This window comes from Sminthopsis crassicaudata, chromosome 4, assembly GCF_048593235.1.
Source record: "Sminthopsis crassicaudata isolate SCR6 chromosome 4, ASM4859323v1, whole genome shotgun sequence".
Lineage (NCBI taxonomy): Eukaryota > Metazoa > Chordata > Mammalia > Dasyuromorphia > Dasyuridae > Sminthopsis > Sminthopsis crassicaudata.
The window spans coordinates 409,155,759-409,227,847 of NC_133620.1; the positions used below are offsets into that span (position 1 = coordinate 409,155,759).

General features: G+C 35.6%; 1 protein-coding gene across 2 annotated transcripts; it reads right to left on the minus strand.

Moving 5' to 3' along the window:
* Nucleotides 1–19,918: 19,918 nt before the first annotated feature.
* F3 (coagulation factor III, tissue factor) lies at nt 19,919–33,774 on the minus strand. 2 transcript variants are annotated; one of them, XM_074262743.1, is made up of 6 exons: nt 33,408–33,774; nt 31,686–31,797; nt 26,387–26,577; nt 24,825–25,003; nt 23,294–23,453; nt 19,919–21,078 (listed from the first exon to the last, which is right to left on the minus strand). In XM_074262743.1, the coding sequence occupies exons 1-6, from the start codon at nt 33,505–33,507 to the stop codon at nt 20,942–20,944; spliced, it is 879 nt and encodes a 292-aa protein (XP_074118844.1). In that variant the 5' UTR covers nt 33,508–33,774; the 3' UTR covers nt 19,919–20,941. The 2 variants fall into 2 exon arrangements, with proteins under 2 accessions (XP_074118844.1, XP_074118845.1); XM_074262744.1 differs by having other exon boundaries at nt 19,919–21,101; nt 23,269–23,453.
* Between the last annotated feature and the right edge of the window lie 38,315 nt (nt 33,775–72,089).

Sequence of the window (72,089 nt, forward strand, 5' to 3'; positions counted from 1 at the left end):
TATTGTATGTGGGGAGAAATGTTATTGAGAAAAAAAATTTTAAAGCACCAATAAAACAGCAAAAAATGAAAAGACAAACAACCTTGGGAGTTGGAGGTGGCAAAAAAATGAACCTGCTGTGGTCTGTTTTATGTGCCAATCATGCATAAACAACATAAAAAGGTAGCTAAGCACAGTTAATAAAACACTGATTTAGAAGCAGGAAGATGCAATTTCAGATCTGGCCTTTGATACTTACTAAATACTGTGTGACTGGGCAAATAATTTAACCTCTGCCTGCCTCAGTGTTCATATCTTTGAAATGGCCATAAGAATAGCAATTACATTCCAAGGATCTTTACTAGAATCAAAAAAATTTTTATTAAAGCTTTTTTTATTTTCAAAACATGTGCATGGATAATTTTCAACATTCATCCTTGCAAAATCTTGTGTTCCAAATGTTTTCCCTCCCTTTCTCCCCCCCTTCCCCTAGATGGCAAGTAATCTATGTTAAACATATTCAATAGAATCAAATTTGTAAAGCACTTTGTGAACTTTAAAGCTCCAACAAATAAGTGTTATAAAATCGGATAGCTTTGGGAAGAAAAATAAAGATGGATTGTGGTCAGCCATTGGTTCACATTTACAAATTTGGAAAATCACCTAAGATTCCCAGGACAAACTCTAGAGTACATTTCTTGGATGGAGACATGAATCCCATTTCCATTTCACTTCGATTCATCACCTCTTAGATGTCACCATCTCTCAGAACCTCCCCACCTCTTTGAAAGTTTCCCTTCCTCCTTCCACTCTGCTTCACGCTCAATCTGAGCTGTTACTTTTCCAGCCTCATTTTATAGAGGCCCAGATAAGTTACTATCCTGAATACCTCAAAAGCCATCGTTCTTTTCACTATAACAATGAACATCACAGCCTGGAGAGAATTGCTCTTTGCTCTTGCCCATTTTTACCTACTTTTTGTATTTACCCACTGTGGAGGTCCTTTTAAGTTTCTGTATTGTTTTTCTTTTAAAATTATTTGAATTATTCCTCCCATTTCCAAACTGAAGATGGCGCCACATCCTTAATTATAATATTGGGTCATTTTGTTTTTGAAACTAGAATGGGGGGGAAGTGTTGGTTTTGGTTTTGGTTTACTTTTTATTTTTCAGAAAAAATTACTTGGCAAATCTGACTCCAACTGAAAAACAAAAGTTTCTGAAGATACAAAAATAAAACCTATTTCCTAGGATTCATCAAGGCCAATGCTTTATGCTTTTGCCTGGAACATACCAAATATAATGATTGTGGTATTGTGGAAAGATCAATATACTGGGTGTCAAAAAACCTGGATTTAAATCCCACCTTGGGCCTCAGTTTTCTTATTTGTAATTTTGTAATTTTGTAAATAATTGTAATAATTATAATTTGTAAATTTGTAATTTGTAAAGGGATTTTAAGGGCCCTTAAAACTCTAAATCTGTGATCCTTTAGATTATAGGAAATTTTATTTTACCTTGTCTAATTTTATTACAAGAAAACTATTCCTTCTCTCCATCCCTTTCTCCCTCTTTTCTTCCTTCTCTCCCTCCTTCTCTCTCTCTCCTCTCCCCCCCCCCACAAGGGGCCCTCACTTATTGTTCCATCCAATTTTTACCAGAATAAGAATACTCTTGATAATGTCCCAAAACTGATATTTCTGACCTAAAAAGAATAATTTGTTTTTAAATTGACTTTAATCCATAAGAATTTCATTATTAATATATAGTTTTGGTAAATGTTTTGATTTTAAACTTAAATACAAAATGAGAAAAGGAAAAAAAATTCCATTTCAAGAAAACCTATATAATGAATATTAAACATTTATTTTCTTTGATTACATGTTGGTTTTTCTTTTGTTTGCTGCTGTGTACTTTTCCTTCCTCCCCCCCCTTTTCCTTCCCACATCACCCTAAAGAAAGCTACAATTAAATCTGGATATAGATAGATAAATAGATATAGATATATGTCTATATACACCCAATAATATATGCACATATGTAAAACCATACTGTGCTTATTTCCTCCTATCATTTGTTTATCTGAAAGTGGATAGCATCTTCCTTAAGTCCTAGTCATTCCATGTTTTTCTAAATTAATCAGCTCATCATTTCCTATACCATAGCAATATTCTAGTCCAGTCATGTTCTATATGAGAGATTGTCTATGAAAGTTTTTCCCCCAAGGAGGCTAGCTGATGTAGTGGATAGAGCACCAGTCCTGAAGTGAAGACAACAGAGTTCAAATCTAGACTCAGACATTTAACATGTCCTGGCTGTGTGATCCTAGGCAAGTCACTTAACACCAATTGCCTCAGCAAAAAAAAAAAAAATCCCCCCAAATTTTCTGGATTTTTTCTATTCTTGGCTATGTAGGCTTTATTTATATGAGAAAAATTTAATTTAAAATAATTGAAATTACTCTTTTTACACTTCAGTAATGCTCTCACTTTATAATATAGTTAGAGCTGGTACTGCTATTTCTACTTCCTTTACACCTTTTTTCCTGATCTTTTGTTTTTCCAAATGAATTTTGTTATTATTTTTTCTATCTCAGTAAAATAATTTTTTTATTAATTTCATTGGGATGACATTGAATCAATAGATTAGTTAAGTAAAATTGTTTCAATAATTATATTGACATTACCTAACCATGAACAATAAATATTACTTCATTTATTTAGATCTGAGTTTATTTGTATAAAAAGTGTTTTATGTTTATATTCATATAGTTCCTGTGTCTGTTTTGGCAGGTATACTCTCAGGTATTTCACATTGTCTAATTATTTTAAGTGATCTAAATCTATATTGAATAATATTGCTGACACAAAATGTTTCTCTATTTTTCATTTTTTGATTAAATCTGTATTATCTTTAACTTTGTCTGAGATCATGATTACTAAATTCTTCTCTTGCCCCTTACTTTAGCTTTGTATGTATCTCTCATATTTGTTTTCTAAAAGCAACATATTATTGAATTCATATTTTAATTTGCTATTTATTTTCATTTTATGGACAAATTTATCCCTTTCACATCCAAAGGTACAATTCCTTGTTGTATATTTTCCTCTTTCCTATTTTTCATCACTATCCTTCTCACTCTAGTTACCCTATCCTTCTTCACACCTCTGCTTTACTTCTACCCACTATCTTGTCCTTTTATTCCTCAAGCGATCTATCCTTCTAAGAATCCTTTACTTATCCTCTTTCCCCCAATCCCCTTGCCTTCTTATTTTTTAATTTAGAAGACTTTTATGCCTTTTTAAATATTTATGTTGTTCCCTCTTTAACCCATTCCCCAAAATAGTAAGGTCTAGCACTACTCTTCCTTCCCCTACTAGTTTCTTCTATATCACTTTTTCCTTTTATGCCTAATTTCTCTGAGAAAATTACTCTTTTTTTATCTTTACCTATGCTGTTTTATTTTTTTATAATCATCTCAATCATACTCAGTTCATCCCACCCCTTTCTTTCAAGCCAAATAATGATAATCATAAGAATACTGCTAATATTTTCCACATACACAATGAAAATAATTTGACTTTATTGAGTTCCTTATAATTGGTCTTTAATATTTAACTTATATTTCTTTTGGATGTTAAATTTCAAATTTTCCTGTAAATTTTGGAGGTTTTGTCATAAAAATCTGAAAATCTTTTAGTTAAATTTACATTTTTTTTCCGTTCAGGATTATACTTAACTGTGCTACTATACTATCCTTGGTTGTAATCCCAGCTCTTTTGTTGTACACAATATAGTATTCTAAGACCTAAGGTCCATCAGCATAGCAGCTGCTAGGTTTTATGTAATCCTTATTGGAGTTCCATGATACTTAATTTTTCTTTCTTATTGCTTGCAATATTTTCTCTTTAGCTTGGGAGCTTTGAAATTTGGCTATGGTATTCCTCTAAGTTTTCCTCCTGGATCTCTTTGAGGTGGTGAACAGTGATTTTTTTCTATTTCTATTTTGTCTTCTTGTTGTAGAACTTCAAAGCAATTTTCGTTGATAATTTCTTATAATATTGTATCAAAATTTTCTTTTTTAATTGTAATTTTCAGGTAGTCCTACTATTCTCATATTATTTTTCCTTGATCTGTTCTCCAGATCAGTGGTTTTTCTGATGAGATGCTTTACTTTCTCTTCTATTTTTGATCCTTTTGCTCAATTCAAGTTTCTAGGGAATGATTTTCTTCCTTAGAATTTTGATTCTCTATTTTTAATTGCTTGACTTTCTTTTTATAATTTTCTTGATTTTCTTGAGGTGTTCTTATTTTAATTTTTTTCCCTTGATCTCTCTTTTTTTGATTTTAAAAATCCTTTTAAAGCTCTTCCAAAACCTCTTTTTGTACTTGGGACCATTTGACATTTCACATTGAAGAAAGAGAAACTTTTTTAGCTCAATTATCATCCTCTTAATAGAAATCCAGATTTTCTCTATCTCCCTATCTCTATAATAATAATCTATGTTGAGGTTCTTTCTTCCTTATTTTTATTTATTTTGTTTTTTTTTAAGCAGCTAATAATGTGATATGGTTATGTCCTATGATAAGGAAAAGGATACTCCAACCCTCAGCTCCTTCCTATAGTTATTTTCTGAGGGTTGAGCTCAGGGCAATCTCCACTTCTAAACCACAGTGTTCCACAAATGATCTTGTTCCCTGCAATCTCTTGAGTGACTGCAAATTGCAGTTATCCTCTCTACCCCAGAAACCAGGGACTCTGCTCTCCTATAAGTGCCCACAACCAATAGGGTCCTTGCCCCTTGCTACTGCATTCACCAGGTTTCTACAGCCTCAGTTGTAGAATCCCACTCAGTTCAACTAACTACTTATGACCTTGGACAAATAGTCCAGGGAAGGACTTCATTTCTCTTATCTACAAAATAGAAGGATTGGACTGAGTGACCTCACAAGGTCCATTCCAACTTTGCATCAGCTCCAGCTCTAAGAACTTGTCCACTGCAGTCATACTCTTTGGACTGAGACAAGTCTGCCCTAGAGGATATTGATTGTTTTTACATTGCCCCAGGTTTGTCTTAATGTTTATTTATTCAGGATATGCCTCTGTACTTAGCCTCCTTTCCTCCAGCATGCTATCTGCTCCTGTTATCAGTCAGTCAGAAAACATTTATGTAGACAAAAGGACTACTATGTGCCAGTCAGTATGCTAAGAACAACAAAAAAGGCAAAAAAAATCCAGTCTCTTACTCAAATAATTCACAATCTAATGAAGGAAAATAACACTTTTAAAAAGCTGAAAAGAGAAAGGAATGAGGATCTAGGAGGTATTCTTTGAACTTCACCTTCTATCCTCTCCCAAACTAGAGGGAACTGAAAATGTGAGTTCCAGGGTTGATGTGATCTTGCAAAAAAAAAAAAAAAAATGAGGTTCCTGTTAATAAATGAGTTATAGTACTCAGCTCTCATTCTCATTCCCTTCTATTTGTGTTACCTCTAGTCAAGTGTATTTAACAACTGGCTCTCAAAAATTAAATATCTATCTATATGTGTCTATCTATCTATCTGTCTATCTATAATATTATATGTTATATATAATGTATAAATAAAGAACACAGAAATTTTACATTTAATCTGCATTATTAACATTTTCTTTATCATTTTCTTAAGTCTAGACAATCAGTATAACAATCAACCAAGACATGATTTGTAATGTTTGCTGATTTCTGAGGTATAATGCTCATACTCTAGTCTACAAGCCTTAGGAGATTGAAACATGGTAGCAGCATTAATTAGATTATTTTGAATTTACAATCTCTGTACACATGTGCCTCTAAAAATGCCCTTCCTTCAAATTTCTCTAATCCTATTGAAGATATACCATCCAGTCACCCCGGTTCAAAATTTGGGTCAATTACTCTTGACTCTTTCCTCTCCCTTACAATGCCTTCTTCTCCATATATAAACAGTTTTCAAGTCTTGTAGATACTATCTCCACATCTCTTCTCTAGCCTCCCTCGCCTAGTTCAAGCACTCATCATCTTTCACCTGAACTATGCCCATTAACAGGAATCTATAGTTCTAGTCCTTCCTCTTATCAATCCAGCTTTCCCAGAGCTGCCAAATAATCTTTGCAAAGACCATACCACTTGCTATCTTAAGAAATTTCAGGATCTTCTTATGTCCTCTAGAGTAAAACACAAATTCTTCAGCCTAGCATTTAAAGTCCTCCATAATATATCTTTAATCTGCCTTTCCATATTGAGTTCATCTTGTTCCTCCTTATTGTATATTATACTCTGTCAAAATGTCATTTGTTACATTCTGAATTTGCCATTCCATTTTGATAGTTCTGCTCAGTCTGTGACTTCCCTCATGGCTCACATACAATACTAGTCTACAAGAAGTCAAGTCTAAAAGTATTTATTAATTTCCTACTATGTGCTAAGTGCTAGATAAACAAAGAGAAGCAAAACATTTCTAGACATGAAAAAAATGGTCTAAATCACTATGATTAAAGAAATAAGACACCTCTAAAATACCACTTCACACTTCTCAGATAGACTAAGATGACAAGAAAAGATGATGATAAATGTTGGAGAGGATGTGGAAAAACTGGAACACTAATACATTATTGATGGAGTTGGGAACTGATCCAACCATTCTGGAGAGCAGTTTGGTACTATGCTCAAAGAGTTATCAAACTGTGCACATCCTTTGATCCAGAAATGTCTCTTCTGGGTTGGTATCTCAAAGAGATCTTAAAAGAAGGTAAGGGACCCATATATGGAAAAAATGTTTATGGCAGCCCTCTTTGTAGTGGTAAGGAACTGGAAACCGAATGGATGCCCATCATTTGAGTAAAGGCTGAATAAGTTTTGGTATATCAATGTTATGGAATGTTATGGTTCTATAAGAAACAATTAGCAGGCTGATTTCAGAAAGGCCTGGAGAGACTGACATGAACTGATGTTAAGTGAAGTGAATAAAACCAAGAGAAGATAGTACAGCAACAAAATTTTGTGACAATCACCATGATGTGATGGACTTGGCTCTTTTCAACAATGAGGTGATTTAGGCCAATTCCAACAGACATATATGAGAGAGCCATCTGTATCCAGAGAAGGGAATCACAATATAGTATTTTCATATTTTTTGATGTTATTGTTTACCTGCTTGTTTTCTCATTTTTTCCTCTTTTGATATGATTTTTTCTTGTGCAGCTTAATAATTGTGGAAATATGTTTAGAAGAATTACACATGTTTAATCTATATTGGATTACTTACTATCAATGAGAGGGGACACAAGATTTTGCAAGAGTGAATGTTGAAAACTATTTTTGCATGTACTTTGAAAAATGAAAGTCTAACTCCAGAAAAAAAGAGTTAGAAAAAACAAAAACAAAGAGAGACAAAAATAGCCCCTGCTTTCAAATGACTTAATCTAATGGAGAATACAACATGCAAACAATTGTGTAAAACTAAGAAATATTCAGGGTGTCCTAAAAGTTTTAGTGCTGCTTTAAGCTTTATTTAAACTTCAGAAGTTTAAATGCTACAAACTTAGGAAGAACAGTGTAGGAAGGGGCAATTTAAAATTTCAAAACATTGATATATTTCTTACTAAAATTCAATAATAATAATTTTAAAGCTTTTTATTTTCAAAACATGCGCGGATAATTTTTCAACATTGACCCTTGCATAGACTTGTGTTTCAGATTTTCCCCTCCTTCCCCTCATCACCTCCCCTAGGTGGCAAGCAGTTATACATGTAAAAATATATGTTAAATCCAATATGTGTAAACATATTTATGCAATTCTCTTGCTGCACAAGTAAAATCAGATTAAAAAAAAAAAAAGAAAATGAGTAAGAAAATAAAATGCAAATGAACAACATCAAAATGAGTGAGAATGCTATTTTGTGAGCCACATTCAGTTCCCACAGTCCTCTCTCTGGGTGTAGATGGCTCTCTTCATCACAAGATCATTGGACTGGCATCAATCATCTCATTATTGGAAAGAATCATATTCATCAGAATTGATCCTCATATAATATTGATGTTGCTGTGTACAATGATCTCCTAGTTCTGCTCATTTCACTTTGCATCAGTTCATTGTATAATATTCTAAAATGTAATTGTCTCTTATAGGGGTTTCGTTGGGGTGTCTGGAGGCAGCCTTAGTTTCAGTTCAGTAATCACCCCAAATGCAGCCAGGTATTAAAGTCCAAATCCTTTATTGTTTCTTTTCAAGCCTTGTCTTCTTTCCTGTGTAATTTTCCTAGTAATTTTCTTAGAGGCCTTCTGTAGTCTTGGTTCCACCTGCCTTCTATGGCTTCTGAATCTCCCTGATTGAATCCTGGCTGAGGCTCCAAGAACTTCTAATGGGCTTGTCCTTTCTGGCCCTGAGAGCTTCTCCTTATATGTTACATATTGAGTATATACCAATCATTATGTCACTGGGAAACCATTATTTGTTGTAGCATTAAATCAATGCTAAACTAGATTTACCATTATCTCCTCAATTCCACTTAGTATTTTGTTTCAAATTCTGGCCCATAACATCTTGTAGGATTAAATCAATCATACTGAATCATGCTAAATTAGATAACTATTGTCTCTATCAATTCCACTGACTTAGCACCTTATTTCAAGTTCTGGCCCATAACACTCCTGATCATTTCTTATGTAACAGTAATATTCTATAACATCCATATACCATACTTTATTTAGCCATTCCTCATCTGGTGGGCATCCACTCAGTTTCCAGTTTCTTGCCACTACAAAAAGGGCTTCCACAAACATTTTTTGCACATGTGGGTCCCTTTTCTATAATGTTAGGGCTAGCTTTCTGGAGGTCCCCCGGATCAGCCTTGATCTTGGTTCAGGAGGCAGGTGGTCAAAGATAGAATGTCTCCCTTCCACTCCTTCTTAGTCCTTATATACCTTATTGTAATTACATCATTACAGCATACTGATTATGTGTGAACTAGAGAACCATTACATCACCATACTAAGTACTAAGTATATACATGAACTAGAGAACAATCATTTCATCAGTTCCACTGAGTTAACACCTTGTTTCAAGTATACTTCTTTCAAGTATACTTCTCCATGCTTTCCTGCTTTTAAGATCTCTTTGGGATATAATCCCAGTAGTAACACTGCTGGATCAAAGGGTATGCACAGTTTGATAACTTTTTGAGCATAGTTCCAAATTGCTCTCCAGAATGGCTGGATCCATTCACAGTTCCACTAACAATGTATGTGTCCCACTTTTTCCACATCCCCTCCAACATTCATCATTATCTTTTTCTGATATCTTAGCCAATCTGAAAGGTATGTAATGGTATCTCAGAGTTTTAATTTGCATTTCTCTGATCAATAGTGATTTAGAGCACCTTCTCATATGATTAGAAATGGTTTTAATTTCTTCGTCTGAAAATTGTCTGTTCATATCTTTTGACTGTTTATCAATTGGGAAATGGCTTGAATTCTTATAAATTTGAGTCAGTTCTCTATATATTTTAGAAATGAGCCCTTTATCAGAACCCTTAAATGTAAAAATATTTTCCCAATTTATTGCTTCCCTTCTAATCTTGTCTGCATTAGTTTTGTTTGTTCAAAAACTTTTATCTTAACATAATCAAAATTATCTATTTAGTGTTCAATTATGAGTTCTAATTCTTCTTTGGACACAAATTCCTTCCTGAATCTCCACAGATCTGAGAGGTAAACTAATTTGCTTATAATATCACTTTTTATATCTAAATCATGAACCCACTTCAATCTTATCTTGGTATGTGGTGTTAATTGTGAGGTCAATGCCTAGTTTCTTCCATACTAGTTTCCAATTTTCCTAGCAGTCAAATATTGAGTTCTTATCCTAAAAGCTGTTATTGACTATTTTGTCCTGAATTATAACCTATTCCACTGATCAACCACTCTATTTCTTAGTCAATACAAAATGCTTTTGGTTACCACTGCTTTATAATATAGGATTAGGTCTGGCACAGCTAGCCCACTTTCACTGGCTTTTTTTTTTCATTAATTCCCTTGAAATTCTTGACCTTTTGTTCTTCCAGATGAACTTTATTATTTTTCCTAGGTCTATAAAATGATTTCTTGGGAGTTTGGTATGGCACTAAATAAATAGATTAATTTAGCCAGCATTGTCATTTTTATTAATGTACATAAAGATAACAGAACCTCTTAGGGTTTTTTAAACAAGACTTTCAGTTGTACCTTTTGTATTCCCTTTCTAGCCTAAACCTAAGGAGAAAGAAAAAGAGGAAAGACAAATAATTGAATTGCTGCATGGAAAGAGACATTGAGATCTAATTGGATAATATAGAATCCTGGTGAGTGAAGAACTAACTAGAATTGCTTGCCTTGTCCAAAGGGTCAATTTAACTTTTTCTGCTGTATGTTTTGTTCTAATTGAATAAGATAGCATTCTGAGCAGGCTGATGAACCTGAGAGGAGAAAGCAGATTTAAATTCCAGGAGATGAAAGGAGCATAAAAGGAAAGGATTTATCCTACCTACAATGGAGAAGAGATCTCAGAGGGTCTGTCCTCTGAAGGAAATAGGAAGACAGAAATTTGGGAAGAGTGAGGGCTGAGGTAGAAGGGGATGAAGTTATATTCCTCTAAGAAGTAGGCAGTTCTTAATGAAAAAAATCAGAAAAAAAACTCAGTCATAGAACAGTCAGATTAAGTTCAGAGCTGGCAAAAACTCACAGAATAAATTTGCTCCCAAGTGCTAATTGGTCTGTTAGAATAATAGAATAATAGTCACCCCACCTCACAAATACTTTTCACTTTATTTAGTGGTGTTATCTGGAGATGAGGAAGAAAACCAAGAGTTATGATATCTAGGAGGTGCTGTTGGTGGTAGGAGGGTTCTTAGTTGATTAGCCAGATGAAGGAGAAAAACCAAAGATTAGGGCGCTAAGGAAGATGCTGGGGATGGGAAGAGGGTTTATTGAATTTCCTCTTCTATATGCCTAGAGACTACAAATATACTTTATATTTCCATGTCTATCATAGGCCTCAACACACAGCAGGTTCTTTAATATTTATTGAAGTACACAACCTTTGATATAGCAGTTTTTGATAGGAAACTATATCTCTCTTTACATTTTTCTGATTCAATTTCACTTAACTCCATTATTCCCACATAGCTTGAAGGGCTCATAGAATCTAGTAGCTTGTAATCATAATAATTAAAGGAAGAGTAGATTTTCAAAGGGTAAATCATTTCTTTAATATTTCAACCTGAGTTGCTGCTGCATGTTTGGTCCTGAGTTATTCATTGCTATGACTCATATCACTATGGGGGGGGGGGAACTGTTCACTGTTTATATCTCTTTCTTTGGTAGAAGACAGAAGGTAACTTGCTCTCATTTGGTTGCTATTTGAAGAGATAAACATTCAAGAGACTCCATTAGCCCCTGGAAAACCATGTTGCTATGTCAGAGAACAAAGAGATATTTTGCATAGTCCTTGGAAAGAGGAGAAGGAGCCAATAGGCTTTGCAGTTTTGATATGACTAATTCAGATATTTCCTTGGTCAATCTTTTTTCCACTTCACTGTACCGTCATCTCTTTTTACAGACTGTTCTAAGACTTGGAAATAGCAATCATGTCTGCTTTGACCAGAAACCCTGAGGGTCTTCCCCTTCTAGATTTATTTATTCATATTTTTTAAGACTAGGTGAAAGAAGACATTCTTTGTCTCTATTGCTACCTAACTTTAAGCACTGAATAGGTGCAAGCTTAGTCAAACTCAGACCTGTTGAAGATTTTACATTAAAAAGGTTTGAGTCTCCCATTTCATCCAGGCCATCTCCAGTCATCTTGATCCATATCTGGCCACCAAACCCAAATGGCTCTGGAGGGGAAAGTGAGGCAGGTGACCTTGCACAGCCCTCCCTCACTTAAATCCAATTCACTTGTATGTCATGGTCTCACTCCCTGATGTCATGATCCTCTAAGAGAACAAAGCACAAACAACAACCTTGGTCAGTCATTTTTTTACAGACTGTTCTAAGACTTAGAAATTGCTTTGTTGAATAGAATAGTCAGAAAAATCTGGGGTCAAATTTCACTTTTAACATAAAAATGGCCTGGTGGCCCTGGACAAATCATGGAATCCCTGAGACAGCACTGTAAGTTATAGAGCAGGGGCCATTACTAGAGGAAATCACCTCACTGAAATTTCTCTATAATGATGACATCACAGATTTGGTTTAGTTAAAAAAAAACACAAAAAAACACCAACAACACTAGTAACACAATAATAACAAACACAATCTTGAAAGAATACAAAGAATAATGCAGAGACAAATGGTGGGGCTAAGCTAGTCATAGTATATTATCAATGATAAAAAATACCATGAAGATATATTGGGAAGGAGAAGTGGGTTAGTCTCCTTGGCTGTTAATGTATACATATACATGTATATATATATATATATATATATACATATATATATACATATATATATATATATGTTTTTCATTTTATGTATATTGTGAAAAAATGTGTGAAATAGCCATCCCTGCCCTCAACATATACACACATTTGCACAATAGAAAAATAGAAAGAAAATTGGAAGACTGAACAAGTGGGAGAGGAACTGGATTTGAGGGCAGAAGGTGTGGATTTGGCTTTGCTACTTCTGCGTGGTGATCTCAGGCAAATCATAAAATCATTCTGGGCTTCAGCTTCCTTATCTGTAAAAAGAAAAGTGGAGCTAATTCTAATTTAAAATCGTTAGGCACTAAGGCACTTACTTTGTGCCAAGCATTAAGCATAAGCAGGGAATACAAATAGGAAAAATTACATGTTCGGCCCCAGCCTAAGGAGCTTTCAAAATAATTGAAGAAGTCAAGATATTAAAAAAGCTCATTTGGATGCAGGGTGGATGGGAAAGCCTGGAAATTTTAATTGCCACAGTGGGGCAAGGCCCAAGGACTATTCAGTTAGCTGACAGTGGCAAGGATCTGCATGGCAGGCAGACAGTAAAGCCTAGGGGACCTCAAAATACAGTGTCCAGGTAGATGGTAAGGCCTAAGTTGGTCCTCACCAGAAATAATAAAAGTGATAATTCCCATCTCATCCAAGCCATGTATAAAGTCAAGCAGGAACTAAAGGAATTGGACTTGTTTAACCCAGAGAAGAAAAGACACAAAGGAGACAGGATGGCTCTGTTCAAGTTTCTGAAGGTTGATCCTGTGGAAAAAAAAAAAGTTGACTGATTCTGTTTAGCTCCAGGAAAGAACTGGTATAGAAGGTAGCCTGAGCTGAACTTTCAAGGGAGATAGAGAGAAAGAGATGAGAAAGGAATGCATTCTAGTCATTGGGGACAGTCTATACCAAGGTGCTAGAGACAGGAAGTTGAACTACTTTCTTTACCTCTAATAACATCTCAATTAAAAGGTTCAAAGTCACCCTTTTACTCCATGTACTTTTTTTTTTTTTTTTTTTGCTGAGGCAATTGGGGTTAAGTGACTTGCCCAGGGTCATAGAGCTAGGAAATATTAAGTGTCTGAGGTCAAATTTGAACTCAGGTCCTCCTGACTTCAGGGCCAGCACACTATCCACTGCACCACCTAACTGCCCTTCCTTCCATCTTTTTCTAAAAGCTCTCTGATCCATTTTTTGTTGGTATCAGACTTGGGGGTATTTACTATCACATTCTGCCAGCAGGATTCCTTTGCACTTAGCTCTGGCCCAGTAGAAGTACTGAGATGAGCTTCCTGATTGCGCTTCAATGCTGTTCAGGCTCAGCTGCTGACTACATCCCTTCCTTCTTGCCTCAGGAATACATATCCTTTAGAATCCCATGTCATAATTTTATCACATTCCAATAAATTACATAAGCTTTAATATCATTTCTACCATTATATGAGAAGTCAGATCATCAAAGGGTCCCATAGAATTTTGGGAATCTGTGACTAGAAGGAAAGACTAGGAGGAAGCTGAGAGAACCCAGATACTGAGAGAGAACACTAAAGAGGGGGTAAGGGGGAGAAGGTTTCTGTTGTTCTCTTCCTGTTGGTCATTGTAAGGGACCCAGATCTAGGACAACCCTCAGGAGTGGCTGCATTATAGAAACACCACAATCAGGTAATCTCTTAGGAACACTTTTTTTAATACTCCCTTATGTAATTCAATAAGCTCTTTGTCTCAAGTAGCCTCATCTCATGTGAGCAGCGATCCGAGATTAGCACATAATTACATTCCTTTCAGGACATGCCTGAGAGCACCGAGCTTTCCATTGTCAGGAAGGGAGCCTATCAAGCTGGAAATATAATCCTCTGCTCCTGTTCCCTGTGCACTAGAAAGGATCCTGAGCTTGAACCCACAGGATTTGAGTAAACCCTGGCTCTGCCTAATATTATCTGTATGATCTTGGGTCAATCACTTGACTTCTAAGGGCTTCAGCTACCTTACATCTAAAAGACAGAGTTGAACCAATGACTTCTAAGATTCTTTTCAGTTCTAGATCCATGATCCTAAGAATTAGACCAGATGCAGGTACAAGACTTTGCTCTGACCAGAAATACCTGTAATATTCCATGACAAAAGATTGAAAAGATAGGAAGTTATTAACCTGCTGTCAGGGAGATTATAGATGAGTGGGGACCAGTAAGTGCACTTTCATAGGAGCATATATTTGGAACCACAGGCAAACTTCTATATTATCTAGTATAAATCCTACTTTTTTATTGTAAAGACCTATAAGCCCAGATTAGGGTCCCCTCTTCCATGAAAGGGTGACAGATTAGTAGTAGGCTGTCCAGGTTTACTGCGGGAAGATCTAACCCCACAGAAATGTTGACTGGCCCTTTTTGCACTCTTTGGTTCGTTTACACCCCTTCCAGTATACATCCAGAAGATCATGAGAGAATTTTTTTAAACATAGGAATGATTTTTGTCTTAGATCTTCCCAAAATGAATTCAGAGTCCTTTTTAGAAACTTATTCAAAGTACACAGTAAATTGGGAATAGGACAGCTATTTATTTCTTCCACTACCAAAGAAATGCTAAGAAACTGAACACTTATTTATAAGGCATTCATTGTTAAATACATTTTTTAAAAATGTATACAGTAACTAAAAAGTCCTATTGTAATCCCCTGGGAAGTTGATACATAAAACATTAAACAAGAAACACTTTGTGGGATTATGTAAGAGGTTGTGTAGTTTCATCTCAACTTTGCACTACCTGGGAAATGCACTCAAGCTTCATATTGTCTAGGATATGGCTCATCATTCTGATGATAGTGATTTTTTTTTTCCACTGAGAAATACTTGAATAGCTTCAGGAAGCTCAGTTGTACCATGGATAGGTACCATGACCTGAAACTCAGAAATACTTGAATTCAAATGAGACCTCAGATACATATTTGCTATTTGATCTTGGACAAATCATTTAAAACCATTTGCTTCAGATTCTCATCAGTAAAATGAGGGCACACTGGAGAAGGAAATGGCAACTCATTCCAGTATCTTTGTCAAGAAGATCCCATGGACAAGAACATGGAGCAGGTAAGAATCAGACACAAAAGAAAGTAATATGCCCAAATTCATATAGTTAATGTGAAGCAGAGTTTAGATTTGAACCCATCTCCCAACTCTAAATCCAACTTTCTTTTTTTTTAATTGAAAACAAAGTCACTTTATTATAATTTTTTGACAGTGTATATACATGATTAATTTTTTTATAAATTAGCCCTTGTAATCATTTTTCCAAATTATCCCCTCCCTCCCTCTACTCCCTCCCCTAGATGACAGGCAATCCCATACATTTTACATGTGTTACAGTATATCCTAGATACAATATATGTGTGTAAATCCAATTTTCTTGTTGCACGTTAAGTATTAGATTGCGAAGGTATAAGTAACCTGGACAGTAGTGCTAACAATTTACATTCACTTCCCAGTGTTCTTTCTCTGGGTGTAGTTGTTTCTGTCCATCATTAAATCCAATTTTCTTTCCATTATACTAACAAATATATTTAATCCTGCAAATAGAAATCCATTTTGATTCATTGAACAGGTCAGAAAAAAATTACTTTCTGTATCTTCATACAAAGAACTACATTTTACAATGCTGGCATTTATTCAGTTACTCCTTTGTTGGTGGGCAGCTAGATGGTGCAGTGGATAGAATGTTGGACCTGAAGTCAAAAGGACCTGAATTCAAATTCAGCCTCAGACACTTACTAGTTTATGAGTGAGTCACTTACCCCTGTTTGCCTCAGCTTCATCATTTGTAAAAGGAGTTAGAGAAGAAAATGGCAAACCACTCCAATATCTCTGCCAAGAAAATCCCAAATAGTCCTGAAGAGTTGGACATGACTGAAATGACAACAACAAAAAAACCTCTTTTGTTTCTGTTAACTTTCACAATATTGAACAAATCCTATTAAAGGACTTTGCCCCATTTTTATCTCTATCAAAGTTTTGTTACCCTTTCTTCACCTTGGAGGCCTAGGGTTCTTCAGTGCTCGAGCAAAAAGTCTTTATCGACCTTTCACAAATACAATCATCTACAAAACCTTTAAAAGTTTAAGATTAGGGGCAGATAGGTGGTGCAGTGGATAGAGCCCTGAAGTCAGGATGACCTGAGTCCAAATCTGGTCTTAGACACTTAACACTTCTTGGCTGTGTGATCCTGGGCAAGTCACTTAACCCCAATTGCCTCAGCAAAATAAAATAAAATTTTTCATGCATTAATAAAAATTATTCTGCAAAAAGTGAAGAATGATATGATTAAACAGACTTTTACATAGATAGAAAATGTGTTCACTATAGTGCTGTTATGCCAGATGTTTCCTTTTTTAGGATTTATTGTAACTTGACTAATCAAAATACTATTACTATGGATCATCTCCAGGCATGTGGAAACGCATTTGTCACATATAGAAATAGTTATAATAGTGTGGGTTTTTTAAGAGGTTCTATTTAAAGATACAAAGTAAAATTAATATCCATTATATGCATTTGAGTCAATAGGGACAGGATGGACCTGTGATTTCATTTGCATGGAGAATGCTCTTGTGAGAAAATTCCGTCTGTCAAAGTAAATAATTACTTTCTCTGCAACTCAAAGTCCTAGAGAGACTTGCCTAGAAATCTGAGGTATGAAATATCTCTCTCAAAGCCAGCATATATTAGGAGTAGTATCCAAACCTAGTTCTTCCTGGCTTCGGAGCCCACTATATTATGCTGTCTCTATTTGAGTCAAATAGATTGAGAAAATTTTGTGATAATTATATAGCTCTGAAATTCTTCAGATGATTCTTAAGATGTAAACTGAAAGGACAATGGAAAAGACACAAGGTGGATAAAGAGTGAGCTGTGGTCAATGATAGCAAGAGAGGGCTTAAAGGATGTAAGAGCCCTTTAAATGGGCGGCGCCACAGCGCATCGGGAGATTGAGGCCCAGAAGTAATTTCTGTGGATATTAGGACTGCCTTGTAGGTGGGATCTTGGCCACATTGAGATAGCTTCATAATGGGTGATTCTCTCGCTGATTGGTTCCTCACAGGCCCTTTATAAGCCCACTGCAGGCAGCAGTCGCTCTCTTTAACCTGGCGCTCTTTACCCTGGCTCCCTAGCCTGGGTGGCCAAGCGGAGATGGGTAGCCAAAAGAGGTAAGGATTTTGGTAGTGAACACGTGGGTCTGACCAGGTGTTCACTCGGGAACCAACAAGTCAGGGCATCAGTCAGGGCATTATGTGAGTAGCTATAATAAAGGCCTTTAAGATTACACGTGGCTGTTCTTGAGCGTGCTACCGGTTATTAAACTAGATTCAAGAAATCGTGGCCAGAGACCTTTGAAGGCCTCAGAGGAGGTGAGCCGGGTAGAGTTGACATTGCAAAGGTCAGTGGTTAAAGGTACTCTGTTGGGCTTAGGACAGAATAGTAATTGTAACTGCCAGGAGGGCATGTTACAAAAGGACATCATTGAGGCTTGTATGATCAGAAAGGAAGGAGGGCTGTTCACAGAGGTGATGAGCAGTAACAAATAGATACATATAATGATGCACTGATATCCTCAAGATATGAAAAGGATAGAGACCTTAATATAAAGAAAAATGTTTCATTCAAGATTTAGGAAAAAACAAACAATGGACAACAGTCACATACGGAAGAGAAAACCCAGAGTTCATGATCTGCTTTGATGGATGGATAATTCTGATGAAATTATGAGTCATTTCAAGTATCAAAATATCTATGACACTGATGGGTCCAGCTTAATTTTAGTTCAAACAGAGCTAATATGCCATAACAAATTCAGAAAAGGAAGTATAGCACATCCAAGGCACATGAAGGCTTTCTAGAGAGAATGGAGTAAAAGGCAAGTTCTAGCTCTAGCTTCAGAGGACCTGGGTTCAAATCCTGTCTCTGATACATAGTACCTAGATGATCTTGGATAAATCATTAAACTTTCTTGAGTTTTAGTTTACTTATCTGTAAAGTAAGAAGATTAAACTAAATGACTCTTGGAGATCAATCCAGTTCTAGATCTATGATCCTAGAAGTATTAAGAGAATTTGATTCTATTCCTAATTTGATCCTTAGCTCATTGGATACCTCAAGTATACTGTTCCTCAGTTTCTCCCACTTTTGGGGAAAAAAATGAGATTTACATTTCACAGAATGTGTGAAGTAAGAGTGTGTGCAGTATATCAGAAGATCTTAGGAGTTTTGTTTGTTGTTCAGTCATGTCTAATTGATAATCCCATTTAGGGCCTTCTTGGCAGATATCTTGGTTTGCCATTTCCTTTTCCAGCTCATTTTACAGGTGAGGAAACTGAGGCAAAAAGGGTTAAATAGCTTTCCTGGATAAGTGTTGGAGGACAGATTTGAATCAGGTTTTCCTGACTCCAGGCCCAGTACTATATTCATTGCACCACCTAGCTAACCCATCTAAGGAGTGCCATATTGCTTTAGTATTTTATATGACCTTTTTTTTATCCTACTTTCCTTCAAAACCAAAATGAGTGCATTGAGGACAGTTCTTCCATATTCTAAATCTATGATCCTATACAGGGATAGATAGGGTGGTGACTACAAGTTGTCAAATGCTGGCCATGGGAATCAAATTAAAATGGAACTGGGAAATATTTAACAATGGATTAAAAAAAAGAAGTAAACATCGGTAATGTTAATGTGTGGTTTTCTAAGTCAATATATGTCACCTCATCTTCCCCCCTAGGGATCTTTATGTACATTTTAGTGGTCTCTATTTCTATTTGAGTTTGAAATCACTGGTGTAGAGGATACATGGCCAAATTTGGAATTAGCTAAAGTATCTTCAAATTACTTATATGGCACTGGCAATGCCTTGGAACTTTTCAGTACCTTCAGGCAATCCTCTAAGGTTACACATGACAGAGCTGTTGCCAAGTTGCATTGGTAAAGGAAGATTCCCTTATCTAGAATTCTCTGTACTGACGTTAGATGCCTACTAATAGGTTTCTGGCACTATGCTAGGTGTTAATGTTTGTCAGATTGGATTGAATATCCAAGGGAGGCCAAGGCCTGGGATAGATTTAGTGCCAAAAAATAGTAAAAGCAATTTAATACACTCTCACTTTACAAATAAGTAAATTAAGGCCCAAAGTGAAGTGAAAAAGAGAATGAGCATTTATAGAGTGCTTACTATGTGCCAGGCATTTGTAAATATTATTTGATCAACTCAGGGAGACCTCATTTGACAGTTGAAGGAATTGAGGCAAACAAGGGATAAGTGACTTGCCCAAGATCACACAGCTAACACATGTCTAAGGCCAAATTTGAGTTCAGTTCTTCCTGTTTGCCCACTCTATGCTACTAAACCACCTGCGGCCTTTGGTAACACCTTTGTCTCTAAGTATCCCCCTTTCAACACTCATCATAAATGATTGAAAAGCAAAATAATCTTTTACTTTCATCCCATTCACCTTTATTTATATAAAAGCATATTAAATAAATTATTGCAATATATACAAATATATATTATAGACATAAATAGAAAATCCCCAAATATAAAACCTTTCCATAAACACAGAAAACACACACAATGGACCCTGAGGGCCTAAAGTACCTCAACTCATAACTGAGATAGTTCATTTATAAAGTAGTCTTATTATAAAAATAGAATATCTGTCAAGTGTTTAAGTAACATTATTTAGGACTGTTAAAGTGCTAAACCTTATGGCATATTAGAATGGTACCCAACACTCAGGCCATTGGTTTCAAAGTGTTCGTAACAAACATTTATGTCAGTCTAGTTCTGATGCAGCATTTGCAATAGCAAACAATTGTGCTGACATTTTTAGGCAAATAGAGAGTTTTCCTTCCCCTTATGTTTAACTTTTCTTTTCCTGTACTTAAAGTGGCAGAAATAGGAAAAGAAAGAATATGACCTGCATAAACCCCACAAATGTTATTGTAAAAATTCAGCTCTGAAAACCTCTCCCTTTCCAAATTTACAGGATACAGAAATCAAGATCTGACATGGGATAGAAACAAATCTACCCAGGACATGGGCTGCTTTCTTGCATGGTTTCAAGTCAGCCTCTCGCTGACTCTTCCAAATTCCACCCAGTGCTTCAAAGGCCTGGGGACCAGATTTCAACTCGCAAGAAGATTTTGGAGTCTAAACATCTAACAAGTTCAGGAATGATAGTGTTAAAAAGTAAAATAAAATAAAATTTGAGACACTGGCTGTACCATTCACTGCTTTCCGAAGTTAGGGAGATACCTAAACAGGAATGATGTTTACAGTAAGAAACAGAGAAAGAGGATTTTCTTTTCCCCCTTTGAACTCAAAGGCTATCTTCCCAAGATCTCCCATAGTGATTCTCCCAAGAACTGTGCTTTCTTCCAAGTACCATCAGCTTTCCCATCACAGTAAGATGCAGCTTCTGCAGTAGTCAATAGTGGTAGTAATGGTGCCTCCTTCAAGCAAAGTTAAGAGGTGCATTTTCCTTCCTGTCTCGTTTAGCTCTTGCTTTTGAGCATTTGTGTAGTGTCACAGAGAGGATGATAACAAGGATGATGATGACAAAAAGTACAGCTCCAACTATGAAAAACAATTCTGAAAGGAAAAGAAAAGTATTACTTGCTCAGGATCACAGCTTAGAAAAGACTTTTTAAAACTTATGAATTTAAATCTCAAATAAGATAGAAAAATATTTTCATGTATATATGTATGTATAAGAACAAAAAAGATTGCATGTGAAATCATGTATTTCTATTATGTACAGCTTAATTTAAAAACATACATGTATATATGTGTATATATACATATATGTGTACAAATGTTTAATATCTATATATACTTATGTATATTATAAATAAATGTATATAATTTTCAAGTTTTGCTTCTTTTATTCCTTCTATTTAAAAAAAGATACTTTAAATTCTTTTCTTTCTTTCTTCTTCCTTTCTTTTCTTCCCTGTCTCTATCTCTCTTACCTCCCACTTACCATCCCTTTCCCCCATAGTGAACAAAAACAAAACCACAAAGCAGACACTCCCTGACACTTTCCATTCATGGCTGTAGCTGAGGACAGAGTTCAAAATTACTCCATTCTCCTCATGCCCAACTCAAACTTCCCCCATCATTTAAAAATATTTGATTTATGATAAGGTCTGATCCCATTGGAAAAAAAGATTAAGACAAACTATAATGACTAAAAGTCATTGAATGGAACCACGTGATTCATTTCATTTTCTATCTAGAAAAGATTTTTCAAAAAATACTGTAGGAAGGAAGAGCACCAATTTTACTTAGGATCATCGGTACAGTGCTACAAGAGACCTTCAAGAGTTCAACCCTCTCATTTTATAGGTGAGGAACTGAAGCCAAATGACTTGTTAATAAGTGGCTGAGTTAGGACATAACCCAGGTTCTTGGACTCAACATTCAGCACTCTACTACCCAAATCTTTGGACTTCATCCCTCTGCCACAGGCAATTAGTAACTATGGAAAGAGGAGTTTAAGAATTTCTTATAAAGATTTGTTGAAATGGAAAAAGGAAATAAACAATTGGCTCTATTTTCTTTTTAGTTCTCAAATTAGACTCCCATCCGTATCTCATCCCCTTCATGAAGCCTTCCATCCTGGCCTCCTCTTCCAAACCCTCTCTCAAGTTTCCTGAACATGTTGAATTAACTCTCTTCTTTAAAAAAAACCTATTTTTAATTTTTAAATATTTTTATTTTCCCCAGTTACATAAAAAACAAATTTCTTTACATTTGTGTTTATTTTTTAATTTTGAGTTCCAGATTCTCCCCCTTCCTCCCCATAGCCCTCTACCTTATGCCGATTTTTTTTTTGCCGAGGCAATTGAGGTTTAGTGACTTCCCCAGGGTCACACAGCCAGGACGTGTTAAATGTCTGAGTTCAAATATGAACTCAGGTCCTCCTGTCTTCAGATCTGGTCTTTATCTGCTACACCAACTAGCTGCCCTTTATTCTGCATTTTTAATAGTTTGCCTGAAATCTCATTTCCCCAGCTAGACTTTAAGCTTTCAATTGCAGGGACAGGACCTGCATTATTCATCTTCATATTCTCCAATTTTTAATCAGAACTATAGCTACAGAGAGTTAAAGGGTTTGTTTGTTTGTTTGTTTTTGCCTAGTTCTAAACTTAACTAGAAAAAATACTCAGAGGATGTTCTGTTACCATCCCAAATACATGTACATATATGCAGGAAACCTAACCTAATGTTAATTCATCAACCAATAAGCATGTATTAAGTGATTACTGAATGTCAGGTGCTGAAGATGTAGACATAATAAATTAGAGATCTATGGATAAATTTCAGTGGTTTGGGGAATTTAAAAATTTTTATCACTATATTTCAATGAATTTGAGTTATTTTGCAATCCTACATATTTTATTTTATGCAAAGTCAGCTAGGTGGTTCAAGGAATAGAGGATGGAGCCCGAAGCCAGGAAGACTTGAATATAAATCCAGCTTCAGACACTAAGTACTGGCCAAGCTATTTAACTTCTGTCTGCCTCAGTTTCCTCATCTGTAAATTGGGGGATCAAAATAGCACTAATTCATAAGGTTGTTGTAAGGATTAAATGAGAATTAATATTTTAAGTGCTCAGCACTATTCATGGCACATAGAATGGTTTCTTGACATCATTAAAAAAAAATGTCAAGAACATCTGTAAGGAGCTTCATTGGGGCCACAAAGGTAAAATTGAACTATATGGAAATCATCCCTCCCTAAGTAGCTAAGAAAGGCACCTCCTTCATCACTCTTGCTCCAATATCAGAGATACTTATTTACCTTTAAACACAGCTTTTTCTTGGCTGGTACAGCGAATTTCACTTTCAGGACTCTTCTGCTTTGCTCTCCGAGATGGAATGAATGCCTGAATGTTGAAGCAATAATTTTCTCCTTTGTCCACATCAACCAAAAATTCATTTGTGTCCGTCCTTACTGATTTCTGTTAAGGGAGACAGATCATAAGATCTTAATTTTAGAGAGGGAAGATTCTAACTCCCTTCATTTTACAGATGAGGAAGCTGAAGTTCAGAGACAGAGAATCATTAACTCATGGTCACACAGGGAGAAAGTAGAGAAGCCAGGCTTCTCAGTTAATTTTGTGGAAGTTTTTACTGAAGACAGATTAGCCTAAAGTGATGATTAGAATTTCATTTTCTGTTGCAAGTCTTAATTTTCTTCCTTTATCAAGGCTAATGTAAGGTGAATACCTAGATTTTATTTGATATTCCTGGTCCAATGCGTACCAGGCAGGAAGGGCTGACTCATTTCTAGGTATCTCTAGATTTTCATGGTTAACAAAAGATTTGGCGCCAGGCAAAGGCAGGCACCAAAGTGTCAAGAGGATTCCTTCCAACAGAGTTCATAGAAACTGCATTCAGAATCCCAAAAGCCTTTTCCGGTAGAAAAACTTGTTCTGTGTTTTAAACTGTGAACAAGAATTCTCCAGATGGTGAATAAAACAAGAAGGATCAATCTGTGGGATACTCAGTGTGAGCAGTAAATCAAATTTTAGACCTTTTGGACAAAGGAACTTTAGAGATAATCTAGTCCAGTCCTCAAATTTTTACATATAAAAAAAAACAAAGTAAAGAGAGTATTAAAGCATCTTGCTCATGGTCATACAACTAACCAGTAGCAGAAATGGCAATAGAATTCATGTCTCTTCATTACTGTCTACTACTACATAGCTTCTCAACAAGTTCTCATTTTGCTTCCATCTCAAAGATAAGTTGAAAATCTAGCCTGCTGGGTGACAAGTATTAGAGTGCCAGACATAGTCAGGAAGGCCCAAGTTCAAATCCTATCTCAGATATTTACTAGCAGTGGGACTCTAGGTAAGTCACTTAACCTTAGTTTCCTCATCTGTAGAATAAGGACAATAATCTACATCCAGAGAAACAACTATGGAGACTGAATGCAAATCAAAGCATCCTATTTTCACTTTTTTGTTGTTTTGTATTGTTTTCTTTCTTCTGTTTTTTCCCTTTTGTTCTGATTTTTCATTCAGAACATGATTCATATGGAAAGGTTAAAAATGATTTACATATATAACCTAAATAAGATTGCTTGATATCTTGGGAAGGGGGGGACATAAGAGAGAAAAAAATTGGAACTCAAAATTTTACAAAAATGAATGTTGAAAATTATCTTAACATGTAATTAGAAAAATAAAGGAGAACAAAGTGATACAAAGCTTAGAAAGCATTTGCAAACCTTAAAACCCTAGCTACTACTAATATTTATTATTAATTTTCAATTTAAAAGTCACAAAGGATTCCATAGTAGAGGAGGGGAAGGGAAAAGAACTCACCTTTCCTGTACTTGAAGCCTTCCAGTAATAAAGTATATAAGTTAGGTCCTGTTGAAAAATCTGGCGGAGAGTTTGAAAGTTCCCATTAATTCTAAATGGTGTAATGGAATCTTGAACTGTCACTTTCAACTTTGTACCATTTTGTTGAAAATTTTGAATTCTTGGCTGCCCGAGGTTTGCTGAGGAAAAAAAAAAAAGACAAGAATGGTGGATAAGAAGAGAGTAGGGATATGAGAGCCTTCTTTAATGATTCCAGAGCCTGTCAGTGGAAGAGGGCCAAGACTTGTACTTGCTCCAAGGGTCAAGAGGGAAGAAGAAAAAGAATTGATCGAAGTTACAGAGATGAGTTGAAATTTGGACTTGATGGAAGAAGGAAAAAAACTCCACTATCAAACTTTCTTATAATTAGACCTATCCAAATATGGTACCAGCTACTTTGGGAGGAAATATCTTTCATCATTACTGGAAATCTGTGAGCAAAGACTAAATGACTACTTACTATGTGGTATGGTGGATTCTTTTTCAGATGTGATTTGGACTGGACAGCTTCTGAAATTCCTTTCATATCTGAAATTCTGTGACTGTGTCCTAATCTTTATGTTCCCTTTTACTAAATACATGTTTGTTTAGGATAAAAAAGCTAAGGTTGTGCCGTTTAAAAAATATTGCATTTCAAACTGAGTTGATAGTTACTTAATGCAAGAACAGGTAATTGTTAAAAAAAAAAAAAAAAACAACAGAGGGAAGCTGCAGTTTATGTAATAGATCTAGCTTCATTTTTCCTCAAAATAGTTTTCATTATTCTTTTTAAAAATTCAATTTTATTTTTTCCAGGTCCTATAAAAAAATTCTTTACTAAAGTCTCCTGTAACTCTTCATCATGGGATAGTGGTGACCCTGTACTTTTGAAGTCAGCTATGTCAGGGAAGCCCTGACAAGCCATATTTGGCTGAAAATCCTCTGAGAATAATTGTCTGGTATGTATGCCTGTTGTCCAAGGACTTCATGGGGCAATGGTAGGGTGGGAAGTAAGGAGAGTTAGGAGGAGGAAGGGAGATAGTACCTATGATTTTACAGGGGAGCTCTCAGGATGGAAATTTCTTCCATCAAGGCAGATCAGTGACTTGTTGATAATTTATAGGCTTAAAGAATTGCCAGGGTGGAATGAGGGAGGAAAGGAGGACTGAGAGATTAAGCTACTTCCTGAGGGTTCCAAGGCTTAGTATTTGAGGAGGACTAGATTTAGCAGGTCCTCCTGATTCCAAAGCAACCCCTCTATCTGCTTAGATCATTCTGTTCTTCCAAGGACCAGCTCCCTAAATTTGGAAAAGTTGATCATCAGAAGGCGGGCCTTGGAAAGCATGAATATTATCTGTCACAGTAACTCATGACAGCTGTATCCAGAGTGACTGAAGGGTCAAAATTTCCATCAAGGATGGAAGTACCATTTTCTAACAATGAACCAGAGAGAAACCTTATTTATGGTGGTGCTCACTGGAATTCACAAATATTTAACGAGAGTTGACATAATAGCAAATTCAGTCCCACTCTCCCTTACTTACTGTCTAAGTAAGGTGTGAAGTAAGGTGCATTGGCATGCTGGGATTCTTCAGGATCCTCATCTGACTTTATGGGTTTTTCAGAAAGGATTCGAGCAATGTATCTTTCCCTTAAATTTGTCATCTCATCTGTGAGATCACATTCTGTCTTTTTTGTGTGAAAACATTTCTTTTTCCAATCTCCCCATCTGGCACTAAAGAAGAAAGAAAGGGGGAAAAAAAAGTTGTGGTAAGAGAGAACATCACTTGTTTGCTTCCATAAGGATACATATTTGTGCATCTGTGGTAGTTGCTATATTGTGAAATTGAGCTGCTAATAGCTATACATACAAAACTATTTTCTACAATAACCTAGATTTTTTACCTCTATAATCCTATCTATTTCAGTCAAAATCAGGACTAGAGGCAGACTATTTCACAAAGGAAAAATTGTTAACAAGAGTACATTTTACAAATGCAAATACTGTAGTTTTAATTATATAACATTCCTCTCTCCATGCCCTTGATCTTTGCTAATTTGAGGTATGTGTGATGAAACAGAGCACAAAACTAATTCTGGACCCATCCTGGAAGCAATTATTCAACTCTGCCTGGGGCCTACAATCCACAAGTGCAGAATCGTAAGGGGAATAGGAGAGACCTCAGAAATTGTATAGCACAATATTCCTAATTTTATAGAAGGGAAAACTACTGAGGAGAGAAGGGAAGAAGAGATTTGTCTAGTCCGCCCATCTAGCTCATAAAATGGTAGGGTTAGAATATTAACTTGGTTATTTTGATTCCAGTAAAATGATTTATCTTGGCAATCAAAGCTGCTTAGGCAGTCACTTCATGACCCTCAAGCTCCCAAATTAATTGACATTATTCTCAGCGTATTTAGTTCTATTCTTTAGAAATAGGATAGTCTCATCTAACAATACATCTCATTAGAAAAAATGCAGCCCATGTCTCTTATACTCATTTTTCCCTTTACATCTACAGGGTAATGGGGAATCTCTTATTGAAAAATGCTTGTCAATTAGAATATACGGAATATATTACTAACAAAGCCTAAGAGCCTGGAAGGCTAGACAAATCATTTTTTCTTAAGACGTTAAAATGGAAGTGTGAAACTTGTAGAGGTCCTACTGAAATGGAAAAACTTACAATCTTTGTATGTGATCAGTTATGATTTGGACATAAATCATAGCCAGGGACTTAAGAGATTTTGTTGTTGTTTTTATGCAGAAGTCCATCCCATGCTGAATAACAATTGAAATGCTAATGTATTTTCAGAAAACAACATAAGCCAGATTTAGTTTCCTAAATCTAGGTATAAAGGCAATAAATAACAGTCTCCTAATTTAGGGCTTGGCCAAACTGAAAGTTTTCTTTTCAACTATCCTCAAATACTTAGACTGGTTTAGAAATATCTCTTTATTCTTTATATTTTTTTTTGTGGGATCACAGGTTTAGACATAAAAGAGACCTCAAAGATCACTGGGTGATCCTTTCATAAAATGAGGGTAATAGCCCTCATTTTAAAAAGGAGAAAAGTGAGGCAGACAAAAATAAATGACATACCCAAAGTCACAGAACCTCCTAATTCTGACTCCTAATTCTTTCAACTATATAGTACATACCCTTCCCTTAACTGCATGTGTTGAAACTCAAGGAAACTTTTTCAACCAAACCAGAATGGTGAAAGCAAGCTAAAAGCATTTAGGGGAAAAAAATGTTACCTCAATATAAAGTTAGATAATAATGGATAATTCCTTTTTGTATTACTTTACCAAATACTTAAAATATGGTTGAGACATGGAGGATTCAATATGTATGCAAATATTTAATATTCCAAGCTAACTAAGATTAAAATATTAACAGAACCTACAAATCCCAGTTTGGAGAAGGGACTATATGAAATCCCTTTAGGATAAAGGGACAGGAACAGAGATATTTTAGAATAAGAGAGAGGAAGCTGAGTATATTTTCATACTGAGAAGTTACTGCTTATAATAAGTATATCTGATAAAAACACAGTTCCACACTTGATATCTTAGAGGAGGAATAGGGAACCTTTTTTTTTTTTTTCTGCCAAGGGCCATTTGGATACTTATAACATCATTTTCTGGCCATAAAAAATTAGCAGTTTATAAAACTCAAGCAATGGGAGGTTGTTGTACCTAGCTTTCAGCTCACTATCACCTGTGGCTGCTTTAGCAAAAGATTTCCTGGCACTTATATGCAGTAAGGCTAGACGTTTCCCACCCATATCTTAAAGGGAAAGCATCACCAAAGTAAATTTTTTCCTCTTGAAATCCTCATTGAGAGCACAGGGAAATCAGGTTGAGAAACAGCATCTGAGAAGTAACCTAGCCCTGCCACTTCTGCCTACCCTGCCCACAGGAGCCGGGTATTCTCATTTGAAAGAAGGTCAAGTTAACAGTGAAATTGAGGCACGCATACACACACACACACACACACACACACACACACACACACACACACATACACACACAGAGTTATTTAGCAAATCTGGAGATGGACAGCTATCTCAAGCTCCCTCAGCCTCTATAATCAGCCATATTATTTTCAAGAGTTTTCTAATAGGCAATAAAACCTTACTAATTTTGAACAGAATATTAATGTACAACTAGCATTACATTTGCAAGTCATGTGGAATTCAAAATGTTTTTCCCTTAGAAACAACTTTCTAGTTTCCCAGACTGGCTCATTAAAGTCTATTAAACTCCTAAGGAACCTGAAGAAAACCAATAACCATTCTGGAATCAAACTACCATATCTGATCATATTTCTGTGGGGGAAAATCTGTCCTCAATTGTTTTTTGGCCACAAAAATCACAGAATTTGAAGATTGGGAGGGATTTCAGTGGCCACCTAATCCAATCTATGTACTAAAAGAATAAATTTAGCCTCTGTTACAATAAGAACAAGACAGTGAGGTACAGTGGGAAGAGTACTAGGTCTGGGGTGAGAGGACCTGAATTCATTTCTCTTTTAACACTAGTTGTATGCTATTGGATGACCATTTAATTCTTCTGGATCTAAGAAACAAGGGATCAAACCAGAGGACTTCTAAGTTCTCTTCCAGTTCTAGAGATCTGATTCTATGATTCCTGTCCACTATGCAAAGTTAAATAAACCACTGGCAAGGCATCCAATGGTCTCAGCAATAGGATGGAGATTCAGAATCTAGGGGTTTAAAAAGATTAGAAAACCAGGAACAGGGATGGAAATTAGGAATCTGGCAGCTAGGGTTTAGAAAGGAACTAGGAATGGGATGGAAATTAGGAAGTTGGAGGGTAAGAGTTTAGAAAGTCAGGAGGAATTATGGCAGGTTGGAAACTCAGAAGGAACAGGAGGTCCTGGAGCACCAGTAACACCTCCTTGGCCCCACCCAATTCCCTATCCTATAGTAGTCCTCAGCACAGGCACACAGTATAAAGCATGGGAGAGTCAGGATCCCAGAGGATAAGGATGGGGTTTTCAATGGGAAAGGAGGGAAAGGGAAGGAGGGAACAGGAGTCTGAAGAAGGGAAGAAAAATCCATAGTAGTATGTAAGGAAGATAAGTAAAAGCAGAGCATTTGTAAATTGGAACATATCTACATTTTTAAAAGGCAATTTTATTATTTTATATGCCATAATAGCTGGCAAAGTCCTGCTTTTTTTATAACTGTTAAAAATTCACTTGTGTACATTTTTCTAGCAAATGAATTCTCCTAAGAAACTTCTAAAGTATATTCTTTGAAGAAATAATAGTATTTATGCTATTAATTTTCAGAGTAAAGCATTTCCATATGAAGAGTTAGCACATAGACAGACTTCAGCTCAGGTATAGTGAGATTTTTCACAGATTCTGAATTACTGAAAACCAATCCAGTGGATTTCCTCTCAAATGTCATTATTTTGAATTACAAAGTTGTATAGTGTCCCAAATATAGAATCTACCCCGGCATGTTTTATCCTCTTTTTCCTACCTCCCCCCTACCTTTTAAAGAACATCTAAGATGGCGTTAAAAATATTTAAAACTCTGTCTTTCCCTCCACCATTCTCCTTGTAAAAATACTGGTAAACAAACAAAAAAAATTCTGCCACTTTTCTGGCCCTGATGTGGTCAAAGGGAATTGTATCACTAATTGCTTTTAAAAGTTCCAACATAAACTAAAAATGGCATCTTTAATTTTAACCAGTGACACCTTCATGTCTTTGTGAAATTACTGGAAAGAAAGTATCATCTTCCCACTATGTCTTTTGGAACATTTTAGGAGAGTGAAGAAAAAAAAAAAAAAAGGAAAGAAAATACTAGTCATATTGTTAGAAGAATAGCTGAGTTTATTTTAAATGAAGTAAAGACGTACGTCTCTGAACACTCTTATATATTCCATGTACAGAATTACATGATTGTTCAGGCAAGCTGTCAGCCATAATTGTAGCTCTGTTCTAGCCTCTGCAGTTTGATCTTCTACCAGTCTGTTTCTGCCAGACATATTTAGTCATATCTCTGGCACATTTGAAAGACATGCTCCAGTGAATGTTCTGGGTTTGCAGAATACAAATATTTATGAATCAAACACTGCCCCAGGTGATTTAAACATTCTAAGTCCTGGTCTCCTCCCTTTTTTATGGTTTATACTTTACCCCAAAGTCTAGACTTACCCAAAGAAAGGAAATCTATACTAGATGTCATTATTCTTCTAAGACTAATACTTGAATCAGTGCTTCTATCAATCACTCACTGACAAGGATTTTTCTTTCTACAACTCTCAATCCAGTCTATGAAATTTTTGATTTCCTCCCAAATAAATCAAAATTATCTGCCAGCTTCAGTAAGCCCCACTCTGATTGTCTATTACATTGTCTACCATAAGCGACTTCACATTCTCGAAAGAATTGTAGGGTGCTTCAAAAATCATAGCAAATAGTCTCTTTTTTGTCATATATATATTTCATGGCCTCAGAGGGCAATCATCTTTATCTATCCCCTTATTAAATAGAGAGAAACAGCATCTCAGTAGGTTACTGGCTAGAGTGGAATTCTGGAATCAGAAAAATCAGAGTTCAAATCTTGGCTCAGATACTTATAATTGTATGACCCTGGGCAAGTTACTTAATTCATTTAGCCATGGGTATCTTCCTCTGCAAAACAGAAATATAATAGCTACACCTACCTCACAAAGTTATGAGAATCAACTAAATCAGCATGTGTAACTGTTTTGTAAACCTTAAAGAACTATATGTGTTAGCTATTATTAAACGGTGGCAACCCAGAAATCTTATTTTTATCAAGATGTCTACTTACCTTATCTCAACAGTGTAGACATAGTTGACTGGTTTGGGCTCCCACTCCAATATAGTCTTGAAATCAATGGATTTCCAGGTGATATTATATGCTGATATTAGATCTGAAGTATCTATGCACACATAAGGAAGAATGGCCATGATTTCTGTGGTTCTAATGATTATCTCAGATTCATTAAGTGAAGATAGATTTAAATGCTTTCTTTTTGATAAGCATAATGATTAGCACTGATTCACTAAGTGAAGATAGATTTAACTGCTTTCTTTTTGATAAGCCTGATTAGCACAGATTCACTAACAGAAGATGGACTTAACTGCTTTTTTCTGGATAAGCACAAAATACCCTTATTTTCCCCTTCATATCTTACAGCATCAGATTAAAAAAAAATGAAGGTAATCCCCCTCCCTTTTTTATCGACTCTGTCCTAATCCCATGCTTGGCTCAAAGTAAGTTTTATTTAATCATTTATTTATCCTATAACCCGCAAAAACATATAAGGAACCTGTCTGTAAGGGGGGAAAAGTTCCTATCTACGAGAAAGAGAAAGGGTTCTTAAAAATTCAAAATAAAAACAACAACAACAGCTACAAAAACCAAAACCCTATTTCTGTAATTCGATTTGAACCAAAATAAACATTCTCTCCTGGCTGGAACTCACAACTTCATATGATCATTGATTTTTGAGACAGACTACTTATAAGAGCTGAAGAAGAAAGAAAAAGAAATGAAAAGAATTGTAAAAACTGTAGGTGTAAGGAGTTATGATTACAATGAAACAAATCATCAGTTCTTATCTCAGTTAGATAAACAAGGCTGTGAGATATCCAGGGCACTGATAGGGATGCTAGCATAAGTAGCTTGACATAAACTGTCAGAACTTAAATATATGAATACATTTCTATATTTTACTATAGAAACTAGTTATGTCATTACTTAACTCCAGGAAAAAGCAGTGCGGATGTGTGGTATGCACAATACTGTTCTTGCTCTATTCTAAGATTTTGCAATTTAATTCCTCTCTGTTCTCACACTGGAAATAATGAAGCAAATTACTCATTGGTACTCTCCAAGATTTTAGTTTTTAGTTTGACAGTCAAGTGGTTCATAAGATGTTCTTGAAAGGTAATAGGCATTTCCCCAGTCCCTATGAGCAAATGTTCTTGAAAGGTAATAGGTATGCCCCATTCCCGATGAACAAGCAGACATTGTTATGAGACCCCCTCCCCCCAGACTTAGTCGATTTCTGAGAACTTTAAAAGGAAAAGTTGGTAGAACTTGGGAGTATCAGAAAGTCCAGTCTCGGGGAACGAGTTAGCCACTGAGTGCGGTTCCGATCGGAAGAGAGTTGCTTCAGGCTTGGGATCCTACCTGCCAGCCTACCCCCCCGAGACAACCCAGCGTCGGAAATGAGCAGAAACACAAAATGAGGAACTAGCGGGCTTCTAGTTTCAGATCTCATTCACCCGAGTCAGGCCACAGATTACGGCTGGCCCAGAGCCCGGGGCGGCCAGTTCCACCACAGCCGCCCAGGTAAAGGTCCTGACAGCGCCTCCAATAGCCAGCGACCATCCCGGGACCGAATCCATGTCCGCCTTCTCCGAGCCCGGCTTGGCCCCTCGGCTGGAGGACTGGAGCGCGTCCGGCGACAGTTCTCCGTGCGCTCTCCACGCGCTGCTGCAGGGCGATGAGCCCTAGCCCGGAAAGGCACGGGGAGCCACTCACCTGAAGCCAAGGACACCTGGACGAGGAGGAGGAAGCCTAGTAGAACGGTCGGGACAAAAACCGCGGCGGGCACTCGGAGGCAAGGGTTGGGGGGCGCCATTGTCTTGAGCCTGTGCTTGTAGTGTTCCCGGGAGGCCAAAGTGAAGGACGCGAGCTCTACAAGGCGCGTGTTCTGTTTTGGGGTCCTTGCTGCGCTAAGTCTCCAGGGAGTCTTGTGTGTGGGGGTCGCATCTTGGTTTCTCAATATAAAGGTTTAGACTGGAGCACTCCCTCTCCCGCTCCCTCTCCCGCCTCTCTGGAAGTTGTCCGGCCCCTTTTCTGGGCTTGGCGGAGACGCTGTGGTCGGGACTCTTCCACACCCCTCAAATAGGCCCCTACACAGCTTAGGTGGGAGGCCTCTCCGCATCTCCCACACCCCTGCCCCGCCTCCTACGCCGGGGGGAAGAGGGGGTAGTGGGCAAAGGATTAGTGATTCATCAGCGGTGATTCAATAACTGGGGAGAGAGTTGGCTAAAGAACTAGATGCAGTCTCAGCCACTGCACTCCGCTCCCGACTACTACTGGAACACTCTGGGCTGTGCTTCCGCCGCTCACTGAGCCCCTGATTCCCAGGCTCCAAGCCCGGGGTGGGCAACAGTGGCCATCTTTCCAGGCCTTCAGAGAAAGAAGGGGAATTCCGCCCGGAGGAGGTGGCTAATTTGGTGCTGTGGTTCAGTTGGTCGGTAGCTTCCGAGGCTTGGTGATCCCCTGAACCCCGCGGATCCTATAGACGCCAAAGCTATCTAATACGTTTTTTTGGGCAAAGATACTGGGGTGGTTTGCCATTTCCTACTAATTATTTGGAGGTTATTTTTTGATCCTCAAATAGGATTATTAACTGCTTAATAAAAGGAGCCTGATCAATCCTGGTTGAGTTAGGGCAGAGATTCCCAGCTCATTAAATACTTTGAACACCAAAGTACTACAACATTACAATAATATGTACAACGAACAAGAAATAACTTAGGAACCAGTAAGCATCTTTTCACAATCATGAATCAGTAGCAAGCATGTGCTTTACACAGATGCTAAAAGAGGCCAGCTTTTTGAAGGCTGTTTAATGAGAACAATGATCCGGAGACAGCTACAAGTGACTGGCTTGTTCTCATGTAGAAAAAAGCCATCTGTCAGATTTAGGTAACTGAGCTGTCCAGAGAGCAATGGGGCTATTCAACCTTTGAGGTTCCTTTCAACTTTTTAGACACATTGAGTCATATGGGTCCCTAAACGAAACTTAAATTAAAAAATAACTAGAAAGAAATGTCCCTGGATTTAAGCTCAAATTGAAAAGTAATCAGAAGTAAATGTCACTGGATTTAAGCTCTGGGTTCCACATATTGCATTCTTTTTTTTTTTTTTTTTTTTTTTTTTTTCTTTCCTGATTGACTTGCCCAGGGTCACACAGCTAGCAAGTGTTAAGTGTCTGAGGTCAGATTTGAACTCCTGACTTTAGGTCTGGTGCTCTATCCACTGAGCCACATCTATTGGGTTCTAAAAGCCCTGGGCTCTTCTGGAAACCTCCACCAAAAGCTGTGGTGGAAATAGTTTAGGAATCTAGTCTGTTCCTTTTAGGACAAACCACAGTAATTCTGTGGATTTCAGATTTCGCAGCTAGGTGGCGCAGTGGCTAGTGTTGGACGGCCCTAAGAAATAACAGTTCCAATCCTGCCTTAGGAATTTTCGAGGGATGGAACTCCCTCTCTCTAACCCGCCCCCACTTTCCTCTTCTGTAAAATGAGGATGATTATAGTTTTCACTTCACAAGATTGTTATAAGAAACATATGAAATAAATAAAAATATTTTGAAATGAGCTCTATTCACTATCCCTCTATCCACTGCACCAAGTAGTTGATTAGAACTGATTTTGGTAGAGTAAGAGAAATCTCTATTCTCAATTGAGTTAGTAAGTAATTCCCTTTATGAGCCAAATATAATAAAAGTAACCCAAATCTTCTTCCCCTCCACTGTAAAAGCATTTTCTTGTCTCTTTTATGTGAGATATCTTACCCCATTCTACCTTTCTCTTACCCCTTCTCTCAGTATGTTCCTCTTTCACCTCTTAATTTTATTTTTAAACTCTTATCCCTTCATATTCAACTCACACCTGTGCCTTCTGTCGATATATATATATATATATATATATATATATATATATATATATATATATATATATATATATATATGCCTTTTAATTGCCCTAATAATGAGAAAGTTCTCATAAGTTGCAAGTATCATCTTCCCATGTAGGAATATACAGTTCGATCTCATTAAGTTCCTTATGATTTCTCTTTCCTGTTTACCTTTTTAATGCTTTTTTTTGAGTCTTGTATTTGAAAGTCAAATTTTCTATTCAGCTCTGGTCTTTTCATCAAGAATACTGGAAAGTTCTCTATTTTATTGAATGCCCATTTTTCCCTCTGAAATATTTTACTTACTTTTCCTAGGGAGATGATTCTTGGTTGTATTCCTGGTTTCTTTGTCCTCCAGAATATTATATTCCAAAGCCCTCCAGTCCTTTAAGGTAGAAGCTATTAAATTTTGTAATATTCTGACTGTCACTACTGTGATACTTGAATTGTTTTTTTTCTTTTCTGGCTGCTTGCAATATTTGCTCCTTGACCTGGGAGCTCTGGAATTTGGCTATAATATTTTAGGAGTTTTTATTTTGGGATCTCTTTTAGGAGGTGATCAGTAGATACTTTTAATTTCTAACTTTTCCCCAGGTTCTAAAATATCAAGACAGTTTTCCTTGATAATTTCTTGAAAGATGGTGTCTAGGTTTCTTTGGTTTTCAGATAATCCAATAATTTTTAAATTATCTCTCCTGGATCTATTTTCCAGTCATCTGTTTTTCCAGTGAGATATTTTACATTATCTTCTATTTTTTTCCATTCATTCGGTTTTTCTTGTTTCCTTCTGCCTCATAAAGTCAGTGGCTTCCATTTGTTCAATTTTAATTTTTAAGAAATTATTTTCATTATTGAGCTTTTATACCTTCTTTTCCATTTGACCAATTCTACTTTTTTAAGGAGTATTTTTTCTTCAGTGAATTTTTATTCCTCTTTATTTATTTGGCCAGTTCTGTTTTTTTTAAGGCGTCCTTTTCCTCACTGACCTTTTCATGCCTCTTTTATCATTTGGCCTAGTTTTTTTTTTTTTTTTAAGGTGTTAGTTTCTTCAGTATTTTTTGTGTCTCATTTACCAAGCTTTGACTCATTTTCATTATTTTCTTGTATCACTTTCATTCCTCTGCCTATCTTACCTTATTTTTAAAATCTTTTTTGAGTTCTTCCAGGGCCTGAGACTAATTCATATTTTTCTTGCAGGCTTTGGATATATAAGCTTTGACTTTATTATCTTTTTCTTGTGTTTTGAGCTTCCTTGTTACTATAGTAACTTCCTGTGGTCAGAAGGTTTTTCTGTCATTTGCTTATTTTTCTAGCCTTTTTTTTTTTTTTTTTTTTTACTTTTAACTCTTTGTTAAAATAGGGCTTTGCACTTTCCTAAGCTTCAGAGATTTTGTGCAGTTGTTTTCAGACACTTATAAATTTCAGTTCTTCCAAGGTGTTATGATCTAAGGAAAGGTGTGTTTCCTACTCTCTTGGCCTGTGCTCCATGGCCTAAGAGCCCCAGAAGCAACTGTTGCTGCCACTCAGTGGCTCCCAAGGTTTGTCCCTGGTTTCCTCCATCTGGGGCTGAACTAGCCCAGCCTATACTGAACTGGGCTTTATTCTCACCTTATTGTGATAGACCTTTCCTGCCATTCTTCTAAGTTGTCCTTGCCTGGAAAAGTATTTCACCCCATCCTTTTGTGAATTCTGCCACTTTAGGAATTGTTTTATGGCATTATTTAAAGACATTGGAGGGAATTGGGGGAGAGTTGCCTTTTCTCTGTTATCTTGCCAAATATTACTTTGTGAAGATTCTTTCAGGTCCCCAAAGAGTGGAGTTTATGAAATCAAGTTATGTCTTGCTTCCCTATATTCCCTTTGATAGCCTCTCAGGGTCTCCTCTTTCCCTATTCTGACCTTCTGGTAGTTATGCTGTGCTCTTTGCTTACCATTCTGAGAGGAAGGGTTGAAGTACACTTGGCCCTTAAGTATGGTTAAAAGGCCCCACAATCTTTGAAGTTTTACGACATGAATTTCATTTGGGATCTTGGAGTCATATGGCCATTCTGTGGTCATCCTATAGTCAAAGGTTTGGTTAATTGACGAATGAATTTAATACAAGAGTCTGAAAGATGGGACAAATTCAGAAGGAAAGACCTGCAAATATAGGAAAACCCTACTTTCCTACTGATAATTTTGCTCATCTCTTTGTCTAGAACAGATTACTTTTAAAATTTTAATTTAGTTTTTATTCAAATTTAACAAATGCAAAAATGAGCATTTATATGTATGCTACAGAACAGGGGTATTGTTCATGAAACTCTAAATTTCTAACAGGTATTTAATAAATTAACATGTAATTTTCATTTCCTGCTTGTCTGTGATTCCTTTCAGTCTTCTATCTTTTCTCCTCTCTTTTTTGAGGGATGGGATAGGGATATTTTTGTTAGAATTGTTTGGTTTTTTTTTTTTTTTTTTTTTGGAGGCGTTTGGGAGTTAAGTGATTTGCCCAGAGTCACACAGTTAGTGTCTGAAGTCATATCTGAACTCAGGTTAGTGCTCCACTGTATTACTTAACTGCCTTGCATGAACCCTCCCTCCCTCCTCCAAATTGAAGAAAAAGAAAAACAAAACCCTTGTAACCAATAATCATGGTCAAACGAAGCAAATTACCACATTTACCATATCCAAAAATATAGGTCTCATTCTCCATCTTGTAAATTTTTTTTTCTAAATAGAAGCTAACAAATCTCAGCCCTGATGATGACTACTTCTGTGACCTTCAGCAAATCTCTTTGATAAATCCCCTTTCTGGGTCTCACTTTAATAATTTTTAACATGGGGGCAGTAGATTAGATGATCTAAACAGTCCCTTTCATTTCTAAATTTATGATTTTATAAGTTAAACTAAAAGCTATAAATAGCTCGGTGGTGCAGTGGATAGAGTGCTGGGTCTAGAGTCAGGAAGATTCATCTTCCTGAATTCACATTCAGTTAGCTGTTACCTGGGATAGGTCACTTAAACCTATTTGCCTCAGTTCCTCATCAGTAAATTGAGATGGAGAAAGATAATTACTTCAGTAATTTTGCCAGGAAAACCCCAAATGGGGTTGAATGGGACTGAATAACAAATACCTAACATAGGTGCAAAGTAGGCCATTAGTTAATATTTGTTGGATTGGAAGGAAGACTGGATTTGTAGATATGCCCAAAAAGAATGATTGAAAATATGTTCATTAAGCACTTATTATATGCCAACCATCCCTCTACAAGGTAGGAATACCAATATAAAAGAAAAGAGGGTCCCCAGTCTCAAGGAGTTTACATTATTTTTTTAACTAAAGTTTTTTATTTTCAAAATATATACATGGATAATTTTCATCATTCACCCTTACAAAATCTTGTATTATAAATTGTTTTTCTCCCTTCCCCCTTAGTCTATTATAAATAAAATTACAAGACAGGTCAGTTCTTATTTAATACATTTTATGTAGCCTTACATTTCCCACCATAGTTGCATATTGACATGAGATAATATTTTCAATTTCCTACGAAACTCTTTCAACTTATACTTTGCAAAGTTGCTCAAAGAGTTTGAGAGGATCACCTCAAGCCTGTTCTACTCAGGTGATTGATCTCTGAAGGCACATCTGCAAGAAGGCAACCAGGAAAGTTTCAGATCCCAGACATTAGTCAATAATGAAATATGTTCTGACAAGAAGTATGATGATGATTGAGGCCTGTACCAGGAACTTGACAGGAGCCCTACCCGTAACAAAGATTTCCAATGGTTTTACAGAATTTGTCACTAAAACTACTCTCTCAATGTGTGTTTAGTGATTCACACATTCATACTTGAGAATGTAAAGGTGGTTAGATTCTCTAACGTGATCACTAGTCCAGAGATAGAAGGGACTTCAGGGCCCATTCTAATCTGAAGACCTCATTTTACAAATGAGGAAACTGAAACTTCAAGAAGTTAATGATTTATCCAAATTGATAGAAGTAGTAAGTGGCAGAGACAAAGTCAAAATTTAAACCCTAGTTCTTTGATTCCAAAATTCATTAGTCACTGCATCCTACTCCCTTCTACTTTCCATGCTTCCTTCTAAGTTTGAGATTCTATGATTGATAAAAAAATAGAAAAATCTTTCTAGAAGATTACGTTCAAAGGTATCATGGAGAGCCAATTTGGTAGCAAGTTCCAGACCAAATTGAAGGCACAGAGGATATGAGCATTTGACCTCCTGTATTTTTCTATTTGAATCACCTCTGTATAACAGAATTTTCAACATCAGTTCAGTTTAATTCAGTAATGACTTCTGCATGACATTCTCTGCTTGTGCTGAGGGTACAAAGATAAAAACAAAAGCATCCTTATTCTAAGGGGGCTCATATTCTACTGGGTGATATTTATGACATCAATGAAAGGCATGTGAATGTAGAAGAAAGAGGAGAGGACTTTGAGAAGGAAGATCTAAGGTCAAGTTCTAGTTCTATTATTTATTAGCTCAATTGTTGTTGTTAAGTCATTGTTCAATTGTGTCTGACTAGAGGCATGACCTCATTTGGGGTTTTCTTGGCAAAGATACAGAATGGTTCTTCTTTAGCTTATTTGACAGATGAGGAAACTGAGGCAAGCAGGGTTAAGTGACTCACCCAGCGTCACACAGCTAGTTAAGTGTCTGAAGCCAGATTTAAATTCAGGAATATGAGTCTTCCTGACTTCAGGGCCCTCGTTCTGCCATCTATGCCATCTAGCTGCCCATAATAACTCAGTAATCTCAGGCAAATCACAACCTGAGTTATGGGATAAATAATGCTCGCACTACCTGTCTTGAAAATAGTGCTTGTTGTAGACAGAACTCTGGAAAAAACAAAGTGCTCTATCTATGTGAATTGATAATTCTTTTCTGCCTGATATTGAATGGTAAAATAACAGGGTCTAGCAAGCTGGATTGCCTAATAGCCCTGATGCAATACTTGGTACGCTAGGCCTTTTCTAGCATCAGTGTGCATTTAGGGAGATAGTGTAGTATCATGCAAAGAGAGTTGAAGCTGGGGTCAGGAAAACTTGGATACAGATCCTGACTCAATGCTGACTAGCTCTGTGACCATGGACTAAGCACTTCATCTTGATGAGCCTGTTTTGTTTTTGGAAATCTGTTCCACAAATGGGAATAGAAGCGTCAACTTCACAGGATTGCTTGAGGATTATATCAGAAAATGAAGTTATACACTTTGTAAACTTTTCAGAAACTGTGTAAGTGAGCTATTATTTGTTAAAAATTCAGTTCAAATTGTTGTTCAGTCATTTTCAGACATCTGATTCTTTGTGCCCCCATTAGGTCACCTTCTAAATAGGAACCCTTTCTTGGTCCCTTCAACTTTCATCTCCCCTTTCCCTCCCCACCCCCAATTACCATGCATTTATGGCTTTAAGGACACTTTCAGCTCTAAATCTATTTGGAATGTGTTTTACATATGCTTTTTTGTTGTCAACATTATTATTGTTTTTTATTTTATTTTTTATTAGAGCTTTTTATTGTCAAAGCATATGCACGGATAATTTTTCAACATTGACCCCTGAAAAACCTTGTGTTTCAAATTTTCCTCTCCTTCCCCCCATCCTCTCCCCTAAATTGCAAGTAATCAAATATATGTTAAACACGTTAAAATGTGTTAAGTCCAATATATGTATACATATTTATACAATTATCTTTTTTGCATATACTTTTACACTCACATGTTATCTCCCCTGTACAAGGTAAACTTCTTGAGGCCAGGAATTATTTCATTTTTGTCTCTGAATCCATAGCATCTAGCATAGTACTTGACACAGAGATGCCTGGTGATTATCTATTTTAAAGGGAAACTAATTATAAATCAGGTCAGAAAATAAAAGTATAAACTCTTTTTAAAAGTCTCTGATCTGAAATGCAAATTAAGACAACTCTGAGATATCAGTACATACCTCTCAGATTGGCTAAGATAACCGGAAAAGACAATAATGAATGTTGGAGAGGATGTGGGAAAACTGGGACAATAATACATTATTAGTAGAGTTGTGAACTGATCCAACCATTCTGGAGAGCAATTTGGAACTATTCCCAAAAGGCTATCAAGCTGTCTATACCCTGTGATTCAGTAATGATTCTACTGGGTCTCTATCCCAATGAGATCATAAAAAAGAGAAACGAATCTACATGTGCAAAAATGTTTGTAACAGCCCTTTTTTGTAGTGACAAGGATCTGGAAACTGAGTGGATGCCCATCAGATAAGGAATGGCTGAATAAGTAATTTTATGTATATATTATGAAACATTATTATTCTATAAGAAATGATCAGCAAAATGATTTCAGAAAGGCCTGGAGAAACTTATATGAACTAATGCTGAGTTAACTGAGTAGAATCATTCTGATGGATGTGGCTACTTTCAATGAGATGATTCAGGCCAGTTCCCATGGTTTTTGTGATGGAGAGAGCCATCTACACTCAGAGAGAGGGCTGTGGGAACTGAGTGTGGATCACAACATAGTATTTTCACTTTTTTGTTGTTTGCTTGATCTTGTTTTCTTTCTCATTTTTTTCTTTTTTTGATCTGATTTTTCTTGTGTAGCATGATAATTATAGAAATGTGTATAGAAGAATTACACATGTTTATTATATATTAGATTACTTGCCACTAATAGAAGGATAGGGAGAAAGGAGAGAAAAATTTTGGAACACAAGATTTTGTAAAATTATCTATGCATATGTTTTGAAAATAAAAAGCTTTAAAAGATTAAAAAAAAAAAACTTCTGATCTCCAGGAGCAATCTAGTCATGCATAGTGATTAAATGAAGGCCTTGACTTTTTCAGTCAAGGAGGAAAGCCCCTGCTTCTGTAGCTTTCAGGATAATGAATTATCCAGTCCTTGTATCTCCCAGGAGATATGGATTAATCATCAGAATAATATGTTAGTGGAGATTCAGACTTGGATAATCTTGAAGGTATATTAACTGCAGTGAGAAGAAAGGAAGGAAGAAAAAAAAGAAAAGGAAAGGTAAAAAGAAAAAGAAAGAGGAAGGGAAGAAGGGAGGAAGGAAGAAAGAGGGAAGAAACATGAAAAAAACCATTTTACCCAAATTTCTGCTAATTAGAAAAATATGGGAAGTGTTTGGGGCTATGGAAGAGATCATATGGGAACAGAGAGTCCTGGGAAAAAAGTGACTCAGCAGAACACATCTGTCAACGGATGGATGATCATGGAAACACTGGCATTCATGACTGTGTGTTTTATGTTTTATGACAGGGATTACACACCCACTGGATAACTTATGAAGAGATGAGATGAAATAATTGCAAACCTACTAATTACCAATAAAATTCTAGCACCCTTCCACAGTTCTGTACACTTGCTAGCCAGGATGTTGAATGTGGCTTACCCATTGTGGTCAAACTAGAGAAATTTCCCACAGCTAAGACCAATAATTCAGGCATTTGGCTACAAACATATAAGACTGTTACTGGTCAGAACTGTACTCACTTCTATTTTCTTTAGGTAATAAATATAATATTCCTTATAAAACATATGCAGCAAAAACAGAGATGATAATGAAATCATTCAAAACTAAGAATTTGGATATGGTAGCTTGATTGACTATAAATCAATTTGTAACATAAAAAAGTTTTAAGACAACTTCTTTAAAGCTTTATTCGATAAGTATTTATTAAACACCAGGAACATGCCAAATATTGTGCAAGGTATTTAGAGATACAAAGGTTAAAAACAAGACAGTGCCTGCCCTTAAGAAACTTTTTTTTTTCTTTTGGAGGACTATTAGATATATGCAAAATATTTAAAAGATAATTTAGAGGTAAGTATGGGGAATAGCCACTAGGGCAGAAGGTCTTGAACTTTTTTATGTCATGGATTACTTTGGCAATGGACCCTTTACAGTTTAATGTCTTGAAATACATAAAATAAAACACAAGGACTACAAAGGAAACCAGTGCTATTGAAGTAATGATGCATTTTCCCATTCAAATTAATAGATCCATTAAATTTGTTTATGAATCCCTACTTGGATCCCTGTTTAAGATTCCCTGCATTAGATAGATCAGTAAAGCCTCTTAGAGGATCATTATCATCTCTGTTTTTGCTGCATATGTTTTATAAGGAATATTATATTTATTACCTAAAGAAAATAGAAGTGAGTACAGTTCTGACCAGTAACAGTCTTATATGTTTGTAGCCAAATGCCTGAATTATTGGTCTTAGCTGTGGGAAATTTCTCTAGTTTGACCACAATGGGTAAGAGCCTAGGGTTCATTTTTGTATAAGGAATGAGATACAGATGATGGTCCTGAAAAGGTGACAGAAAAATCAGATGAATAAGGGAAGGACCACAACTAAGCAGTGTCATAAAAACTCAGAAAGGAGAATATATGAAGAAGGAGGAGTTGGTCCACAATTTCAGTATCTGCAAAAAGAGTAAGAAGGATGAAGATAGAAAAAGCCATTGCATTTAGCAAGTAAAGAGATTATCAGTGATCCTGTAGAGTGCTATCAATCAAATTGTAGGACTGAAAGCTAAGCTGCAAGGAGGTGAAAAGTGGAAGAGGAGAAAATAGAAGTAATGAATGTAGATAGTTTTTTCTCAGAATTTGACTGTGGAATAGAGGAGTGAAGTAGGATAATAGCAGGAGGGGATAGTGGGATCAAGAGAAAGTTTGTAGTTATCAGGGAAAGAAGCACTGAATAGGCAGAAACTAGAGATTTGGAGAAAACTTAGCAGACTTCCAGGAGAGGTAGAAAGGGATGGCATTACAGATAAAAACAGAGTAGTCAGTGCTTGCAAAAAGATCAATCTCTTTCTCTGAAACTAGAGCAAAGGAGAAGAGAATGAGCTGGTATTAAGGCTATTTAAAGTGTAAGTGTAAAGATTGAGGAGAAAAGGGAGTTCCTAATGGATGGCCTTTCATTTTAGTATGAGATGAGAATTTCTCCTACATGGGTGTGGTAAAATTAGGTTGAGGAGGAAAAAATAGTTTAGAATAAATACTGTGAGAAGTGTGCTAGAGAAATCAATCAGAGAAGAATAACAACACTGGTTGCTAGAGGGAGGGCCCCTTGAGATTATATAATATAAAGTCATAGTAGACCTAGTCAGCATAGCTGTGTGTTTAACCACCTTATGGTATTAGTAAGGAATCCCTTGTCTCACCCTGGGTATTAACACCTGCCTCACTGGTATGAAAATGTTGATTAAGTGGTTCTCAGAATTAGTGAGTTTTTATCCTTTTATCCTTCAATCCTGTTTTTCTCTGTTTCATTGTGGAGGGTTTTATGATTTATAAATCTTCCCAATTGGAATTTATCTGAATCCCTACCCCATGGCAAGACCCCAACTTCCTTCATGAGATAGTTGTTTTTCACTGAGGATAGTCATGTAACTTTATGATGGTAGAGTCAATAGAAGTAGACAACATTGTTGGATACTATTTTTAAAAATAGTATTTTATTTTTCCAAATACACTCAAAGATAGTTTTTAACATTCACCTTTGTAAAACCTCGTGTTCCAAATTTTTCTCCCTCTTTCCTTCCCTCCTTCTCTCCTAGAGAGCAAGCAATATATGGATTAAACATATGCGATTCTTCTAATCATATTTTTATATTCATCATGTTGTGAAAGAAAAATCAGATCAAAGGGGAAAAATCATGAGAAAGAAAAAACAAACAAATAGGCAAACATAACAACAACAAAAAAGTAAAAATACTATGCCTTGATCCACATTCAGTTTCTATAGTTCTCTTTCAGGATGCAGATGAGTCTTTCCAAGAATATTGGAATTACCTTGAATCACCATTGCATTGATTAAAAGAGCCAAGTTCACTACAGTTGATCATCACATAATCTTCTTGTTGCTCACTTCAAGGTTCTCTTGGTTCTGCTCACTTCACGTAACATCAATTGATATAAGTTTTTCCAAATTTTCTGAATTAGCCTACTCATTATTTCTCATAGAACAGTAATATTCCATTACATTCATATACCAAAACTTATTCAGCCATTCTCCAGCGATGGGTATCCACTCAATTTCCAGTTCCTTGCTACTACAAAAAGAATTGCTACAAACATTTTTGCACATATGGGTCTTGGATACTATTTTTGTCATTTTCCCTGCTGATTCTTTCATTAAATTCTGCTCCATAAGTTGGCTTACTATTACTTAGCCTCCCTCCACTCAGGGATCCCTTCTTTGTCTTCTTCATCCCTTTGCCTCCCCATCCACCTATTCTTCCCCCTTATTTCTTTTGAGATTTTGGAAGGTATCATACCCTTCATGGTATATATACATACATACACACACACATATATATATATATATATATATATATATATATATATATATATATATATATATATATATATAGTATTGTCTATTGAACTCATTTCCGATGGGAATAAGTTTTCAGAACTATGAGCCCTCTTTCCCCCTCTAATGCCTCTATGTCTATTCTTCCTTTGCACCTCATTTGTATAACATGATTATTATTTTTTATCTTTACTCTGCCATTCTTTCTTTTGAAGTTACCCTATTGTTGATATAAATCTTAAACATAAATTATACATTTCCCATGTTTAAAAAAAAACAATTTGTCCATTTTTGAACAGTCTGTTCATGTTGAACTTCTTAAAATTACTCTTTGATATTGGCTTTTTATATGTAAATTTTTTATTAAATTTCGGTTTGGTTGATAGAAAGTCCTGGAAATCTGCAATTTCATTGAATGTCTATTTTTTTTCTCATTGAAAACTTTGGCCACAGGTCTAGTTCTTTTGCTTGTCTGTACATGTGATTCCAAGATCTGTGGGGTTTTTTATAATTGTCTTATATAATTCTAATTGTAATTCTAGCATATTTGAATTGTTGATTTCTTGTTTCTTGCAAAATTTTCTTTTTGATCTGGAGGTTTCAAAATTTAGCAATAATATTCTTATGTGTTTTCCACAAAGGCTTTCTTTGAGGTGGTGATTGGTAGATTTTTTCTATTTCTACTTTCCCCCCATGTTCTATCACTCCAGTATAATTTTCTAGGATTATTTCCTGATATTATTGTATCAAAGTTCTCTTTTTGGTCACAACTTTATGGCAATCCAATTATTCTTATAATAATTTATCTTCTTGATTAGCCCTCCAGATCTGTTGTTTTTTCTTATGAGTTGTTTCACATTCTGTTATATTTTCTCATTCTTTATAATCTGTTTTCTTATTAGTCTCTCATAGCTTCACTGGCTTCCCCTTGCCTGATGCTAATTTTAAAAGAGTTATTTTCACTTTTGAGACTCTATATTTCCTTTTCTAATTGGTTAACTTTTTTCATAATCTGCTTGTTTTTCTTGGATGGTATTAATTTTTTCTTTAGTTTTTTTTCCATATCTCTCGTTTGATTTTTGAATTCTTTTTTGAGTTCTACAAATTCTCTCTGGGTAGGGAGCCATTTCATGTTACTCTTTGGGGTAGAAGGCTTTTTTAAAATTTCTACTAAAATATCCTCCTCTGAAGATGAACACCAGTCTTACTTGTTCTCATAATGTTTCAATGGTGGTTTCTTTGGCAGTTCATTTTTAAAATTAGAGGTATAAGTGTAAGCACCTGGTGGGGAGTGTTGCCTCATGCTTCCTTTTAGCTCTCCATTCTGACCAGGAACCCAAAAACCAAGAGTTCCCCCCTCCTACAAGTGCCCATACCCAGCAATGCTCCTGCCTCATCGCTTTTGCACTCAGTAGGTGCTGATTCCTTCTCGTCCAGGGCTGTTCCCAATCAACAAAGGTTCACTCTCTTCCCATGCTCAAATTCCAACTTGACATAGTCCAAGAGGTGAAAGTCTCTGTGGTTCTTGCTGAGGTTCCAGCCATAACCAGTTAGCATGAGAGGTTCCCACTTGGTGTTTCTGGGGAGCTAGCTCTGTGGTGTTTGCACTTCAGACAGGTTAATTTCAGCCCAGGGTCTTTCTTCAGATCTTGTTGCATCAGGAGGACCCCTATTCTGCCCTAAGTCTTCTTGGTTGACCCTGAGATGCAAATTTGTTCTATTTGTAGGGGAAATCAGAAGAGCTTGAAATTTACCAACCTACTCTACCATCTTCCCAGAATCCTCCCCTTGGCATTTACCCTAAGCATAGAATAGTAAGCTCATAACTGGGGAAATGATTAGGACTTTAATTTCATTGGCATGGGGAATTCTCTGGTGAAAAGGATTCAAGTTGTCACTTTCTCTGCAACTTATAGTCTTATAAGGAGTTGCTTAGAATGCTGAGAGGTCATATTTCCTAGGGTAATATAGGCAGTCTTTAAAGCTGTTACTTTACCCAAAATGCAATATTGACTCTCAAGCTAATAAGCAGCACTTAATTATATGGGGAAATATATAGATTCTATCTGAACTCAGAAGTACTACAAAAATATAGTTTGAGTTTTTTTTAATTCTTTGCTTTTACTCTTTCAGTAGGCAAGAAGGTGCTTATTCAGTGCTTGGCTCACTGAATTAGGAGGCAAAAATTCTGGAGGAAAATGTCCTCATTCTCATGGCACAGGGACTAGACTCAATTTCTTGATGAGTTGAGGAGAAAACTGAAATTCCCACAGCAAGAGATATATTTGTTCAATCAATCAATTAACCAATAAATACTTATTAGGTATTTGTACATACCAGGCATTATACCAATTACTGGGGATATAAAAAGAGGCAAAAGATGGTCCTTACTCCCAAGGAGCTTGCAATCTGATGGAGGATATGACATATAAATAAATGTATACAAAGCAAGTGATATACAGAATACATAGGAAGCAACAGAGGGAAGACACTAGAATTAAAAGGTATTGGGGATGACTTCCAGTAAAAAATGGGACTTAAAAGAAGAAAGAGAAGTCACTAGGCAGAACAGAGAAAGGAGAGATTTTCACCAATGAGGAAAAGACAGAGAAAACGTCCTGATTGGCTTGTCCAAATCTTTTTGGACACTCCTCACTAAACAAGTGAGGAAACATATGATCCACTATGCTACACTGTCTGCCTTAATTGCATGCATGTTCCTTAAACAAAACAATGCATCATTAGTAAGCATTACTCACTGGTTATAAAGAGCAAAGTACTCTATAAACTGTTAATTGCTCCATAAATGAGAGCTCTTATCATAAAATGTTATACGTTCATACAATTATCATAAAATAGACAATTTAATTTTATTGTGAAGATTTATATTCATTTAATTTAATTTTCCCCCAATTACATGTAAAAGTTTTTAACATTTATTTTTTAAACTTTTGAGTTCCAAATTCTCTCCCTCTCACTCCTTCCCTCTCATTGAGGAGGCAAGCAGTTTGATAAAGGATATACATGTGCTATAATGCAAAACATATTTCCATATTAGTCATATTATGAAGGAAAGCAGAAAACATGTCTTTTAAAAGTATTCTTTGCAGCAAGAGATACAAAGAGAAATTCCATTTAAGATTACTGTAGATAATATAAAATATTTGAGGGTCTAACTGCCAAGACAAGGTCAGGAACTATATGAACACAATTACAAAACACTTTTCACACACAAAAAAATCAGATCTAATCAACTGGAAAAATATCAAGTGCTCGTAGATAGGCCAAGCTAAAATAATAAAAATGACAATTCTACCTAAATTAATCTACTTATTCAGTGCCGTACCAATCAAACTCCTAAGAAATTATTTTACAGAGCTAGAAAAAATAATAACAAATTAATCTGGAAGAACAAAAGGTCAGGAATTTCAAGGGAATTAATGAAAAAATGCAAATGAAGGTGGCGTGGCTGTACTGAACCTAAAACTATATTATAAAGCAGCAGTCACCAAAACCATTTTGTATTGGCTAAGAAATAAAGTAGTTGATCAATGGAATAGGTTAAGTTCAGAAGTTACAATAGTCAATGACTACAGTAATCTATGTTTGATAAACTCAAAGAGCTCAGCTTTTGGGATAAGAACTCACTATTTGACAAAAATTGCTGAGAAAATTGGAAATTGGTATGGCAGAAACTAGGCATTGACTCACACCTAAAACCCTATATCAAGAGAAGGCTGATATTATAAGCAAATCAGAAAAACAAAGGATAGTTTACTTCTCAGATCTGTGGAGATCTGTGGAGAAGGAAGGAATTTGTGGCCAAAGAAGAATAGAGTGCAATATGGAATGCAAAATGGATAATTTTGATTATATTAAGTTAAAAAGTTTTTGTACAAGCAAAACCAATGCAGACAAGATTAAAAAGGAAGTAGAGAATGGGGGGGGTGGGAATCTTTACATCCAAGGGTCCTGATAAAGGCCTCATTTCTAAAATACATAGAGAATTGACTCAAACTTATAGGAATACAAGCCATTTTCTAATTCATAAATGATCAAAGGATATAAACAGAAAATTTTCAGTTAAAGAAATTAACATTTTTTTCTAGCCATATGAAAAAATGCTCAAATCACTATTGGTCAGAAAAATGAAAATTAAGACATTTCTGAAGTACTACTATACACCTTTCAGATTGGTTAAGATGACAAGAAAAGATAATGATGAATGTTAGAGGGAATGTGGGAAAACTGGAACACTAATGTATTGTTGGTGGAGTAGTGAAATGATCCAACTGTTCTGAAGCACAATAGGGAACTATGTCAAAATGACTGTCAAACTGTGTTTGTTTACCCTTTGATTCAGCAATATGTCTGCTGAGCCTGTATTCCAAAGAGAGCATAAAAAGGGGAAAAAGACCCACATGTGCAAAAATGTTTGTAGCAGCCCTTTTTGTAGTGGCAGGGAACCAGAAGCTGAGGGGATGTCCATAAGTTAGAGAGTGGCTGAATAAATCATGGTATATGTATGTTATAGAATATTTTTGTTCTATAAGAAATAATAAGTATGATGATCTCAAAAGAGCCTGGAGAGATTTACGTGAGATAATGCTAAGTGAAGTGAGTGGAACCAAGAAAACATTGTACAAAGCAACAATAAGATTATACTATGATCAATTCTGATGGACATGGCTCTTTTCAATAGTGCAATTGCAGTATTGCAGGCCAATTGCAATGATCTTGTGATGCAGAGAGAGAGTAAGAACTGCACCCAGAGAGGGACTGTGGGGACTGAGTATGGATCGCAATATAGTATTTTCACTTTTTTTGCCTTGCATTTTGTTTTCTTTCTCATTTTTCCCTTTGTAATCTGATATTTCTTTTGCAGCATAATAATTGTGGAAATATGTATAGAAAAATTGCACATGTTTAATATATATTGTTTCTTCCTAAGGGAGAGGTTGGGAAGAAAGGATGGAGAAAGAAATTTAGAACACACAGTTTTGCAGGGGTGAATGTTGAAAACTATGCATATGCTTTGAAAATAAAAAGCTTTAATGATTAAATTAAATTATTTTACAGATTAATTAAATGATAAAAAAGTATGCTTTGGTCTGCATTCAGATTCTATCAGTTCTTTCTCTGGAGATGGATAGCATTTTTTATCATAGATTCTTCAGAACTATCTTGGAGCTTTGTGTTGCTGAGAATGGCTAAATCATTTACAATTGATCACTGTATATTTCTGTACTGTGTACAATGTTTTTCTGGTTCTACACACTTCACTTTCCATTAGTTTGTGTAAGTCTAAGTCTTTGCAGGTTTTTCTGATAGCATCCTGCTGTCGCTGAAACTTAAATTTTAGCCTATGGGAAGGGAATATAAAAACACATAGGGAAATATAGCTATGTAAAAGGGTAACTTGGTTTTGTCTTCAATTGCCAAAGAATAGAAAAGCTTGTTGATATTGCAGCAATGCACAGTAAGAATATATTTAAAATATTCACCACACTTTTATAGTATAAACAATACACTACACTTTTAAAATTTTAATCATGTAGGTTCAATATGTGTTCTATAATCTCATAATTTACATAGTGCAACAGGCCAATTTTTAAGAAATACAATTTAGTGAAGCTCAAATCGATTGCATTTCACTATATTCTAAAGAATAAGAAAGTAAGTTAAATAACTAAATAAATCTGTTTCAAAATAAAATTTCACATATTTGCATTTTTAATCTTATTCACAGGAAACAAAAGTTATGTACTAAAAATAATGCATGCTGTTCTCACGGTACTTCTGACCCAGTCATATGCAGGACATCTGGAAATGACAATTCATGAACAAACTTGACATGAAAGAAGCACTGACTGTATAGCATCTATAAATGTGTTAATGAGGCTCATGGTCCTTCAACAGTCATCCTTTAGTATGGAGAAAAATAAAGTTTTGCTTTAAAAAAACTAAAAAGAACGCAAATTGAAGTATACAATTTTTTTCTTTTTACCCTATGTTTTTGGCCTGTGTTTTCTTTCAAAATATAAGCAATATAGAAATATTTTGAATGATTCCACATGTATAATCTATATTAAATTACATGCTATCTCAGGGAGGTATTGGGAAAAATGGAGGAAGAGAATTTAGAAGTCAAAATTTTAAAACATGAATGTTAAAATTGTTTTTATGTATTTCACAGGGAAATTAAAATATTATTTTAAAAAAGAAGATATGAGGCAACTTGATATAGAGGATTGGGCACTGGATGTGATTTATTAACTGTGAAATCCTAGGCAAGTCACTTAAATCCTCTTCTCATCTATAAAATGAAGGATTTGGCCTGTGTAGTTCCTATAAGTGCTGATTCTATATCTCAGTTAAAGTTTTTATCAAAGAAATAAAAAACAAAAAAGTCCCTTTTTCCTGAAGTTTACCTAGTACTGCTGTGCCTGTTTAATCCTCTGGCTCTAGATCATTGTATTACTATTAAAGGTTTAACCAAACATGATATGAGCCTCCAGGAGCCTCCCCTTGCCCAAATAGGGTTCTTAAGGTGATTATTCTGATGCTAGATATGGTCCAGATGCAGTGATAGTTCTGAGTAAAGCAGATGGAAGTGGGGAAAGGGAATAAGCATTTATTAAATAACTACTGTGTGCCAGGCAGTATACTGAGTGCTTTACAAATATTATCTCATTTCCTCTCAGATGGAATGTCTTCCCTCTTCCCATTCTTGTAAAGATGATTATTTCTGTTCTTAAGGACAAAGAAGAGATTCACTGTGGGGAGTATTAATCTATGATGGTATCCAAAATGCTAAAGTTGCTTAATCATTTTCCTTTTTCATCTGGGTTGGGCATTGATTTATTATACCCTGGAAATGGAGTAAATTATGATACTAATTGAGAAATTATGGAGGCTATGTATTGGCCAACCACTTTCACCAAGAGTGTTCCACCCTTAATTTCCCAAGAGTAGTTGCTATTGTCCTTGTTCAGATTATGGAGCAGAATGGTCTAGTGAGGTCCCCTTATCTTTGATTTATATATGGGATTATCATTTATTTATGAAGGCTTTTGGCATTTCTCCCAGATAACTCTTCCAGCTTTGCCTTCTTAGCTGGTCAGCTTCTATTTGTGAAGGTCTACCTTGAACTTTCCCAGGATTCCTGACCTAGACCTTGACTGCTGCTGAAGAAGATTATATGTATAAGGCTTCTCAATTGGATCTGGGCTTTCATTGAGCACGGAACTAAACACTACAAGCTTACAGGCAATATGTTCAACACTGATGCCTGCCACCATATACTCCTTCTCCCAGGATGGGGGATTAAGGGGAAGAGTCAGCATGGTAAAGTGCAGAAGTTCTTGAATTTTTTATATTATGGACTCTTTCAGGAGCTAAGTGAAGTTTACAGAGCTCTTCTCATAATAATGGTTATAATTGAATAAAATAGAATAAAATAGGATTATATAGAAAACCAATTTATAATGAAATATTATCAAAAAAAATTTTAAAGTGTATAGACCTCTCAGGTAAGAGCCACTAGTGTAGGGACAGCTAGTAGTAGGCACAATAGGTAGAGCACCAGCTCTGGAATCAAGAGAACCTAATTTCAAATGTGGTCTTGAATACTTACTAACTGTGCTGGGCAACTACTTAACCCCAATTGCTTCCTGCTCAAAACAAAACAAGTTTTTAAAACAATCCAACCTCACTAATGTAGTAAGGAAAAGTATGGATTTAAAGCTAGTTGACTCAGGTTCAAAAGCTAGGTCTTCAGCTCCCTAATTGTATGATGTTAAACAAATCACTCAACCTTTCTGGGTTTTACCTTCCACATCTGGAAAATGAGAACATAGAATTAACCCTCTAAGGCTCAACTTTAAATCTATTAGTCTAAGATACTAGGATACAGTAATTTCAACAAATTCACTCTGTATTTCTCAAGAAATGCAGACTCCAGGAGAATAATTACTTTTTAAAAAAATTTAGTAGACATAAATTGTAGGACCAAAGAAAAAGGAAACTTTTTTTAGGTCTTTTAATTCTGATTTAACCTGCATTGGCTTTTTATATACCATAAATATATACTTATTTCAAAATTTATGTGTCTTTACAATGGATATCATATCTAGGTTTCTTCTGAAAACAGCTAAGAGACTTCTTGAAGTCTTATAGAGAATATGATCATAAAAACAGAACTTTCATTTACCATCTTAATTGGAGCATCCAAAGGACAATCAGTTTCATAGTATGTTTATTCTTCCAAATCATACATTACTTTTTACTAATGTAGCTCAGTGAAGAAAGAACTGAACTTGGAACAAGAAGACTTGGCTTTGTCACTGCCCATGTAACCCTGGCCAAATCACTTAATCTTTCTGGGTCTCAGTTTCCTCATCTGTAAAACAAAGAAGTTATATACTATGAGTTCTACAATTCCTTCCATTTCTATATCTATGCTCCTATGATTTCATGACCTAGAATTACGCTTTGGACAACTGGTTTTGAATGAATAAATGAATTATTAATATTTATCAAGTACTTATTATGTGTCAAGCACAGTGCATATATAGTCAGAGGTCTTGCTTATATAAACATATAAACCATTTTATTGTTAAATTTGCCATTTTATTATAAAAATTGTTAAAGTTTTATTATATTTTAAAAGTTAATGAAAAATTAAGAATTTTATTTAAAATATTAGGCTTGATGGTTCTTTCCTTATATCCTTGCTATTTAGCATGGTTGCTGAGACTAAACAGTCACTTATTAAATACCTGACTTGACAAATACAAGTATAGCAGCATTAGCACTTTACAAAAGATGTTACAGCCTTAGCACCTTAGCCATTGGTTGTTGCCTGAGTACATTCATGTATTCTTGAGTATCATTCATGCAGTAAACAAAACACAGGTCAGAGTCAAGCTGTCATTATCTAATCATCTAACGAGGCGGACAGGCAAAACATGTCATTAATAAAGGGAGTGGATGGATAAAGCCTGTGGGCAAAGGAGCGGTGAAACCAAAATCTGAGTTGTCCATCACTTTCTGTCTCCAATGAGTTCATGCTGCTATGAGAAAAGCCTTCTGGAAGAATAAATTAATGAAGACAAGTCTTAATGGGAGTTGAGAAATTCTTTACTTGGTGTTGATCTGTCATTAACCCTAAAATCCTTCCAGCCAATCCAGCCTCTTGGACTTTTTTTTCTATCCTCAATCCCATTTACTAACCCAGTCTTGAAATCCCTTTTTTTTGTGAATTATTTGAAAAAAGGATGGCAAATCTCCCCAACACCTGCTCATCCTAAGGCTCTCAATGCTAAGCTGCTTATTTGATTGGTGATGTAGAGAGAGGAACACTCAATGTTTCTTTGGATTCAAGAAGACAGGTGCAAGTCCTAATTAAGCAAGTTATACAATCACTGTCATAGGCAATTCTCTAACACTATAACGTAAAGATGAGTTATTGATCTGTAGTTATATGAGCACTTCCCTTATGAAATGATTCTGTGTGACCTTGGACAAGTATTTAAACCTGACTGCCTCCTTCCACTTCCTACAAAACCCAACAAAACAAAACAACCCCACTAGTGAAGTGGGAAGGAATAGTTTTGAAGTTAGATGATCAAAAATAGCAGATGACAAAAAAAAAAAAAAGAAGTGAGTCAGTCATATAGAAAGAGCAGTAGATGACAGCTGGATCATTCATCCATTCCACCAGTAACAACAAAATCTTAAGAAACTTTGATCAAAACGTCTCACTAGTAAATTGAGTAGATCTCCCATAGAGAAATTGTGGAAAGATCTAGATATGAGTGCATATGATGAGGAATAGGGGACAGATTATGATTTGCTCTCAGCCTTGACCATTCCCACCATTTTTTGCTTAGAACACACTTCTTTTTCCCTTCACATTTCAGAATCCCGAGTTTCCTCAAGCTTCAGCTCTAGGTCCACCTCCTATATGAAGCCTTTCTAATGCCCCTAATCCAGTAGTTCTCAACGTCTTTGGTTCCACAAATCTCTATTAGCAAAAGAAATATGCTGTGAAGACCTGGATTATTCAATATATTACTCAGATAATTCTTTTAGTTTTACTTAGATTCCTTCATTAAGCACTTACCACAAATACAATGATAACTTTTGCTCTCTAAATCTCCAAGTCATTACAGAAACAAACTGTAATACTTCAAACATGCACTTGCTTGATTTCACAGAAGGAATATTTGTAGCACAACTGGGCAATTATTTACTGTTTAAGGCACCACTGAAGGAATTTTTGCATGAATCTTTTGGACCACTCTTCTGAATCTCCAAAGGCTTCTAGGACTACTAAGTGGGAATCATTGCCCTGGACAAATACATGGTATCTCCTTATCTGGATAATCCCCACTATTCTCACCTCCCCCAAAAATGTAAGTTCCTTGAGGGCAACAATTGTTTAATTTTTCTTGTAAACCCATTGACCTACACAGTGCTTGACACATAGTAGATGCTTATTAAATATTTCTTGGAATGAGTAAGTGGATTCTGTAAATGAAGCATCCACACATAAATCATGCATCCATAATAGAGATATGTGTCTATCAAAGTACTGAGGTATATGTCTGGATATCCTTAGTATTTCTAGCCATGATTATCTGAGTTAGGTGAGATCTATTTTGATTTTTAAGTCAAAGTATTATACTTTGGTATGAGTAAAATAACTATTAAAATTTAAAAAAATCAATAGACTCATTCAAAGTAAGACTTTCAAAATAATGAAAAATGACAGTAAAAACAGATGATGTGGAAACAATATGTTGTCTCCTTAAGAAACATATTTACAAGGGGGAGTTAGAGTTATGTGCATGTCTTGGGATTTAAAAAATAATTTTTTCTTCATAAGATCAGAGATTTACAGCTGGTACCATAGAAGCCTTCTAGCTTCATCTAGAAATTTTGTAGATGAGGTTGTGACATGGCCAAAGTCAGACAGCAAGTAAATGTCAGAGGCAAGACTTGAACCCAACCCTTTCTGGAATATGAGAGCAGCCTCCATTATGCCCTGTTGATCATGGCAGATAGATTTTGTCTTTCCATTCAAAGTTTTCACCAGGTTATCCATTTGTAATAAAGCTGAATTCATACTAGGACCTTAACTTGATGTTAATGGTCACTTTACTAAATAATAAATAGCAAGTTATAATCTCAGATGTGTAGAATTAAGGGGCACAGAATTTTTTCAAAAAAACTTACACTGTCAATAAAATAGTGTGTTTGTATTTGTGTGTGTGTGTGTGTGTGTGTGTGTGTGTGTGTGCAATATCAAATCCTTGTCCCAGTCACTTATTGACAAGGAGAACATTCTCTTGATGATATTATAGGCTGATTAAATTCTAGTCTGTACTTTCAAAATAATTTGACTCTTTTTCTGGATTTGATTGACTAGTTGAAACAAACAAAAAATAGGGTTTTTTTAGGCATTGTTCAAAAATTAGTGGTTCAATGGTTCAATTAATGGTTCGATTAACTTGAGCTATTTTTTCATCCTATCTGTTTAAATAGTTAAACCAACCAGTTCACATAACTTAGGTTTGTTTTTCATTTTCAAATCTTCACTATTATATATAGAGTTACACATTAAATGAAGGATTTAATGGACATTTGATTCACTCTTTTCATATTATAAATGAGAAAATTACCACATATTTAGGTTCAGTTATCTTGTCCAAGTTTATATTACAGATTTAGGATCTCTGAAGTCAAGTCCAATCCCCTCATTTTACAGATGAGGAAATTGAGACCCAAAGACACATAGTGCAAGTATATAATCTCTCTCTCTCTTCTCTCTTCGTCTACTCTCTCCTCTCTCTCTCCTCTCTCGTCTCTCTCTCATCCTGACACTGACATAGGCCTCATCATCTCATGTCTTACACTACTGCAATAAACTCCTGATAAGTCTTTCTGCCTCAGCAAAAAGTCCATCCTGTAGGCCATCCTGCCTTTATATAGTAGAGTGATTTTCCTAAGCCTGGATCTTAACATGTTATTTCCCTATTACAGAAACTCCAGTGGTTCTCTGTGACTTCCAGAATTAAATGTGAAAATCCTCCATTTGGCATTAAAAACCTTCATAATCTGGTCTCCTTTTACCTTTCCAGTCTTATAGCATTCACACACACACACACACACACACACACACACACACACACACACACACAGAGTGATCTAATAATTTCCATCTTCTTACTTTTCCTCTAATAGGTTCCTCCATCTCCTGACTCTATGCACCTTTGTTGACTGTCCATCATACCTGAATTCTCCTCTTCCTCATCTATCTCCTGGATTCCTTTAAATTCTAGCTAAAATCTGAATATCTCCAAGAAACCTTCCCCCTCTCTTCCTATATATTAACTAACTCAAATTTATTCTGTATATATCTTGTTTGTACATAATTTTCATGTTCTTTCTCCCATCAGAGTGTGAGCTCTTTGATGTGGTTGTTTTTTTCCCTTTCTTTCTTTAATTTCCAGGGCTTAATAGAGTACCTGGCACACACTGGGTACTTAATAAATGCTAGTTAAACAAAGTGTCAAAGTGAGAATTTGAACTAACAAAGTTGGTGCTATTTTTTCTGAACTGACCCATGTAGATCTGGAATTTGGGATGCTAATTCACTAGTTTTCACTAAGTGAAAAGGGAGTCAGAGAAAAGGAAAATCTAAGAATTTTATTGTTGTTTTGTGTTTTGTTTTGTTTTTGGTGTGGTAAGGTTTTTCAAGAAGGATTCAGGCCCAAAAGAATAAATTGTACAACTTAGTATCTGTATTTGTTATCTTTAGAAAAATATGCTTCATTTTAAACCAGGGGTTCTAAGTTAAGGATAAGTATATTTGTATCTTTTTTGCATATAATTTGTATTTAGTTACCTGAATACATATTATATCTCACAATTAAATTGTAACTCCCTTGAAGGTAGGGATTGCTTTTGTCTTTGTATCACCAACAAGATAAATTGAATCAAGAAGCATTCATTAAGCACCCACCATGTGCCAGAACCTATGCTAAGCACTGTTTGCAAAAGTAAAAATAGATTCTGCCCTCAAAGTTTCCAGTCTAATTGGGGAGACATTTAAACAGCTGTGTAAAAAGAAGATACATAATTGAATATAACAGAAGTAATTTCAAAGAGGAGGCACTAGTATTAAGAGGACCAAGACTTCTTAAAGAAGATGGGAGTTTCAGTGGGATTTGAAGGAAACCACAGAAGGCAAGAGGCAGAAGTGAGAAGGAACCCGTCCCATATATGAGGCAGTCAGAGAAAATGGAGGAGTTAGAATATGAGGCGTCATGTTTGAGGAACAGCAAGGAAGCCAATATCAGGGGATGGCTAAGTACATAGAGGAATAAGATGTAAAAGAATGGAAAGTCAGGAAGGGGATAGGGTACAAAGGACTTTAAAAACCAAATAGGAGGATTTCATATTTAATCCTGGAGGTAGTAGGGAATCACTGGAATTTACTGAGTAAGGGAATGACATAATAAGAACTAATTTTTTAGAAAGATTATTTTGACAATTGAGTGAAGGATGGATTGGAAAAGAGACTCGAAACAAGGACCGATCAGAAGGTTATTGCAATAAAACAGCCTCAAAGTGATGAAAGCTTAAATCAAGATGGTAGCAGTGTCAGAGGAGAGCTATTGAATGAGTGTTTAGTTTCATTAATGTGTTTTGTATAACTAGGTGCTAACACAGGACTCAAAGCCTTTTGTCCTTTCTTAAGAAAGCATGTTTTGGACAGCAAGTTAATTGCTTCTCCATAATCCAACTTCTACTGAAGACTTTCAAGTATGTAAATTGAGATGTTTAGTTAGGCTTTGGAAATGAAATTTCTCAAGTATTGACCTGCCAAGAAATGTTATATTTTATCACCCCTTAATTATGTTAGTAGTTCAAAAGGTGGCATGGGGCAGGAAGCAGACATATCTAGGCAGGGCTGGTCAGGTTTAAGCATCCCTTCTTTCCTGGTGCAATAGGTGCTTTCACTTTTTTAGAAGTAGAGTTGCAACTCCAAGAATGGGGTTTGGAAGATTCCACACAAGTCCTAAATAATATCCAACTTTATTTTCCTTTAGAAAAGCATAGTAAGTCATCAGATTGACCACTCAAACAGATAGTTCTCCACACACATACTTCTTGTAAATTTGACAATTATAGAACCTGAATTTGTATCCCAATGGCTTTATGTTGTCATGGTAAAATAGTGCTTACTTGTCCTTTAAAAATAAAGTTAATGCAAGAGTGAAAAGAATGAGATATCCAGATCAACATGACTTTTTCTTCTAGGTCAGAAGTTTGCATCATTCAAACTGTAGAAAATTGAAGAGTTTCTTGTAGGCTCTTTGCCCAATCTCCCCACCCCAGATTGTTCTTGGCATTTGCCTATGTGTCCTTGGTATAACCAGAGAAAAGCACACAGCAGCCATTGTGATTATATGTCCTATGTGGTTTCAAATTAAAAAAAAAAAACTTTTCTGCTTGTTGGAAATCCTCAGTCATCTATGAACTGATCCAACCATTTTGAAAAATAATCTGGATCTTAAGAAAGTGATTAAGGTCATATTCCTTTAACCAGTAATCCCAATGGTCGGCACATAACTATTAAATGAAAAAATGACTTTAGAAGAACTGAATATATATATATCAGATTGCTTGCTGTCTTGGGGAGGGGGGAGAGAGGAAGAAAAATTTGGAACACAATGTTTTACAAAGGTGAATGTTGAAAACTATCTTTGCATGTATTTGAAAAAAGAAAATACTATTTTTTTTTTTTGCTAAGGCAATTGGGGTTAAGTGACTTGCCCAGGGTCACACAGCTAGAAGGTGTTAAGAGTCTGAAGCCAGATTTGAACTCATGTCTTCCTGACTTCAGGGCTGGTGTTCTATTCAATGCACCACTTAGCTGGCCCTAGTTTTTTTTAAAGGAAAAATAGCTAAATTGTGACATGAATGTTCTGGAATATTAATGAAATGAAAAAGCTACTGAAATTAAGACTATAAAGATGCATGGGAAGATATATTAACTGGTGCAAAGTGAAGTAAGCAGAATGAGGGGAAAGATTATATGATGACATAAATGAAATAACAGTAACAATTACATAATTGAAACCTGTAAAGTGATAATAACCAAGCTTGGGTGAAAGAGAAGATTATGAAAGTGAACTGCTATGTTTCCTTTGCAGAGATAGAAGACTATAGCATGGAAAACATAATATTTGGTTAGACTTGCTGAATAACTTTTCCTTCTATTTTATTTTTTATTGTTACCAGGATTTTGAGCAAAGATATGCTGGAGCCAACTCAAATGAGCTTCAATGTGAGCATTTACACTTTGAAAATTGACAAAGCAAGACTTGATTTATTGTTTCATTGATTGTTTTGACTTAAGAATGAGAAAGAGAAATCTAAAAGTGTGTTGTTTTCCTAAGAGAGCAATTGTTAAACATTTACTAGCAAACAGTCTGAGCCCTTTACCCTAGCACACATAGCCATAGCCTGAGTCATCATTTGTTGTCCCATTTTTGAGAAGACTGTGCATCAGTTAACAGATTTGGAGCTGGAAAGGGATCTCAAAGGCCAACTAGTCAAAATCTTCTCATTTTATAGATGAATAAACTGAGGAAGGAGAGGTTAAATGGATCTTCTTAGCTGTCACTGCTACTGATTGGTCTCTTCTGAGGGGAATCAGACCTTCCCCTAATCCTAAAATTTTCTATTTCTTAGCTACCACAGAAGAAAGAAAGAAAGAAAAGAAAGAAAGAAAGAAAGAAAGAAAGAAAGAAAGAAAGAAAGAAAGAAAGAAGAAAGAAAGAAAGAAAGAAAAGAAAGAAGAAGAAAGAAAGAAGGAAGAAGGAAGGAAGGAAGAAGAAGGAAGGAAGGAAGGAAGGAAGGAAGGAAGGAAGGAAGGAAGGAAGGAAGGAAGGAAGGAAGGAAGGAAGGAAGGAAGGAAGGAAGGAAGGAAGGAAGGAAGGAAGGAAGGAAGGAAGGAAGGAAGGAAGGAAGGAAGGAAGGAAGGAAGGAAGGAAGGAAGGAAGGAAGGAAGAAAGAAAGAAAGAAAGAAAGAAAGAAAGAAAGAAAGAAAGAAAGAAAGAAAGAAAGAAAGAAAGAAAGAAAGAAAGAAAGAAAGAAAGAAAGAAAGAAAGAAAGAAAGAAAGAAAGAAAGAAAAGAAGGAAGGAGGGAAGGAAGGAGGGAAAGAGGGAAAGAGGGAAGGAGGGAAAGAGAGAAGGAGGGAAGGAGGGAAGGAGGGAAGAGAAAAGAAAAACAGTATGTTTCAGTCTGTATTCATACAATATCAGTTCTTTCTCTAGAGGCAAATAACATTTTTCATCACAAGTCCTATGGGATTGTCTTGGATCATTGCATTGCTGAGAATAATGAAGACATTCACAGTTCTTCATTGTATAATATTGCTGTTACTGTGTACAATTTTTTCCTAGTTCTGCTCACTTCACTCTGTATCAGTTTATATGTCTTTCCAGGTCTTTCTGAAATCATTTTGCTTGTCATTTCTTACAACACAATAATATTCCAATACACCACAACTTATTCAGCCATTTCCCAATTGATAGACATCCCCTCGATTTCCAATTCTTAGCTACCACAAAAAAAAAAGCTGCAATAAATATTTTTGTACAGATAGGTCCTTTAGGGAAACTCGGTTTTAACAAGAACAAACAATAACCATAACAACAACAAGAAAATTATAAAAAGACATCATTTAGTTAGCAGAATCATGAAGAATAGATTTCCACTTATATTACACATGATAAATTATAATGGATTCTAGTTAGCTGATAGTTTTGAGTATAAAATTGAACTATAAAAATTTTGGGAAAATAATTATTTATTTCAATTTTGGATGGTAACAAAACTACCTTAGGGACTCTCCTCCAACAATCATCCATCTACACATTAAAATTATTTGAGACTCTTTAAAATGTAAAATAACCAAAATAACCTTTTTCGGAATTATATAGATTTCAAAAAGCATAACTATAAGAACAAAGTATACTATGTGACTTTAAGCAAGGAAAAGTAAATGGTTATGAAATTATAAAGAATTCTAGTAGGAACTCAGTGAGAATGATTGATAAGTTATGACACTATGCTTTTAAATCCATCTATTTAGATGTAATTACTTGTAAAGAAACTTGAATTGGCTTTAATTTATGTTAAATATTAAATTTATCTCAAGTGACTTGCAGAAAAAAGATACAGGGGCAGGAAAGATATTGAAAGCATAAGCAATTAGAAGGACGATAAGTAGAAGAGTGTTGACTTTGGGGTCAAATGACTTGGGGTTGACTCCTAGGTCTGTTATAATTGAGTATGTGATTGTCACATGTGATCTTGGATCTTTCTGGGATACTTTTTCTCATCTGGAAAATGAAGAGATTGAATCATGACCTCTATGGTTTTTTTTCTTTTTTTTAGATCTAGTTCTAAAGTCCTATGATTTCTACCAAGGGTAGACATGGAAAGGTATAACTCAAGCCTTGTTCTTCCTTGACACATTAATAATATATTGGGGAGAGCAGCTAGATATAGTAGATAGATCACCAGCTCTAAACTGGAGGACCTGAGTTCAAATCTGGTCTCAGCCATTTAACACTTTCTAGCTGTATGACCCTGGGCAATTCACTTAACCCTAAATTGCCTCCAGGGGATATATATATATATATATATATATATATATATATATATATATATATATATATATATATATATAGGAGGGTTGTGGGTTATTGTCTTGGTATATAACTAACTGTGGGCCTTTATTGGGACAATGTTAGTTCCAGGTCCCCTATGCTCATGATTGATATGTCTACAGTAGTCACTCTGAGCTTCAAAAGGAAAGTGGAAGAGGACTGGTCAGTGTTGTGGCATTTGCTGACCATAGTGCCAATCTTCAGGGGTGCTGATTTTCACTGGAGATTTTTCTTGAGTGGAGAGAAAATCTAGCACTTAGACAGCTGTAATTAATGTTTCATAGAATCTAGGTCCTGCCAGTCAAAAGATGGGTTTTCTCTTTTTTTCCTCTTTTTACATATGGTCTATTGTAGTATTTTTTTGGGGGGTGTTTTGTTTGTTTGGATTTTTTTTTGCAAGACAGTTGGAGTTAAGTGATTTGCCCGGGATCATATCTATTGAACCACCCACCTATCCAATTTCAGATAAAAGCAGAGGAAATTATAACATAGCAAATCTCACCAACCTTACAAAAACCCTACTTTTTTGGTTGTTGATTTCTTTTCTGTGTTTATTCATCTAATCTTTTGGTCATATGTACAAGTAATCATTTATTCTTTCCAGATCTGTTTTTAAAATCTGTCTTCTTATATAAGCTAATAAAGGGTGGGGATTATGTATGTTTAATTTGTTTCATAGAGCCCAGAGAACACAACCAGGTACCTGAGTTAAGTAAATATTAGAAGTTTGGGGAAGATAGTGACAGCTATTTTCCATTAAGATTATTTATCCAAAGTACCTCCATCATTTTTTCTTAACCAAATCTCCACCTATAGGCATGGAACAAGACTTTACCTTTAATCTGACTTCTTTTTGAAGTAATTAATTTCTGTTATTCTTGATGATGAATGGGGGCTCATTGCAGATGTTGTTTTATTTGGTAATCACTTAGGTTTTACATTGTACCTTCAGAAATGCCTTTTGTTATCAGTTACATTTTTTTAATGTGGAAAAAAATTAGTGATAATCCACATTATTATTTGAAAAGAATAGCCTGAGTAGGAGATGGTGAGAAATATGGGGGAGGAAGTATGCTAAGCTTTTAGACTTCCCATCAAATATTTCTTTATTAATTTAAATATAAGGTAATACCTAGCAAAGGACTTGAAACACTTCATTACTTGAGGCACCACTCCCCAGATATGCTATGAGATAAGGAGGCATGTGGAAAGACTTACTATCAAATTCTCCATTATGGATGCAATGGGAACTTTGCTTTGCATGGTGCTGAAGTATATTGTTTTAATATAGTTAAACTTGTCCTCCTACTCTGGAAGAATGGGAAGGGATTACTCTAGATTTCATTTTGCCAATTCAACACATGTTTTAAAGGATCTATGACTTGCCATTGAATGTGATGAGTCTAGAAATACAAAAATGGAAAGAAAAAACTATGAAACAATCTCTACCCTCATAGAGCTTATAATTCATTTAGCAAACATTTATTAAATGCCCACTGAGGAAAAGCCCTATACTAGAAATTAGGAGAAAACTAGGAGCAATGGATATGTTACAAATAAGCAAAATTAGGTGTGATGTAAGTAAAAGATTCATTAACAATTAGAATCATCAATTCAGAAGTAAGACTACTTTTACAGTTGGGAGGTTTCCCTTTCCTGAACAGCTTGCTTTGCTAAGAATGCTGAAGAGAGAATTCTACTTCATATAATATGGGTTGAGTTGGCTGTATTCTAAAATTCCGTCAAATTGAGATTTTGTGACTCTGTGAAGGATAAAGTATTGGTAAAGGACAGAAGAAAATGGCATATCTTCTCTCACTCTTAATACTTATCCATTCATTCCCATTCTAGATAGACAGCCTTTCTCATGTTATGAGGCAATGAAGAACTTGGAAATAACCATGGATCTTAGTTTCACACTGCCAAAGAGAAAAAAATGATCCATTTAAATCAACAAACTACCCATAAGTTTTATGGATTGTACAACATAGGCCTAATTCAGAAAGCGATACTGTAGAATATAAAAGATCACCAAGACATGAGCCAAATCCATGAGTCATTAATCTCATCCCTTGACAGAACTCTGTGTATTTTTGGTAGATTTTAAAAATTCATTTTAAACTTAAATACAAAAGGAGAAAAGAAAAAGGAAACATTTCCATGTACACAGTAGAACATGAAAGTATTCAATATATTCAATGTTCCCTTGATGAATTAGTGTATTTTTTAAAAAATGACATTGGTTTTAAGTAGGAAATAGTCAGAATAGGCAACCTAATATAGTGGACAGAACACTACATTTGAAGTCAGAAGATAGAAGTTAAAATTATGGCTCTACCACCTCCTATCTGTGTGACCTCTCTATTTTACTCAATATTTCCTCTAAAACAAAGAGGTTGTCCCAGATAACATGTTGTGACCCACCACAATCCTCTGAAGCCAACGAAGCTCATGGTTCATGGAAACCTTAGCAATCAACTCATCTAACTTGGATGAGGAGTACTTCAGTGACAACCCTGAAAAAATAATCATTTATTTGCTTTTTGTATCCGGGGATCTGAATTCATATCTTGCCATTTGTGTTTCCTTAGGGCCACTTAACCTCTTTGAACTTCAGTTTCCTTATCTGTAAAGTGAGGGGGTAGATTAGATAGCTACTGAGGTTCTCTGGATCTATTGTGAGATCATTTAGCTCCCATTCTATCTTTTGATAGTGCTAATTATTTGAAAGGTTTTTTCCTCTTTTAGCTTAAATCTTCTCTTCTACCTTTTCTATTAGTTATTCCTAGTTATGCCTCTGGGTCCATTCACACAAATCATAGGATAAGCCTAATTCTTCTTCCATGTACTTGAAGACAACTTTCTTGTCTTTTCTAAGTTTTTCCATCTTCACTTCCTTCAACCCATCATTGTGTGGAATGATCCTTAGTCCCCCTCACCAGCCTGGTTTACCCTTGTTTTGGATGTGCCTGAGTTTGTCAATATATGTCTATTATTAGACAAGTTAAGGGGTTAATTAGAAAGAAAGAGAAGAGAAAACATATGGACAAACTAAATGTATTGTTGGTGTTCGTCAGAGAAGAAAAGACCTAAAGGAAAATTTTGGTGCATTGGATAGACTGGCTCGATCAGATTCACGGGAGGACCTAGACAAGAGTTACAAAGACAAGGAGAGAATACGATGTTGTTTGTACTTTTGAAGGGTGTGCCCACCATGTGAGATCATGATGCCATTAAAGTATCAAAATAAACATTGCATATATTTATAGGAAAATTACTTAATAATATAAACATTAATAAGAATCATATTTCTGCATGTGTTTACACTGAAAAGAAATACATGCTATAATGTTGATACCTTGAAAATCAAAATTCTAAATAAATTCTAATTAAAGTCTAAAATTCTAGTCTTGCAAACCATTCAAGTGACATCAAAGATTAACCAAGTTAAAGAGTGCATTAAAGTGGTCAAAGAATTAAGCCATTTGCAAAAAGAATCCTTTTTTCATTGGAAAAGAAACAATATTGAAGACCTGGAAGAAAGCACCTTAGCGGTCATTGAGACCAATATTTGCCCTCCAAGAATCCATTGAACGCCTCAGAAGATAGATACACTCTTAAAAAAAAAAAAAAATCTAACCATAAACACTATATATCCTAAAAGAACATTTCCATATTCAGAGCAGAACACACATAAAAGCATTCCATAGGAAACACTGAAACTTTGTTTCATGCTATTTAAATTTAAAAAAAAAAAAAAGGAATTGTACAATACATTCTGCAAATTCCAAACTTACCTACTTGTCTATGCTTGCTTCTGAATTTCCTTCTGTTCTTGTTTGTGCATTCATAGAAATTTTAGAATGACTCTTTTTGAAGGAGAGTATCATTAATACTCTTTTGGGGGTTCTCTTCCTCTTTCTACCAAAAACTCATAGAAAAAAACATAATTAAGCAAAATGAATCCACAAAGTAGCCATGTCCAAAAAAATTTGTGTTTCTCTGTACCTTGTCTATCATCTATCAAGGGGTGAGTGAGTAGCATGCTTTATCCTAGGTCCTCTGAAGACAGGGTTCTGAGGCTATATTTTCAAAGCTAATTTTTTTTTTACAGAGTTGCTGTCCTCTTATAAACTGTTCTAATGCTTCTACTCACTTCATTCTGTATTAGTACTTATATATTCTACTCAGAATATTTGGAAATCACCTTTTTTGTCATTTAAGACACAAAAATATTCCACTGACAATTTTTTGTTGTTGTTCCTTTATACTCTTTCTCTTAAAGATCTCTTACTATCTCTAGATGTAGTGATAATGTTTTTGAATACTTCATTAACAATTTTCCCTTAACATTAAACCTAAGTGGTGTTTATTTTGGTTGTCTTTCTATCATACCAGACTCTTCATGACCTCATTTGGGTTTGTTTGTTTGTTTGTTTGTTTGTTTTTTGGTAGAGATAGTAAAGTAGTTTGCCATTTCCTTTTGAAGTTCATTTTTACAGATAAAGAAACTGAGACAAAGTGAATCAAGTAACTTGACCAGGATCTCAACTAAGTATCTGAGACCAGATTTGAACTCAGGAAGATGAGTCTTCCTGACTCCAAGATCAGCACTGTATCCACTACACAAATCTAGCTGCCCACCTAAGTGGTCTACTCAGCTTTAATAGGATTCTCATTGCCCCTAAGTGTATCTTCGGGAGCCAGAAAGAACAAATCTAATTGTGCCTTCCTTAATATCTTTTTTTAAAAATTGAAGACAAAAATCGTATCCATTCTTCCCTCACTTGCTAAACTTTCTCTTTTCTGAACCAAACATTCTCAGTCTTTTATCTATGCTGCCTATAATATATTCTCATCTGGATGTACTCCCAGCTTGTCTTTGTTTTTCCTATAATGTGATACTTAGATGTAAACACAAATCTCCAGATGTTGCCTAACTAAGGTAGGCTATTATGGAAAAGTACCTCTCTTTTCTAGGCATTTCTAGGCTATACTTAATGCAGTCTATAGCATAGACTTAGTTTGCTTTGGCTGCCATGATACTTGATGATGTTAATTAAACTTGCAATTTAGACTTTAATCTAAAAATCTAAAATTTTAATTACACCTCATGTCTTTTTCCTTAAAAAATTTTGCTTATTCTGAGTTAAGCACCAAAAAATAGCATTTCCATAAAAACAGTTAAGATGTAAAAAGAAAATTGTATGGAAAACCATAAATCTTTATTTCTTATCATTTTAAAAAGCATAATAAATTCTATAGGCTACTTAAAAAAAACTATATCTCTTGTTTTTGTTTCCTTCTGCTCCTTTGGTTGTATTTTTAAAAATATTTAAATTACCCTCTTTTCATCACTATTATTGAGGGAAGGAGGGAGATAATAGGCATTTATTAAGTATATACCAGAATTACTTTGTTACTATTGTGTCATTTAATTCTCATAACAACCTTGGGAGATAGGTGCTATGGTCCCTATTTGCAGTAAAGGGAACTGAGGCAGATAGTAGTTAAATGACTTTCACAGAGTCATATGGCTACTTCTCCTCTACTTCCCTCAATGTAAAAACCAAGAGAAAGAAAAAACATGATAAGCATCATCAAGCAAACACATACACACAGTAGCTATGTCCAAAAATATCTGTATCTCTCAATCTTAAAGCTAGCAACTTGTTTTCAAGAGGTGAGTAGCATGCTTCACTGTAGATCTGCTACAGATATGATTGGTCATGGCATTGATCAGAATTCTTAAGTCTTTCAAAACTCTTTTTCTTTATAATGTGTTCTTTCTGGTCCTTTCACTCTGTATCAGTTTCATAATTCTTGGGATTATCCAAAATTATCTCTTTCATAATTTCTTTTTCTTTTCTTTTTTTGCTGAGGCAATTGAAATTAAGTGACTTGCCCAGGGTCACACAACTAGGAAATGTTAAGTGTTTGAAGTCAAATTTGAACTCAACCTGAGTTCTCTTAACACTTTCTTCTGACTTCAGGGCTGGTGATCTATACACTCCACCACCTAATTGCCCCTCTTTCATAATTCTTATGGCCAATAACATTCCTCTATATTCATATAGCACAATTTGTGAAGCCATTCTTCAGCTGATGGGCACCCTCCCTGAGATTCCTATTCCTTTAAACCTCCCTTCCTTTTGCCCTCTTCAAACTCTCAGAACAGAACTGATCAACCCCCAGATCCTGTTTTTCTTATTTAACTTCAAATACCTTTTTGTAGACATTAAAATTCTGAAGGGACACTTATTTTTCTTCAACTTTTAGAATGCTAGTTCTGCATCATCATGGGGGCCTTTTCTATTGTTCCCATAAATTTACCTTTCTAGGTTTCTTTAGTCTCTTGTGTTTATATTTCAAAGTTCCTACTCAGCTCTGGGCTTTTAATCAGAAAAAAATTAAAGATCCATTTCTCCCCTACCTTAAGATTACAGAATGATTCTAGCTTTGTTGGGTAAATGACTCTACTTTTTAAGCCAACATACTTTGTCTATTCTATTTTAAGATTTTCCTTCACTTAGGACAGAAGCTTCCAGGTTTAGGGGTGATCCTGACTATGCCCCTCAGTATAGAAGCTTCATTTTTTTTCTAGATGCTTGCAGTATTTGGCCTTTGGGTTATTACATTCCTGGGACTTTTCCTTCTGGAGTTTCTTTCAGGAAGTGATAAGTAGATTCTTTCTAACTTTACTTTCCCCCTTTATTTCTAATAGATCTGGGCAATAAATCTGGGCATTTATGTTTACTTCAAATGAGAGGAATTAGAAAACGGATTCTAAAAGCTTGCTTTAAGCTCAAACTCTATAATCCTTTAAGTCTTGACTCTTTCCCCAGACTCTTTAATTTCTACTAATTCCTCATCTATTTTAGGCATATCTTCTGAGGAGGGGAAAATATACACCTTATTTTAATCTTATGTAAGCATTGTTAAATTACCTTTTCCAGACTATTAAATTTGTCTGTTTGCTATCAATTTCTGTTTATAATCCTCTATGATGCTTAAAAATCAGTTGGTATTTATTCTGTCAAAAAGTCCCAGAATCCTGAACTACCTAATTTTCTTTTTCCTTTATTGGAATTTGCAGATCAGGCTCTGGAATGCAGGGAGGGTCTTACTTCAGTGGTTTTCTAAGGTCACTGGAATTCAGAGTAATTTCCCTATCAGGATTCAGGTTGCATAGTGTAAGGGAGTTGTTGCATAACCATCTTCCCTTAAATGGAGTGGCCTGAGTTCTGGGTGGCTCAGCTGGTTAGAGTCCATTAGCAAAATGCTTGGAGCCCACTCACTACTCCCATTTCATCTTTTCTCTTTTCCATGGAAATCAGGTGTTGTTGCTTCAGAACCAGCCCTCTAATTTTATCATTAGCACTCCCAGTTCAGGCTGTTGTAATAATTGCATTGTCATTTAATTATAGTAATCACAGGAGAGCTTCTGCTCATTTGCTTTCCCATAAACAGTGATGAGTTTAATTCATTCATTTTTTAGTAAGCACCTGATACTTTCTATCATTATTATTATATTTATAGCCTTGTTATTATTATTATTATTATTATTAAATTTATTTTTTTCATTTTTCATTTTGAAGAGGACCTCTGACATCATAATGTTGGGGTAAAATAGTGGATGCTGGGTGATGTCTTGACTTGTGAATGAATTGAATTTAGGTGAGGCAGAATCGAACAAAATTGTCAGCCTCATTTTTTAATTCCAGAGTCAAGACAAAAGAGAAGATGAGTAGGAGGCTATTGGAGCATTACAAATTCCACGTGTTCTATAGCACTTGCTCCAGTCTCTTTTATGGCCATTGGAACAAATTTTTCTCATCCTCCCATTTCACCTGGGGTGAAGAAAGAAGTGGGAATCTTCACATGCTTAAGGTAGACATCTCCTTAAATCACCAATTGGTTTGAGGTCTGTCAGCTACCCTAAACCTGTCAGATGTAGCACATCTGTCAAGATGGTTTTATCGAGTATGACTATTGTGCATGCTACAGCCTCTTGGAGCCACAGGAGATAGTTGGGCAAAGGTGGATGAATAGCCTTGAAAAGAGCTCTGCAATCACTCATAGCAGAGGTGCTAGTCCTCCTTGAACACCTCTTCCAGTCCTGACACATTAATATTTGTCAGTTGACACTCCATTGAAGCTACATATATTGCTTGAAACAGAATCAGTTTCCACCCTGGGTCCCAAACCATTAAGTTATCATTTTGCTTCATAGCAAAGTTTCTTAATGTGGCATCTATGAACTTAAAAAAACGATAACTATAACTGCTTTCCTATGTAATCTAAGTATTTTATTTTATACATTAAAATATTTTTTTGAGGAGAGCAAAGGTTCAACCTAGACCGTTAAAGGGGTCCATGACTCTTAAAGGTTAAGAACCTCTGTTTTATGAC

What these genes read in the sequence shown, in the direction of transcription:
- F3 (XM_074262743.1), bottom strand. Translation starts at nt 33,507, where the DNA reads ATGGCGCCCCCCAACCCTTGCCTCCGAGTGCCCGCCGCGGTTTTTGTC. An exon ending in GTCTACACTGTTGAGATAAG is followed by an intron (nt 26,578 to 31,685) that starts GTAAGTAGACAT and finishes TTTCTTCTTTAG; the next exon opens with TGCCAGATGGGGAGATTGGA. An exon ending in AGAAAAAGCTGTGTTTAAAG is followed by an intron (nt 21,079 to 23,293) that starts GTAAATAAGTAT and finishes TTTTCCTTTCAG; the next exon opens with AATTGTTTTTCATAGTTGGA.